This window comes from Setaria italica, chromosome III (genome assembly GCF_000263155.2).
Source record: "Setaria italica strain Yugu1 chromosome III, Setaria_italica_v2.0, whole genome shotgun sequence".
Taxonomy (NCBI): Eukaryota; Viridiplantae; Streptophyta; class Magnoliopsida; order Poales; family Poaceae; genus Setaria; species Setaria italica.
In genome coordinates, this window is record NC_028452.1 from 20076555 (window position 1) to 20140234 (window position 63680).

Below are 63680 nucleotides of genomic sequence, written 5' to 3' on the forward strand. Positions count from 1 at the left end.
ATCCCTTGCAACATTGATGGATACCGTTGTCACCACCATGGCACCATCCTAACTCTTCTCATGTGGACTCTCGAGTTTCTCTGCCATTCGCTCATGATGTCTAGGTGCTTTACCCAACTTGCCACCTCACTAACCATCTTATCGCCAAAATCATAACCTCACCTGCTAAAGATCATTGGCTGTTGTCCACTAAAACTATAGGACAAAATAAAATATACGGTTGGTCCATAACTTGTATAGGTATCTATGACATTACAATTCACGTTCTTTTCTGTAAACTTATTAATTGTATAACCACAAGTCCAAATCATGAATGTAGAACATAATTAACTTTTTGTATGCCCATTTGCCTGTCAGTGACTCAGCTGGCCATGCTCGTCAGTGGCTCACGATTTGCGCCATCTATAAGAGTGGTAAAAAGTTGAATGCATGGGATCTAATGTGCATTTTTAATAGAATTGATCAGAACAAGTTTAAAGACCACAAGTGTGTACTCTCTACACTGCATGAAATTTTTTTCGCCCGACAAATAGGAGCCGTGTACTCTCTACCTTTATGTTACATATGCAGAGAACTAATCCCTTTGTTCTAATAAGTGCTCTTTTACAAAATTTCAAACAAAACAATGAGCATGTGAAATGTCTTATATGCCCTCTAATCAATTTATTTAGTTGGCTTTGATAGCGGAGCTGGTTTATGGATTTTTCTGGAGCCATTTAATTGTGTATGCATATGATTCGGTAAGCAACCCCTTCCGAATTGAAGAATCTCTTGTTACTCCGTACTTGTGAGGGGTGATAAAAGTTAATGCGTGAGTTTCTCTCAAGGTGGTCTAAAACGTACTCTTTTACGTGATAAACTTTAAACTCTAAAAAGCACCATTTACTTTGGGACAGAGAGGTATATAAATAAAAATGAGAAAAAATACTGTAAAAACGTAGTACAGCTCCATATCATTAAACTGGCGAACATATGGAGATAACCACACCAACCAACAAAATAACTCCACACTGATCTCCTTGATTCAGTACACAGGTAGTAGTACTACTAATTAAGAGAACACCAATGGACCAAAAACAGGACACTGGACACGCTCACAACTGGGTTCAGCTCCCTCGTACTCATGACCACCATACATCTTGTACACACTAAGTGCTTCAAAATCATGCATTAATCGACGACAACTTTGACACATGCCGTACGTCCTCGCCGTTCTACTACGGCTGCCATGCGGCGAGCTGCTGGATGTTCATGGGGTAGACGACGTCGGTGCCGCCGTTGAACGCCGCCCTGCCGAGCAGCACGTTCACCCTTTCCGTCGGGTGGAAGGCGTCCCAGAAGATGTAGGTGTTCCGGTTGAGGCACGGCCGCAGGAACGGCAGGCAGGTGATCATGCCCCGGTTCCTCCCGATGCCGCAGCACCCGCGGTCGACCACGCTGAACCCTGCACACTCGCAGACGACGACAGAGCACAACAAGTTGAGGCCCATAATGCATGATCACTCCATGAACGAATAATGTGCAGTGGCTGCCGCTGCCGATCGATCGATGGTACACGTACCGTAGGACCACGGGTTGCGGAGGACCTCGGAGATCATGGCGTAGTTGTCGACGTAGATGAACTTGGCGTTGGGCCGGTTGGCGTTGAGGCTGTTCACCATGGCCTTCACCTTGTTGTTGAAGGGGATGATGAGGTCGTCGACGTCCGGCGAGCACACGTTCCGGGGGCTCCGCGCGCGCATGTTGGGGATGCACGCCATGGACCCGACCCCGGCGATGACGAACTTGCGGGCGCCCAGTTTGTAGAGCGCGCCGAGCTGCTTGGCGTACTGCTGCACCAGCAGCGTGGAGTACTGGTCGCCGTCGTACTCGTTGCGGGTGTTGTAGTTGGGCATCAGGTAGTTGTTGAGGTAGTCGTTGCTGCCCATCCCGACGTAGAAGATGCTCCGCGCCAGCGACGGCGCCAGCTTGCCCGCGCCGCCCAGCTTCCTGCTCAGCTGGTCCAGCGTCTGCTCGAAGTTCTTGATCTGCTGGTTGAAGGGGATGCGGCCCACGAAGTTCTGCCCCGTGTTGTCCAGGATCCCCGCCGCCGCCGACGCAAAGTTCACGCCGTGGAGGGCCGCGTCCGCCGAGGAGGCCGACGGGTGGGACGGCAGCAGCGGCAGGCCCAGGAGTTGAGCTGAAGGCGATGGATACGAGTTAAGCATGGAATCACCATGAGCTTCGATCGTTCTTAGTCAGAAAATTTCTTGGATCATTGTGTAGAAAACTGCTAATTCATTGGATCAGTTGATTATTGGGTACGTGCACACAACTACGGATTACGGAGATATGGCTCCTGATTGCAGTGATATGATCTTGTGTAAGAGCCCTGTTGCTGGTAGATTCTTGGTGAGGGTACGCATTCACTGCGTGCCGTCGTATGCCTAGGGTCACATGGGAACATTGATGCCATGCACGGCGGGTGGACCAGAATGACCCGCTGAATTCAAGCTACCGTGTCTGGCGCGTGAGAGTGGAGTCAATAGCGAGTGGGGCAACAGCGTTACGTCGCCCGGGAAAAAATATGAGCCTACGTACCACTGCGACAGGCAAAAGAGGTCGGTGGCGGCAATTTACTGCGGCAAGCACTAGGTGTGTCGTGGAGTGTCTACCTAGAGTGACCTCGCTGATGAATCAATTCAGATCAGTGTGGACCATGTACAAACCACCGCTACACTGGATCTCCATGCTTAAATTAAGCTACAGCAAAGGGCCGGCCTAAACAAATGTAGGCTTCAGTGTGGCATTCCGTTACTGTTATAGTATATCAGTTGCACTATTGCTTCTTCGAGTATACCGAGAGGGCCTAACATTTGGGGCAATGGACGTATCTGGTATATCCATGGTATAGTTGCCAAAAGTTAGATACTTGTGGAATTGATGTACCTCTGTAGCTGGTTTCCTGAAAATATGTGTGTATACCCAAACAATCTTAACCTCGAATACCTGCTTTTGAGGAAATTTGCTTCAGAGGTACCATACTAAAATTCTAGCAGACTATAGGTTCTAGTTCTACAACAGATAATGGGCTCAGGGGAGGATGGTGTCTAGTGAATTGAATTGGAGAAATCTTCTGACATAACTTTACTAGATTTCTGTTTTGCCATCACAAAATAGCTTATACTGATCTGCATATGCTACCCAATTGCAAAAAATTGAGCCTTGCGTGTCATAATCCATGAACCGTCAATTCAGTGATAAAAAATAATTTCTAACTTATGTTTCTTCCTTGAGTAACTCAACTCTGAACAGTGCTCATTATATATATTGTACTGAAGCCTGTTACTTCTATTGAGAGAGGAGATACTTTAAGATGTACTGGAACTGGCATTTCGACTAAAATGTGTATGTATTATATACTACTTTTCTTGACCTCCTGCTTAGTCCTGAGAACAACTATAATGTTGCGTATGTCAAGGGAACTGCAAGATGTGTTGCCTTATCCCTTTCCCAAGCATTGTGCATTTGATCCTTAGTTTTTTTTTAATTCAGTTGCCAGTAAGCATTGTGCAAAATTCTTCTGAACTATACTTTGCAGTTGAAATTAAAGATGTTCAAGGTATCTACTCTCTACACAGTTCACTATAGCTTCTGGGTAGCTTGAGCGCACTGCACACAGGCTTGAGACCAGAGAGATCAGAGAGCTAGGAAGTAGTGGAAAATGGTAGTAGCATGCATGCATGCTCCGGCGGAGGCACGTACCGATCTCGTCGACCATGGTGTAGCCGTTGGAGAAGCGGCCGGTGGGCCCGCCGGCGAAGTCGATGCCGTAGGGCGGGTAGTTGGCCTTGGCAAGCGATTGCAGGTCGTTGTTGTTGCCGTTGTCCGTCAGCGAGTCCCCGAACACGAACATCGCCGGCACGCCCGTCGCCGTCCCCGCGGCCGCGCCCCCGCCCCCGCCGCCGCTCCCGGCTCCGAACCCGGGGAACGTTCCGTTCCATGGCGGGAACACCTGCGCCGCCGTGCCGCCGAGGGACAAGAGCAGCAGGAGGGCCGCGGCTGCCGCCATTTGACGGATGGGGTGTGGGCCGGTGGCTCGCCGGAGGGCGTAGCTTCCGGAGCAGAGGTTGAGCAGCGGTGGTGGTCAGTGAGAGTGCGTGCAGGCTGCGGTGTGGCCTGTGGCGTGTGTATATAGAGGAGGGAGAGGGGTTTTGGGTTGGTTGGTGGGTGGATGGGGGAGGGAGTAAATGCGGCACCGGGCTCCTGCTGCCATTGCTGGCATGGCGGAGTAAATGGGAGCACAGAGCTCTGCTCTTGGGGGAGCGTGCACGCTACTGCAGCGGCCATGGCGCGGTCTTGACGCGGCACAGCGAAGTGGGGCCTGTTCGGGCCTGTTCACTTCAGCTTATAAGCCGGCTGAAAAGCTGAAACGGTTGATTTGTTGTGAGAGGAAAACACTATTTGGTGGCTGATAAGCCGGCTGAATAAGCTGAAGCGAACAGGCATGATTTTGCGCTTGTCAGTCATGGGCCGGTCACGAAACGGCCCGGTTGGACTTATAAGCCAGCTGAAAAGCTGAAACGGTTGATTTGGCGTGAGAGAAAAATACTGTTCGATTGCTGATAAGCTGAAGTGAACAGGCTCAGAAAACTAACGTTCTCGAGTCGAGAGATTTGAGCTCCTCCACCACTCGATTTTTTAAAACTGCTCCCGCAGTTCCGTACATGTGTACCAACATTTTTTTTATTTTTTATTTTTAAATTTGATAGGGTTGGATTTGTAACAATATAAGTTTATAATCATAAACATAATAAAAGATAAATTAATTGTTAAAATCTAATTTGGGAGACTGTATCATATCCTACCACACGGTCCATACCTTATAAACAGGAACAGAGGTATCATATCATACCACTGGGAAATGTCTCAGGTGATAAATTAGAATTCGAGGTTGGGGGAATTGGGGTTTCAATTTGGGGTCCGATGAGCTCCAACATTCCCCGGGATTAGAGGGAGATGTTGGGCACTAGAGTAGTGCAGAGCGGTGGTGTACTAGTGTGGTGACATCAGTGGGGAAGCGGGGAGGAGATCGCCGCAAGCGAACTAGGGTCTTGTCGGAGCTCTGGATCAGTGGTCGGCGCGAATCTCTGGTGAGACCTAGCACGCCGCAGGAGGGCAAGGGAGCTCGTGGGAAGAGGAGGAGCTTTGGGAGAAGAAAACACCATGCGGTAGAAGATTAATGTGGGTGGTGCGGAGCTCCAGCAAAACTCTAGCCCTCTGCAGCGGGGTGGAGGCAAGTGGGGTGGCGGCAATGGCAATGGAGCTTGTGGGAGGAGAAGGAGCTCCGGGAAGAATAAAATATTAGGAGGTTGAAGATGAAGGAGAGGTGTCAGATGTTGATTTGATAGCCGAACAAAATCGAGCGTATAGATAATTCCGTTAGCAATGCTGTCGTTTCGGTTGTCCAACCCATTACACGCTACAAACATACTTCTAATCTCATCATTACGTCCGACATTGAGACGGTACGAGACTTTTGCTTTCAATCCGCTCTTTTTTGTCATTTTTTTTAAAAAACATGCATAGATGCTTACAAGCACGCATGTACATTCCTATAGATACACAGACACCCTGCATCTACAAGCATCTTTAAGAGGTTGTGACATCAAATCTTGAGATTCACATAGTCACCACAGGTGAGACTACCACAGGTGCCTCACGTTGACGGACATGTTGCCATAGCTGAAAGAATAACGCTATTAATTTGTGGAATAAATCGACAAAATGAGAGCAGCGTCTGTATTGAGTCGAGTACTTAAACTGAAAGGATAAGTTCCATCATGAGAAACCTAATCAATCGAGCTATGCTTAGTTCACTCAATTTCTTCCCTTTTGTGCTAACTAGATTTATGATTGGATCAGAGATTAGAGAAACACTAGTCATACTCGGATATTTTAGGGGAGTTCAATATTCTTTTTGTGGAATGCTCATTTCCCCTTTTCCTTGAAAGCTGTTGTGAAATGCTTTAATTAATGATCTATTAATATTAGAGATAATTGTAAAGGACATTTCATGAAAGGATGTGGAGCTTTCATGAAGGGGCCAACTTTATGAAAGGGTGTGGACCTTTCAAATACGGCATGATAGCTTCATAGTGTACTACCTGACTCACATTTTGCGAAAAAAGCTTACTATCAGTGGGGCCTTAGTTTTGTCTTTTTTATTTCAATTTAGTTTTTACCTAACAAGTCTAGATGAATAAAACATTTTGAGCAACCAGGTGGAACTAAGTCATACAACATATTAATTTCGGGAAAACATTACGTTCAACTTGATTACACTATGATGTTTAAGTGATGACCAAGTGCATTCATAACCGAGAATTACGGCAGTCCAGACCGATTTACATCCTATAGGAGATACCCGACTACTAGCCATGCACAACTGCGCGGGTTGCACATAACAACCTTTCGATTAGCCATACCCAAAGATTGGGAATATGACTACTTGAACCTAGGGATGCATCCCCACATGGGACCCCACGTATGGCCTGATCTCCATGTGAGTTTCAGGCTATGCCCCTGCCTTTCCACTGCACGCCAAGCATGGGTACGAAATATTCTTGATCAGAGAGCCAACTAACCTACCGGGCTTTGCTGGTCCCATACACAGTAAGCAACTAGGTAAAATCACTTGATCAAAGGTTAAGACAACGGACGGGCCTTAACCAAATTAACTTAGCAGCCAGAACTACCATCTCTAGCTTCTGTCCACATTTCCAAAATTCCAAGCTATTTTCCTTAATTAACATGTATGACAAAATTAACCTTAGAGTTGAGTAACCAAAGTTACTTAAAGGTATCTAAGCTTTTCTAAGCATAGGATAATTACTAATTAGTTGAACAGGTGGCAAAGATGTCCTCTAAACAAGGTAGGATCATGCACAAGAGTTGTTTGCAATCAACTCCTAGACTTAATGCATTCATAAGAAAACAACCAATAGATGGACTCATGAATAATAATTTCTGAAATTAGATAGACTTAAATGTACCGGGACTTGCCTTGATGCACAAAAAGGTTAGTTCCTTCAAAAAATCCTCCCTTACAAGGGATCAATTCAACCACCTCTTCGAATTCCTGAGGCTCTTCAGATAATTCCAAGAAATCCACTTCTGGAGCTTCTATGTCTACGATAGAATGCATGCATGAGTTAGAGATGCAAACTTTTTGCAATCAAAGACTATGCAACTCATCTTCATGATAAAGTTGCAAGCCAACACAAAACTACCCATAAAGATTAACCTATAATTTTAGTATCTTTAACTAATCTAGCTTAAGCATTTTCTTTTATTTAGAAAAGCATTATAAGTAATTTCTAATCTGGAAAACTTAAATCCTATGGATTAATAATTATTTGTAATTAATTAAACAATATTCAGAATTTTATTCATTTTATAAAGATTAAATATTTATTTAAATACCTCAAATAAAGGTACTAAATAAATAACAAATTTTAATTATCTTTTACTAGGGTTTAAGAATTTTAATGCATAAAGGAAAATAAAAAACCTAACAAAATTGGTTTCACTATTTTTGGACATTTCTACAAATTATAATGAATTAAATAAGAAAACTGAATTTAAATCTATTTTCCAAAACACTTAAATCATTTTCCCAAAAAACCCCTTATCCAAACTTTTCTCATGCGACCCCCTCCTACCCATAAACACTGACGCGCGGGACTCGGTCAAGGCACAGTTCCTCCACCCTTGACCGCGACACCCCCGATGGGTAGCGGCGCTAGCTCGCCGCCGGTGAGCTCGCAGGCGACGGGACCTAGCTAGGCAGACTCCCTAGGGCAGCGCGCACCTACTGGTGGGGTTCTTGGCCTGGGTGGTGGTTTGAACAGCGGCTTGCGGCAGCGGCAGCGGACTGGCAGCATGCGGCGGCGATGAAGCTTGCGGCTCACTCTACCCGACTCGCCACAACTTCCCGCATCCAAAGATGGTGTTCTAGTGGTGGTTCGCTTCACCACGACAGAGGACTGCATAGGGAGGACGGGGCGCGGCAGCGCTAGGCGGACGGCGGCGCGCAGCAGCTCGCCGGCAGCAACCCGAAAGCAACTAGCAACCCCGGCAGCTCTACCTTAGCTCTAGCAACCTAGCGCGCTCCTAAGCAGCAGCTCACCGCAGCTGGAGCAAGGCCCTCCATGGCGGCGGCCCTGGCCAACACATGGCGCACGGCGGCGCGAGCGTTCCAGCCACACCGGCTGGACTCTAAGCCAACAAGACCCACCACAACACTTCCTAGCTCACGCGTGACACCCCCAAACACCTAGACGACGCCTGGAACTCCAGCACGAGGCACTTCTACGGCGGCACCCTTACCAGCACTAGTGGCGGCCGGCCTTGGAGAAGAAAAGCGGCGGAAAGGTGATTGTGGTTCTTGGGGCTGGACGGCGGCAGTAGGGGTGGGTTCAAGAGCTCATGGTGGCGGTTCTTGGCAAGGTGAACTATTTGGGCGGTGGTGGAACGGTGGCGGAGAGCGGTAGCGTCCGGAGCAAGACGAAGAGCAGAGGACACAATGAAAATGGTGACACAGCGAAAGGATAGAGCCGGCGGCGAGAGCGGTGATTTATACAAAAATTTACCGCCTCTTGCCCGCCATGTCCTGCCTGCTTGCCTACAGCTGTGGAGCTCATCCTTGTGGCGCGTTGCACGGCGGTGCCGCGCTGGAAGACAATGGTGCCTAGCTGTTCTGCACCCGGTGCCTCCTCTGTTCCTCTCTCCTTTCTTCCCAAAAACATGAGATTTCAGCTCCAATTTGCGTCAAAAATTCAATTCAAAGCCTCGGACATTCTTTAAGCAAAGTTGTAGAGGACTCCATACTCTACATTTGATTGATTTGTCTCAAGTGCTAAAAATTGCTTCCTCTTTGTGAATTTCAGCTCCAAAGTTGAGCTAGTTTTCTGCTTCTTAACTGAATCACGCCCAACTCGATTTGGTTTCTTCGGAGATCACAAAACAGTCCATGGACCCATCTTTGAATTCAAATTCAGCCATTCAAACTCAGCTAAACTTGGCCAACAACTTGTGGAGCTTGTTAATCATATAACCAGTGTTCCATTTTGCATGCCAAGGTCCAACTTGTAGATTCAAATTCTCTCAGAAATTCAAGCCAAAAAATGCTAAATATTACTATTTTTAAAAACTGAATGGCTTTTGTCATTCAGTTTCGTCAATATTTTGACAATGCACCTCCCAACTTTGGATTCCAATTAAAACACTTAACTCAACTGCTCCTTGTCCAACAGCTACTACCAAAGACGAGTCACTTTTTAAGGATTCCATTTTGTAACTTAGAGTACAACTCTTATATAATAGATCTTTAAAAACTTCAAGCTCAACTTTGCTAAAGCTCACTGTTCTTCAAACTGAATGGCCCCTTGCCATTCAGTTTCATCAGTCAGATGGACAGCACAACTTTCCTACTTTGAGCTCCACTTAAATTACTTGAACCAAGTCACCCTTGTCCAAAAGTCACTGAAATGGGTTAACCTCAAGTTATATATTCCATTGTGCATGATCTTGCTCAGCCTCTACCTATAGAAATCTTCAAAAACTTGATCCACAGTGGGCCACTTAGCACTGATTCAGAGTCCAATGGCATTAGCCATTCAGTTTCGATAGAGAGCTCCAACAGGGTGAACTTTCAAAGTTTGAGCTCTCTTAACAATTTGAATCTTTTGAATTCTGTGGTCAATAACATGTCCAATAGATTCACTGAACATCCAAGTCCACTTGTGACTCAAGCTTTCCAAAGCTTGGATGAAAAATTCCTCTGAACTCAATTTCAAAGTTGGATATTTGTTGCTGTTTCAGACTTGGTCATTTTCAGATGATGAATAGTAGCATCAAGTTAACCACTTTGAAAGCAAATTTGAGATACTCATGACTTGAATTTGACTTCAAACTTGCTGTCTTTGAGTTCCAAATACCTTCAAGGCTTGAATTCATATTTTTGTCGCATTTCTTCGGTATTGAATCTCAAATTGGCACTTTTGGTCAAAATTTGACTGAAAGTTGACTTTAGTCATAAAATCTTCTTAGCATCCAAAGTTTTGTCATTAAACTTATAATAGCCATTCTTAAGCTTTTTTTTAACACCTGGTTGTTACATAGGTGCTGGTCCCTCTCGGTGCCCCGGATGCTGAGGAGCACGAGGAGCACGATGAGACCTGGATTGCTCCCGGGGTGGACTTGAAGAAAATCCAGTTGATTGCTGACCCTCTGGCCACCATTGAGATGGAGGCTACGGTCACAGAGATGCATTGCCGTGTAGGCGAATTCATAGAAGTAAGTCTCATTTCTTTCTTTAGTCATTGTCTTGAATATGGTACTCGTCTACTCATGCGAGTACTTTGCTTTGTGTCGTAGAAACTGATCCAGCATTCCCGAGAGAAGTTGAAGTATATCCAAGGTTATGGGGACACCATCCTAAGGGCTGAGACGCTGGAGAAGAAACTAGCCGGGAGCGGTAATATTCCTCCCGGCTACCGATGAAGTACGACGGCCAAGCCCCCCAGTATCGGAATGCTGTGCAGAAAGCCACGGAGGAAAAAGATCATTGGCAGAAGCTCAACAAAGGGTTGAGGAATCGATGCGAAGGTGAGTTGTTATACTCTTTTGTGTACGAGTACTTTCTGCACTTGAAGTTGCTGACTTGGCTTTTGCCTTTGTTCTTGCAGAGCTCACCAAGGAGAGTAAAGATTTCCAGGATCGCGCCATGGACTGGTAGAACTCGTACTAAGTTACTGATGAATATGACAAGCTGACCTCAAAGTATGAGACTCTAGAGCACAAGCTCGAGAAGGAGAAGAAGCTGCGCGTCGATGGGGAGTTCCAACTTGTTGACTTGATGACGAATGTCCGGGTGCAGCAGGCTAAGTTGGAGGTGAAAGATCTTGCTCTCAAAGAGCTAACAGAGGCCGCCCAACCCATTGCTAAAATGGTGGAGCCCCCAGAAGAGGGCGTAGAGCCGCGCCCCTTAGTAGTAATACTCAGGGAAGTATCCGATAAGATCACTGACTACATCAAGAAGATGGTAGAATCTATCTCCAAACAGTTGCTGGCCATGGTGAAGTCGTTCTACCCACAAGCTGACTTGGATCCTGTGGCAGAAGGCGTCACCGAGGATTGTTCTGATGAGCAGTTCCATCAATATCTGGAGGAGATGGCTCCTGTTGCCAAGGAAGTAGCCAGACAAATAGACCTTGAGTAGCTGCAAAAACAATTGTTGTAATATAAACGAGTTATGTCTATGTAATTTATTTGGAGTCTTGTCGCAATTTTGTTTGCTTGTCGACTTGTTTGAATCTTTACCCTGATGTTTGCTTGTGTGGTAGTCGCGAGTGTCTGTGCACAAGGCTACTCTTGTGAGCCTTTTCAGATACACTACATAGAGTATCTTTAGGATGTAACTCCTTTTTTCCAGAGTGCCAATACTCGTGTATCTAGGTATTCAAGCTCTTTAGATGAGCAGACTCTTTAGGACTTCACCATCTAGAGCCTACCTTTGCAACCTCTTTGGGTTGTTCGGGTGTTGTGCTCCGAAGCTCTAAACTGCAGATTTGTTATTACAAGCTGCAACTGGTCAGATTTGTCTAGATGAGATCTCGGGTAGTATAGATGACTCCCAAGTTGCTTGACGACTTCTTTTTGCAAAGACCATCGATGGATGAATTTTGTCTAAAGAGCTGACAAGCTCATGGCACAAGCTTGCTTTGTGCAAGTTGCTACTATCAGATGAGTTTGAATAACCTGAAAGATATGTGTCCAGACTTGTGAATACAAGCCGCGAGTTTGGTGATAGTACCCGGAGGAGCTGAATAGCTCGGTAACAGTGCTTTTTTGCAAGCTGTAAATAGGTAGAGACTAGTCTTTTGTGACAAAAAATAACTCTGCTTTATTGAATTGTAATTATACAACTAAGACCAATGGTCAATTTACATGAGTATGTAGACTATGGGAAGAATTGACACAAGTGTTCAATGTTCCACGAGTTGTCGACTTCTTCGCCGGGGAGAGTTTGGAGCCTATATGACCTAGGTCCCGTGACCTTGGAGACGATAAAAGGACCTTCCCAAGGCGAGTTTAGCTTGTGCAGCCCCTTGGTGTCTTGAATACGCTTGAGGACCATGTCGCCTGTGTTGAATGAACGTTCTTTGACGTTGCGATCGTGATAACGGTAGATTCTTTCAAGGTATCTTGCTGACTAGACGAGTGCTGCACAGTGAGCTTCTTCGAGGCTGTCTAGGTCTAGACGCCTTGTTTCTTCAGCCGCACCTTCGTCGTACTGCTCGACTACTGGAGATTTCCACATGACATCAGCGGGGAGGACGGCTTCTGATCCGTAGACTAGGATGTAGGCTGAGTACCCTGTAGGCTTGCATGGCTGTGTGCGAAGCCCCTAGAGTACATTAGGTAGCTCCTTGGGCCACTTGCCTCCTTTGGTGTTACCAATGTCATGTAGTCTCTTCTTGAGAGCTTCCAGTACCATCCCGTTGGCGCGCTCAACCTGGCTGTTGGCCCGCGGATGAGCGACAGAGACGTACCAGACGTCGATCCCGCTGTTCTCGCAGTACTCCTAGAACTCATGATTGTTGAAATTAGAGCCCAGGTCTGCGATGATGCGATTGGGGAAGCCATAGCGATGGACAATCTCATCGAGTAAGTCGAGTACTCTGTCTGCCTTCGGGCAGGTTACTGGCTTCACCTCGATCCACTTAGTGAACTTGTCGATCATCACGAGTACTCAGTTGAAGCTCCCGGGCACTGTAGGCAGAGGGCCAATCATGTCTAGCCCCTAGCATGCGAAGGGCCAGGAGGACGGTATAGTGATCAACTTATAGGCAAGGATGTGCTGCTGCTTTGCGAAAAATTGACAACCTTGGCACCGGCGGACTAGTTCTTTGGCGTCCTTGAGAGCTGTAGGCCAATAGAAGCCTACTCTGAAAGTTTTGCCCACGATCGTTCTTGAAGATGCGTGGTTGTCGCATATGCCTTTGTGAATCTCTTCCAGTATGTCCTTGCCATCTTCACGTGAGACGCACTTCATGAGTACTCCTGATGATGCGCCTTGTCTGTAGATCTTATCCCCGACTAGAACGTAGTTGTTGCCACGCGAGGAGACTTGCTCTACTTCTATCTTGTTGTGAAGCAACTTATGCTCCTTAATGTAGGCAATGAAAGGTACGCGCCAGTCTACGTCGATCATCATAACCTCCTGATCTGGCTCATTATTACCTCGATCGATGGTTTTTAAAGTTGCCAGCTCCGGTATGGATGGCTTGTGTAGTTCATGGACGAAGACCCGAGCTGGGACTTGGGCACGAGTAGATCCGAGCTCGGACAAGATGTCTGTGGCTACGTTGTTGTCACGAGACACGTGATGGAATTCCAGACCAGAGGACTTGTTCTCTAGTTTGCGTACCTCAAGGTTGTACGCATCCATGTTGTCCTTATGGCGACCCCACTCGTCATTGACTTGGTTGATGACTACCAGTGAGTTGCCGTAGACCAACAACCGCTTGATTCCTAGCGAAACTGCCAGGTGGAGCCCGTGTAGAAGCGCTTCGTATTCAGCTTCATTATTGGACACCTCCCAGAAGGTTTGCAGAACGTATTTAAGTTGTTCACCTTTGGGAGAGATTAAGAGTACTCCTATGCCGGTGTCCTCGAGCTTGAGTGATCTATCGAAGTACATGACCCAATGCTCTGGGCGTTCTACCGGTGTGAGTACTTGATTTTCCCGCCACTCTGCTATGAAATCGACTAGTGCTTGCGACTTGATGACAGTCATCGGCTTGAAATCCAGGGACAAGGCTCCGAGTTCTACTGCCCACTTGGATATTCTTCCTGTTGCATCTCTGTTGTAGAGGATGTCTCCCAAGGGGAAGTCTATGATGACGGAGATATTGTGCTCCTAGAAGTAATGTCGTAGCTTCCGTGAGGTGAGTAGTATTGCATATAGAAACTTATGTACTGGTGGGTACTTGGTTTTGGAGTCTGACAACAGCTTGCTAATGAAGTAGACGGGCCTCTATACTTTGCATACATGGCCTGGTTCTGGTCTTTCGACTATGATCGCCGTGCTGACAAAATTAGTAGTCGCGATGATATAGAGCAACAAGTCTTCATTGGGAGTAGGCGCTGTGAGGACCGGTGGCTTTGATAAGAAGTCCTTCAACTGTTGAAGGGCTTGATCCGCCTCCTCGATCCACTAAAATTTGTCTTGCCGCTTGAGTAGTTTGAAGAAGGGTAGTCCCCTTTCTCCAAGTCTTGAGATGAATCTGTTGAGTACCACCATGCATCCAGTTAGCTTCTGGACATCCTTGATGCACGATGGGGCTTGCAAGCTGGTGATGGCAGCAACCTTCTCGGGATTGGCCTCGATTCCTCGATGACTGATGATGAACCCGAGTAGTTTTTCGGAGGGTACACCGAATATGCATTTGGTTGGGTTTAGTTTCCACCGGTATGCTCGCAAGCTTACGAAAGTTTCTTCCAAATCCGCGATGAAGTCATCGGGATTTCTAGTCTTTATGACCACATCATCCACGTATGCCTCTACGTTGTGGTATAGTTGCTCTTTAAACCACTCTTGGATGGCTCGTTGGTATGTGGAGCTTGTGTTATTCAACCCAAAGGACATTGTGGTGTAACAAAAGGCTCCATACGGGGTGATGAACATGATCTTGATCTGGTCTTCTTCCTTGAGAGGTATCTGGTGATATCCCGAGTAGCAATCAAGAAAGCAGAGTAGAGCGTATCCAGCCGTTGAGTTGATGACTTGATCAATCCTATGGAGCCCGAAGGGATCCTTTGGATAGTGCTTGTTGAGGTCCGTGTAGTCGACATACATCCTCCACTCGTTGTTGTTCTTTTTCCGCACCAAGATGGGGTTAGCCAGCCACTTTGATGATAGACTTCTTTTATGAAGCCAGTCGTGGGTAGTTTGGTCAACTCTTTTTTGATGGCTTCTCTTCTGTCTTGGGAGAACCGACGTAGTCGTCGTCATTTGGCGTAGCTTTGGGATCCACATTCAGTGAGTGCTCAATCAACTCCTTGGGCACCCCTGGCATATTGGATGGTTTCCACGCAAAGATGTCTCGGTTGGTCTGGAGGAAGCTGACGAGGGCGTCTTCCTATTTGGGATCCATCCCTGAGCCAATCAGGGCTGTCTTGGAGCTATCGCCGGTCTCGAGGTTGATAGCTTTGATATCAACTTCTCTAGCCAGCTTGAAGTTGGTTGCCCTTTACTTCTTCTCTAAGATTTCGAGTTCTGTTGGGGATAGTTTCTTGGAGGTGGCGAAGACTTGCATCATGGAGTTTGGCACCTGAGTAGTCGCTGTCAGCTTCACAGCTTCTGTGTCGCAGTCGTATGATCTCTTCAAGTCTCCACGCAGGGAGAGTACTCCCTTGGGTCCCGACATTTTGAGTACTAGGTACACGTAATGCGGGATGGCCATGAACTTGGCCAGTGTTGGTCTTCTGAGGATAGTGTGATATGATTTCTCGAAATCAGCCACCTTAAATCGGATGTACTTGGTCCAGTAGTGATCCTTGGTCCCAAAGGTAACTGGCATGACCACCTGACCACGGGGTACAGCCGCTTTACCCGGGATAATCCCGTAGAACGGAGAGTTCATCAGGGTGAGCATATCTATTATGTCGAGGCCCATCTTCCTCAAAGTCTTGGCAAAGAGCACATTGAGGCCACTGCCGCCATTGATGAGGACCTTGCTGAGCCGAGAGCCTGCGACTACTAGATCCAGGACAAGGAGGTAGCGCCCTGGGTCTGAGAAATTAGTCCATTGGTCCTTCCTTGAGAAGGTGATTGGCACTTGGGACCACTTGAGGAACGTAGGTGTTGCTGGTTCAATGGACATGATCTCTCCGAGGGCTAGTTTTTGGGACTGCTTTGCGGTAAGACCTGGTGTGCCACCGAAGATCATGTTAACGGTGTTGGACGAGTTTTGGAATTTTCCATTGTCGTCCTCGTCTTCGTCTTCTTTGGCCTTTCCCTTGTCCTTTGCTCCAGAAGGTTCCGGCAAATCTTTCATAACTCTGCGAAGGCTATCCATCACGAAGTGTTTGGAGTGTGGGTTCCATGGGCATTGCTTTTTGAGGAGCTCCTTGAAAGGATTCCTTTCTTGATTGCCGCCGCTCTTATTGGAAGACTGGGACATCGCCGTGATAGTGTTGTCTGGCTTCCTCTTGCGATTTTGACCACCCGAGTAGTTGCCGCAATTATCGTTGGGGCGATCGTTGCGGTTCTTGCCGTTACTTTGGCCATTGCTCTGGTTGGTTTTGTTCTGGCCTCTGTTACAACTAGATTCAAACTGCTCGATCTCCTTATCTTCTTCATCTGCCCAAGCTTTTATCATCGTCTTGAGAGACTTGATGTCTTCCGAACATCTTCTACCAAAATATTGGAACATTCGGCGGTCATAGAGACCGTTCTAGAAGCACTCTATTGCGTCCTTCTCCATGATATCCACGACAATGGCCTTCTTGTCGAAGAAATGGCGTAGATAACTAAGAAGAGTCTCGCCTTATTGCTGTTTGATTTGCGACAAGTCAATCCTGTTACCAGGATGTTGCATTGCCCTAGCGAAGTTATTTGTGAACGCCACCTTCAATTGACTCCATGTGTCGATGGAGTTCCTTTCTAGAGACTCGAGCCAAGTGAGTGGCCTTGCCTCCATGCAGATAGGGAAGTAGATGACCTTGGTATCATCGTTCCCTCCCACTGCTTGTACTACTAGTGAGTAGCACCTCAGCCACTGGACTAGGTCCTGCTTGCCGTCGTACTTGTTAATACTTGGAAGCTTAAACTTGTCGGGTATAACCATCTTGCGTACTGGTATTGAAAAGGCGTGGAACCCGTTGACATATTCTCCCAAGTAGTTGACTTCTTGATCACGTTCGCGGCGGCATCCTTTGATGATGTCATGAGCATCGCGGTTCTGGTTGAGCTGCTGACAGAGATCGCGAGGTTGCTCAGGCTCTTTACAGGGCCCACGGTGGCCACAACCTCCCGAGGGTCCCATCCGACTACCTTCTGCCTTGTGTTGGCTTAGTCTAGGGTTCTCAATTCTGGGAACCTCGTTTCTAGCTGCTTCGAGGCGACTTGGATGCCTACTGCTGCTGCTGCCATGGTGGGAGGAGGTGCGTCGGGCTGAGCTGATCAGTCTCTCCTAATCTAGTTTTTCGTATGTGTGCTCCGCCAGTAGAGCCAGTTGCCTGGTGTACTTATCTTGCGCCATCACCGGAGTGAGTAGGTCAATGGAGGCGATGGTGGCGAGAGGAGTGTAATGTTGATGGGTTTGAACTACTTCAAACGCGTGATCCAAGTTCATGATGGGTAGGTGAGATGCAAGGTGGCGGCGACGATCTGCTCATGCCGCGTTTCTTGTGCGCCGACGGTTCCTCTGACTATGTTGGCGGTGAGCTCATCTGCCAATTCATCATCTGCGTGACGTTTGCGTCGTGGATACCTTTCTGGTAGTCCTACTCCGTCATCATTTTGAGGAGTCATGATGGCGTGTAGTTCCCGCTCTGGAGAAAAACTACTCAAGCTTGACGTGATGATCTCTATGGGGCCGTCTTCTTCGTAGATAGGAGACAGAGGTGTTCCCTCCTGGTATGGGAGGTTGTCAAGGTGTGCGACAAGGCATGCCTCGTCGTCCTTAGCTAGAGCGAATGGCTTCATGATGGGCTAATAGATGAATCTGTCTTGTGGAGTAGATGTGATTACCAGGCCCTGTTGCGAACCTGATAAGGGGATCTCCTCGTCCGGGTTCGAGTAGTAGTCGAGGTCGACGATCAAATTTGAGTTGGATAGGGATCTGGCCAGGCTGGCTTGGAAAACAACACCCGTGTTTCGGAGTCCGAATGGGAATAGAGTTGTATCGTAGACCAATTCACATGATGGCTTAAGAGTCGGCTCGTGGGAACCAGTCCAATTGGTGGGAGAAGTCAAGTTGTACTCGGACTCATCCCTGGAACCACGGAAGAGGTCGAAATTTTGTTGAATTTTTCAAGGAAATCCTCCAAAGCTTGGCGATGGAGATCAATGTCGTAGTGCTTCTCCTCCAGGGTTGGTGCGATGTGGTGGTGGAAATTTCCAGCGCCGTCCGCAATGCAGACCCAGGAGCTGAAGACGAACGTGACACCTTCTTCAAATGCGACATTGGGCTTGATGATGACTGGAGCCATCGAGTTCTCCAGTCGATTTTTGGCGAGGGCCCCTACCTGGCGTGCTAACTGTTAGTGTTTAGACCCGGCAACCTACCGAGGGGATACCCGAGGTAGTGTTTTATGTGTGGGGCTCGCTGAAGATCAGTAACTCGAAGGTGAAGTTGAACACATGATTTAGACAGATTCAGGCTGCTTATGTCGCGTAATACCCTACGTCCTGTGTGTTGGTTGGATTGTATTGATTGATCATCGTTTGGAGGGGGTCCCTACCTCACCTTATATTGTCGGGGGTAGGGTTACATGTCGGTTGTGTTACAAGAGTACTAGTCGGATTCGACTAGAGAGTCCTACTCTAATTGCTACGAGTAGTTTCCTAATCCTCGACTAGTCCTTGTCCTCCATGTAGACCACGCCGTCCTGCATTGTAGTCTCCATGTTTGACATGTCTCGGTGTACAACCCCATATGTAGGACTGTCCAAACCTGCCAGTGGGCACATAGATGTATGGTCGACACCATATTACATGTTGCGTATAAAATAAATTTTCAATCTTGATTACATCAAGAATTGGCATGATAGCCTTGGTCATTCTAACTCATTGATTAATAGAAAAATTATTATCAATTTTATTATTATCAATTCTATTGGTCTTAGCATATATTCCCAAAATCCTCAGATTTTGTGCACCGCATGTGTCACAAGGGAATTAATTTTAAGGTCATCTTACCTTAAAATTCCAAATAATGGACCACTAAATTTCTTGAACACATTCAAGATAAGTTGGCCATATTCAACCATTTATGGACTATCTAGCCACTGTAAAGTGCTCATGCATGCATTTGCAAATAGTCCCACATGTGTTCCTTACTAGTCATAAGGCACCACAATTTTACCAAATTTATTGCTCTAATTTTTTAACTTAGAGCAAATTTTCGTGGACACTGGATCAAATCCATTAATATGGAATTATTTACTTTTGGGAACTAAATCACTAAGTCCCTATGTTCATACCAATTATGGCTTAAATGAATCTCTCATCGAGACAACTCATTAGCATGATCATCAAATAGAATTCAATTTATCAACATCAAGTTGGTAATATGAGGACTTACACACCGCATAAAACTAAATTCATAAAACTGCAATCATATGCCCCCTCCGTTGCGGTTAGTACGTGGAAACATGGCCATAGCCAAAATATTTCCCATTTGTGTGTCGGTTATGTTTTGCACATACCGATATCACCACCTCAACATACATCATGGGCAATGGAGACCCACACAAAAGGTACTATTATCCGTCATTCATATAATATCTTAGATCTCTTGTAGGGATTTACACGTAAGGCTGTATGTTGATAACACTTTGAGAACAATTCCAGGCATCAGAGCGAGATTAATACCACACATAGAATATTAGGAATCCAAAATGAATGCTACACACATTCAGTCCTCACATCTACATACATAACAAAGAATATCTGAACCATCAGTTCAAAACATCTTATATTTGTAATACATTACAAATAGCTTGCCAAATGCATTTGCTTATCAAAAGTGTCATCTTATCCAATATCTACAATTAATGTGCCAGAAAGAGTGATATCTAACATAATCACTCAACTCCCAAATTAAAATAAGAGGGGGAGAAATATGGTCACTAGGGATATAGCTTATTACAAGAATCAACGGAAATATGGGGAGACATCCTCGAAGATAGTAAATGCAAATCAAGATCATGCATGTTGTTAGACATTTTATGGATATTTAAAATCCAAAACCTATGAATGTTTAGCATTCAAAAGTCCAGTATATGTGCACATAAATTCAGGCACTAGGTCATTGGAACACCCTAACTCTATCATCGTGGGAAATGAGATATGATACTATATTGGTTCCATAGAATCAATTATACAAATACTACAAATTGTCGACATATGCTCCTCAAAATTGCTATACACCTCAAACTGAATCCAGACCAAAAGTCCTAGGCAGAGTGTATCAACACTCAAATTGGGTCAAAGCAAAGGTGGCAATTATGAAGAATTTCTCTCGTTCACTGGTGATAGGTATTTACCACAGTAATATCATCTTCTCATAAATGCATTATTTATGAAAGCAAGGTGGTGAGATTATGACATATTGTAGCAATGGTTACATACAGAGACCGAGCAACATACTCTCGTGGTATATGTGAAAATTATGTTACCATATTTAATCATTGGTAGATCAAATAACTTCTATAGATTTGGATATTTAAGTCCTCAACAGAGACTTGTAAATCCAAATAGAAATCGCAACATATATTGTGTATGATTCAAGTCACTCCATGACTTGAAACAGTCAAGTTGATTGTGGTATAACTGACTAAGTGAGTATCTTTTATAGAAGGATTACTCCAATCACTATGAGTACATGTGTGTTCATAAACAAATCCAACTTGGATTTTCCATCGTCTCAACACACAAACAAACAAGCAATCATTTTATGACAAAATTTGAGATGGAAATTTGGGTTAAACCAAACTATACTTAAGTTTACAACTTATGCATACATATCAATTGATCAATATTCAATTGATATTGTATACCAATATTCAAATAATATTGGACAAGCATGTCCATCAACACTTGTGGTGTTTCAATCCCTAAAGATGGATCAATATCCATTTAGACGCTGGTCAGGCAAGGCTAGGTGCTTAGCGGCTACAAGCCTCGGCTACACGCTGTCCCATCATATACACCAAGGGAGGAATGGAGCTTCTTTCTTCTCACATACGTCAAGTCCATTACATCACATGTCTCATCATACGGTTTGATACATACAAAGTTTTATCTTACAGGTCCAGATCGTTGACAATGTTTTCTGCTACATCATGATACTGGTCGGCCAGTTCTGGAAGCGCATCCGCATTGAAGTCAGCCACGACTCCTATTGCAGCACGCTCCAAGGGGATCCGTGGGAAGTGTGTCGCCACTAGTGCCAAGACGTTCTTGATGCAGTCCACTGCAGTGTCCCTCAGCAGCACCTTCAACCGACCAGGCGCGGCTTTCAGATGATCGAGCAGCGGTGTTGGTGCGGTTGGATCAGCCTGTGGCTGGACCATGTCCATCACATAGCCGACTGCCTTACAAAGATCTTCCAGCTCTACCTTCAACCCTGCAATCACCGATTGGTCACGCTGAAGATTTTGCAGTGCAGCTTCTAAGTAGCGCTCAGTATCTTTGCGTGCGCCGGCCTCGTAAACCAGCTTCCACAATACAACGTACTCACGGTGGACCGCCATGTTGTGTTCTTGCTGGAGAAGAGCATTCGCATCCTCGCACACCTTGAGGTGTCGCTTGAGCCTTTGCTCCCTCACCGTAGCATCTGCTCATTCAAACAAGTTTATGTCAGCACCAAGACTTCAAGGTCAAAATCGATTCAATAGGTCCGCGCAACATACCATTCAATTATGCAGTGATAACTTCTTTCTCAAAGGCATGGTCCAGGTCCTTCTGCAGGAGTTGGTCGGCATGTTTTGCGACATCCTCTCTGGCCTTCTTCAGGTCGGCCTCGAGTCGCTCCACCCTAAGGCGATAGTGCTCGGCCTGGTGGATCGCATCGTGTTTTCAAGTCGGCGATCTTCGCTAGCAACTGCTTGACCTGCACTTGTTCCTCCGAGGTCGGCTGGTTCGACCACTCAGGCATGACAACTGGCCCGTATCCAGTGCGCGGCAGGAGCTCGGGCTGCTGATTGGCGATGGTGACCACACTTTGTGCAAGCCCTTGTTGGAATCTTTCAACTGGAGGTCAAAATACTCTTGGAATTTCTTTGGCCGAAGAGAAAAGCTGCAACCCCCGATCACCCGTAGCTGTTTCCCTTTGGTTGACACAGGTTTCAACTGATAGAAATACTTCCAGAGATCGAAATGTGGAGGGATGCCCAGATATGCCTCACACAAATTAATATACACAACAATGTCCAATTCGAGTTGTGGTTCAGATGTACCAGCTCAATCTTGTACCGCGGATTTTCCATTCTATTTTTAACATCCTTGGGGGCTAGGCACTTACTTCAGGTCAACGTACCTCCGTGGCTCCGCCAGTCCTCGTCCTCGGGGGCTGGGCGCCTACTTCAGGTCGGCGTGCCTTCGTGGATCCACCAGTCCTTGTCCTCAGGGGCTGGACGCCTACTTCAAGCTGGCGTACTTCTGTGGCTCCGCCAGTCCTTCTCCTCGGGGGCTGGGCGCCTATTTCAAGTTGGCGTGACTCCGCGGCTCCGCCAATCCTCATCCTCGGGGGCTGGGTGCCTACTTTAGGTCAGCGTGCTTCCGTGGCTTTGGCAGTCCTCATCCTCGAGGGTTGGGCGCCTATTTCAGGTCGGCGTGCCTCCATAGCTCCACCAATCCTCGTCCTTGGGGGCTGGGCACCTATTTCAGGTCGGTGTGCCTCCGCGGCTCTGTCAGTCCTTGTCCTCGGGGGCTGGGCGCCTACTTTTGGTCGGTGGGTCTCCGTGGCTTCACCTATCTTTGTGCTCGGGCACTAGGACCTGCTTCTGGGATCAACATTTTCTTTTTTGACCATTGGACCGATTATACTAATCGCTTCCATGCTCGGGGGCTACTCCTATTGAGTGCGTCTTGCAACGCCCTCCATGTCCTTCGCTTCGACCTGCTGGATGCTCGACATCTATCAACTCGGCACTCCAATTTGCTTTGCGCGTATGGCTCTGCGTTCACTTGGATTTTCTTCTTTTTTGAGCACTGCGCAGCCTCTCCATCACCATGACGCCATCACAGCTTCAGCCGACCACATTTCAAGCTTCGCTACGATGACTTCAAGTTCCTTTTCTCCTACACATCGCTCGAGGGCTTGAGGGATATGGGTACGCCATGGGTCCCCATCGACCAGGATACTGTCCAAACCTAACAAGTGGGCCTGCTAGACCAGGGCGTGCGGGCCGAGGATATGAAGATACTTGGAGTACACGTTAAGGGGTCGGGCGGTTCAAATCAGCCCGGATGTTGCGGGATGTGTATTGTACTCGAACTCAGAACACCTTCCATGTAATAAACGACTAGATTAGATCTAAACCGACTTGTAACCCTAGGTTTTCAGGCTATATAAGGCGGTCAAGGGCACCCTCCGAGGATATACAAAACCAAGGATCGTGTATCAACTCTCGAGCAATACAAACTAGCAGCATACAGGACGTAGGGTATTACTCTCCGGAGGCCCGAACCAGTCTAAAACCCTTGTGTCCCTTGTGCTCTCATGATCACCTTTGCGTTATTGGTTTCACAATTGCCTCCACCTACAAATCAACCACTTGGGTAATCTCCTGGTGGACTGCCGGGCTTATAAATCAGACAAGCCAACTCCCAAGGAATATGATACCCTTTCCCTTATATAAATATGTAACCAGACCATTCATTCAATAAATGATGAGAATCCTCAAATTCATTCCATTCAATTCATTCCACATTTTCACTCTTCAACAAAAGCATTCTATGGTACGGTTGGGGTTTACAGCGGGGTAACTCAAGTGATTAAAAAATAACCAAGTCCAACAGATTACTTGTCAGGTTTCAATTAAAATCAACATCGTGTTTACCATGGGGTAACTCAAGTGATTAAAAAATAACCAAGTCCAACAGATTACTCATCAGGTTGCATGAAAGAAATGTGGAAATATAAAAGAGTGGGTTAGGAAGGATGCAAACTTGGCACGGTGATTTATCCCGTGGTATCGGTAGGCAAATGCCATCCTAGTCCACGTTCGGGCCGCACGGTGATTTATCCCGTGGTATCGGTAGGCAAATGCCATCCTAGTCCACGTTCGGGCTCTACAAAGGATATGCTCCCGATCACCAAGTCTCTCCTAGTCAAGATTTTGGCCTCGCCACAAAGACTCTCGCCAAGCCGGATGAAATGCTTGCCACAAAGGCAAGGCTCACCACTCTCTCTCTTCTGATCACCTTGACGCCGTCTCCGCTATGGAGCTTCTACACAAAGGAAAGGGTCTCCTCACCCCACGCATACGGTCGTTGTCGTCACTCCACACCAAACCGGAGGGTCAAATACTTGCCGGTGAGCCACTATGGCTCTAAGGTGCCGGCGCACAAGCTTACAATCATGAGGCAACAATACCTTTCATCCTCTTTCTCTAGGTCTATCCTATCAATAATCACTCTTCTAAGCTTGTGCTCAGCCTTGGATTATCATTTTTGCACTTTTGGTGGTATGTATGTGTTCTTGATGAGTCTTGATCTTATCATTGTTTGGTCTCCTTGGACCTATAAAACCTACATTGTTTGGTTTGCATCCTTGGACCTATAAAATCTACAAGGCGCATGCTTAAGAAAATATTAGTCCCAATGATAAGCTTGTTAGGTCAAAATCGGCGGGAACCTAAATTTTAAAAAATCGGCAGAAACTGTTTCCGAAAATTCAAAAATAAATTCTAGATTTTTTTTTGTGGGAAGAATATTTCGATGCCTCAAAACAATTTTCAGGGTCGGCTCATGCCATCACCCAACCTTGCAAATATGCATTTTCAGGGTGGACTATGGCGTCACCCGCCCCTGCAAATTTATTTCAAGGGGCGGGTGATGGCGTGACCTGCCATGAAAATGGCTTTATAGGGTCGGTGCGTTACGTCTGATCTTGCGAATAGCTACTTGTAGCTCTGAAAAGCAATAGCAGGTAACACACCCCTCTCTACAAATATCGTTAAACAACCGGTCCTACAAACCGTTTTTTAGCAGTGTAAATTATCATGAGCTAGGGTTAATCATGTCTTTTATTGCCTTTTCATATTAGAAATATTGGAGGTACAAAGACTTCAAAGGAATACTCGCAATGCAGAGTTCAGAATGTCATTAGCTATTATCTTGCAGGCCCGCTCCGACGGATGAGCTGAATCGAAGAACAAATACTTATTCGGGTCTTGACACGTCAGTGGCTCCTCCAAGCCGCAAAGGACCGATGTTTCGATGCGTCCTGTGCCACAGCAACCTTGCGCAACGTTCTCATCAAATCCTGGCCACCGCAAAGAAAGAGGAACAATGTGAGTACTTGAAGACTGTGCTCAAGTCCTTGCACAGTTGCACTATTATCTTAAAAACAATAATGGTTCGTTAAAAAAATAAAAAAGCAATAATGGCAGTTGGCAAGTGATTGATTATCTAACAAAGTGCACATGCTACGGGCTATATAGGCATAATGTTGATTGTACTCTTAATCTAATACGACAAGACGGCGTTATGGACGAACTAATTAACAAAATCATAAATTCTAGAGCCAATTCCTTGTATGCCACTAAAATTTATAATGTTTCCTTGTGTGCCATCGAAATTCTTCAGTCCCCTGTGTGCCACTGGATAAAATTTCACATCTCTCTTGTACCATTTCTATTAGTTTTTTTGAAAAAACAGGAGGGGTTCAGAACCCCTACTGATTAATTATATATATAAAGAAGTAAAGTTGCAACAAAAGGAAGACAAAGAAGAGGCGTAACAGAGGGAAAATAAAAAGGAGAAAAAAGGAAAAAAGAAGGGAGGTCGAACAGGCAAACCAAAAAAGAATGACATGCAGAATGACAATTTTGCCCTTCTAGAATGAAAATAATAGATTTGAACATTGTGTGTGAAAGGAAAAAAAGAAGACTAGCAGTCTGCCGTGCACGGAGGGCGTGCGCCGTGCGAAGCCTCATCCTTTCGTTGCTTGCAAGTGCTGGGCCCTGTGCTAACAACATGCAGTGTGCATTTATTTTCTGGTTTACGATATATCAGAATTTTTCTAATTTTTTTACGATCTCAAATGTCGATGATGTTTATGGTACATTGTTACTATACAATTCTACTCCCTCCATTCTAAATTGTAAGTCGTTTTGACTTTTCTAAGTTCGATATTATATGCATTTAGATATACATTATATCTAGATGCATAGTAAAAATTATGTGCTTAAAAAGATTAAAACGACCTACAATTTGAAACGGAGGGAGCATGTAACAAAAAGTGAGAACATCAATGATTTTTCTTCATCATACTAATGGAATGCGAGGGAATAAGTTGAAATCTGTTATTTTCATTCTACAAGGGTAAAATTGTCATTCTGCTTGCCACTTAACCCTCTCCTAAGTCCTAACAGCCAACTAACCGAAATGGCATAGGAGGGATGTGAAATTTTATCCAGTGGCTCACAGGGAACTGAAGAATTTCGATGGTACATAAAGGAACGCTATAAATTTTAGTGGTATACAAGCAATTGGCTCTAAATTCTACAATGAAAACGGAAAGCCCTCTGTAGATAGAATGGACCAGTACTAACCGTAGTCCGACGGGTTGGCAACGATGGTAGACAACACGCTGTAGGTATCTGCGTACACCACCTGCGCGCCGGCGAGGCCACGGTTGAGCTTCCTCACGGCATCCTGCAGTTCGGCGTTGAATCGCATGGCCACCTGGTTGTACTCCTCGTTGCAACCGCCTGTCTCGTCGAGATTCAGCGTCCTCTCGGCAGGTATGCACCCAAATGGCCCGAGGCCCGTGAACCCGATCTTGCGGGCGCCAAGGCGGTAGGCGTCACGAACGGCCGCATCGGCGAGGCCGATGAGGTAGGCGACGTACTCCAGCGTGGTATACTGGGCGCGGCGAATTGGGAGGGCGAAGTAGTTCAGGATGAAATCGTTGGTGCCGATGCTGAAGATGTACAGAGCCTCGGAGATGATCTCATCGGCCACGGAATGCCCCTTTGCGAGTTTCAGTCTTTCTATGAACTCCTCGAAGTACTCCAGCTGCTGGCTCAAGGATATTGCCGTCTGAAATTAATTCGGACATGCATGTTCCAAACAACAAAAAGTTAGACACCGAATAAAAATAATTCTCGTAGCTAGCTAATTTTCTTGTAACAAGGTCACACTAGTTGGTGTGGTAGTTTTCACAAAGAGCTCTATTGTAGTTGCTGAATTGGTAGATTTACCACAGACTGTCACTAAGGTCATTCTCAATGCAAAATTTCATATGTATGTTTCCAAAAGTGCCACATAAGTAAGAATGTATTTAGTTCATATATGAAATAACTCACACAATGCATAGTTTCATCTTTTGTTGTTTCTAAGGCTACATGTAAGACACAAAAATCTTGAAAATAGTGTACATATGGTTTCATCTCCATGAAACTACTTTCTTTTCTCACCTCATAAATAATGTACCATGTCATCAAAAATATCTATGTGACAGCTCATTTATTGTCCATGAAACTTCCATTGAGAATGGTCTAAGCGTACGCTATTATGACATCCCCAGTAAAATCAAAGCATAATAAAAGTTTTTTTTATAAAAGAGAGGGATTTCATTAATTTGTTGGTTAGCACAGTACATACCCCTGTTATAACCAAAGACCCCGACAGAAAAAATATAATGAGAACTTGTTTTGCAATCTCCATCTTCATGGCCAACCGTCGGTCTTCATTATACCCTGCCGAGCAAGGAAGACTTTTATAAATCTGTCGAACAAGGAGAACCCCAGGAGGAGCTAGCCCCTGAATGCCGGTGTTGGAAGAACTATTGTATGCTTTTGCAGGTTGCCTGAAGTCATGGGCGCCATGAAGCTAAGGTGCCTTGAAGGTTGTTGCATGCATTTTTTTAGAAAATGAAAGATAATATTCCAGCTTCAGACATCCTTTTGGAGAATGTATCAGACCACAAACATTACATAGAGGCACATGTTTCAAGTCAACATGTAGCTAAGACATCAAAAGATCCGATATACCAAATTAACAAAATCAAAGAAAAAGAAGAAACTCAAAATTTCCAACAAACTACTCTAGTAATCTCTCTTCGTGGCAAGTTTTGTAAAGTCGCCACCAAATGAACCAACTTCTCCACATCATGTAAAAGCGGAGCTGAAAGCATGAGCCAATTCCAACAACGGGGAAGAGAAATAACTCCATCTGTTGATTGACGCTCCACCATCAAACCAAGATCGCATCAAAAGTATCCACACTTCCACTAACATAGGTAGTGGCCAGCGGGGATAAGCAAGATATCTATAGCTGTTGAAAAATCCGAGTTGGGTAACCACAGTACCCGCACGAAGTGCACCATCACTAAAAAAATCTCCAAAACGATGCCTCCACCGAGCAAACGACGATAGTCACTGCCGCTGCCCGCCGGGACAAAGTTTTCACCTGGAGACCTAGTGATGGGGTGGGATCAAGATATGGTGGTGCCTCCAAGAAGGAAAATGACGCCCAAAGGTGGCATCACTGTGGTTTTTGCCAGCGCACCCTAGCTCACAACAACACAGCCCCAAGGGTCGACGAGACACGTCCTATACCGCACCATCACCAATCACTGGAGGCTGAAGCACTTGGGACCCAACGTCGATGAAATACGTCCCATACCACACTTGCTGCATGATGAGTTCATGAGCACCCGTTGCAAGCATGACGTTTGTGGCTATAGTTACCGGCCATCCTCCCCACTTCGCCAAGGCCGCCCATTGCCTCAGCTGCACTGGGCCATGTGATTACCGCCGTAGCCACTGTGGGCCTGCAAAGGTGTCGTCAGGCCCGAGCCCATGGGAGTGCAGCCCGTGCGACGGAACAGGCCTCCAATTTTCAGGGGCCCATAGTTTCCAGCACTTAGCCTGGGAAGCCCAATAGTTTTTAGCCCAGACTTCTATTCCATCCATCCGTCAATTTCGCTTCTGCAGTTCCGCTCTTCCCGATCGGCCGATCGTCGGATCGTGTCTTCCGCTCTTCCATCTTCCCTATCGCCGACTCGGCAAGACCGCTAAAAGAATGAAGCACTTCAAGTAAAGATTATAAAAGCAAGAGCCGAATAGGTACGGTTTTTGATATATCTTATTGTGATATATCATATATCTTATTTATAGTCTTATTTTTTAGTGAGGTAGGCCTCATTTTAGTGTTTGGTACAGGATCTCGATTTTTGCCTGCTCGACCTTGGGTGTCGCTACAGCCGGCGCACGCCACCGCCGCAGCCTGTGCAAGACACACGCCTCCTCTAACCAGATCCATCTTGCCGGTCGATTCTGGCCATCAAGCATCGGATCCGGCGTCCACCCACACGAACCGGCCACCACATGCCAGATCGAGCAGTCCAACCCTTCGCCTGCACAAGAGGGATGGAAGGAAGGGAGTTGTAGAAAGATTGGAGGAGGAAGAAAATGGAGCTAGACGCGGCCAGGGGAGCAAGGCCGAGAAAAGCGGATCTCCCATGTCTATAGGACCTACGTGATCAAAATTCATTTTAGCACTGGAACATCCGACGGGCGTTAGAGCAATATATCGATTGAGTGAAGAGGTCATCGGATGATCCGGCACTTTTGAAACGAGCAAAAGCGCTGCAAACTGCCAGAAGGTGTTTGAAGGAAACTTTAACGCACCGCATCATAGTTTTGGATGTGAAGTAAAATAGGACCTTGGGGAGATTCATGTACGCATCTCGCACTGCTTATATTGTTCTAGTTGCAACGTCATTTATATGGCTGGTGCTACCTTTCTACATTTTCCACGTGAGATTAAGTCACCACATTAATTAGTACCTATATCCACCAAACTAGTACTAGCTTTTTTCGACGAACATATAAGGTGCTTGTCTAGGGAAAAAAAAAGACGAAGAATCAGCCAATCAGTTCATCCAAACTCCCGGAACCAATCTAGGGCTTTGGTTTAAGGAATAGAGTCATCTGACAAAGGCTCTGCGATGACTTTTTCCATTTAGCTTGGACAACAAAGAAAGGTGCTAGAGTATTCAAACTCAAGAGAAGTTTACTTATTGTGGTTATTGAATACTCAAACCCAAACTCAAGAGAAATTTACTTACTGTGAATTTTGCTGTTAAATTATCCAGCCCGGCGCCTGCAGAAGCAAAGCTCAAACCGGTGGCGAGTTGGTCGATCGTGTAGCCGGTGTCGAGATAGGCCGGCACAGATGATGGTAACCCCAACATCTCTGAAACGAAGTCTGTGACAAGGCGGCCATTGGAGAACCGGCCAGTGGCGACGCCCCCATCGAAGTCACACCCATATGGTGGGAAATTGGCCTTCGCGACGGTGGGGATGAAGTTGTTGTTGCCTGTGTCGACCGTCGAGTCCCCGAAAACGATGATCGCCGAGACGTTGCCGGCGGTGGCTCTGCTGGACGAGAATGCAAAATGCAAGACGAGAAGCAGCAGACGGTAGCAAAGGCTTTGTGGGGACATGTTAGCACTAAATGGAATGCAAGATGTGAAGACACCAACTAACGAATAGCTTGAAGAGACTCAGTCACCCAGAGTATCTCAATGGTTTGATCGGAGCGATACTTAATTAGATACTGCTGCCTGTACCAATCAAGATTAAACATTTTCCTACCAGCCGTGATGTCGTTTCCTAACTTATGTCAGGATCCTACTTCGTTCTAGAAGTACTATTGTGTTTCTGCGAGTAATATTGTGTTAATATCTGTCTTTTACATTAGAAGCACTTAAGTAGGTCAACCTTCCTTTTGACTGTGACTATTATTCCCTCCGTCCCAAATTACTATTCGGTTTAGCATTTCTAGATACATAGCTTTTGTTATGAACTTAGATATATGTATATCTAGATACGTAGTAAAAGTTAAGAATCTAGAAAACTGAAAACAAATAGTAATTTGGAACGGAGAAAGTATATACCACTGTAGACATGTGAGATATAATGGATGTATTAATTTTGAGATGTATAGTTGTCTTATGAACGTGAGAAGGGTGCAAAAACATTTACTAGTATATGATAAACATGATCATTCTATTTATAATATATGTATGTGCAAATGGTGCAATTAATTAATTGTGGCTGGTACAACCATACGATGTAAATAACAATGCAGATTGCGAGATTTTCGTGACGGTCACTAACCTCCATGAGAACATGTTTCTTCATGACGGTAGTTGTCCCGTCACGGGAAAAAAGATATATTACCATGAACATCAGCCAACTGCCGATAAAATTGCCCATGCAAACTGGCCACCATCCGGGACTGCGGATGGGAAATATTCTCCTCTAACTCAACCGCCATGAAGGGTTAAATTTTCATGCCATCCTATTGGCTATTAGTGAGGGTAATTACTCACAGTATAGCACCGGACCGGGATAACGCGCGACCCGTCACGGAAAAACTCAACGCGCGAGCCCCTCGGATGAATCAACGTGTGGGCACACTCCAATTACCAGAGCAACCATGTAGCGCCACCTTGTAGCGACACATGTTCGAAAATGGGTAGAAGCACCCTACGCACAGCTGGTCAACACAACACGTCGCTTTCAGGCTTACGTTGCCGATGGCATCAACATTTATAACTAGATGTATTCGTACCGAGGGGTACCTGTGGTACTGTTTTACACGTGGGATTCGTCGAAGATCAGGAACTCGAAAGTGAACTCAAACACACAATTTAGATAGATTCGGGCCTCTTATGTCGCATAATACCCTACGTCCTGTTGTTGGTTGGATTGTATTGATTGATGATTGTTTGGAGAGAGTCTCTGCCTCACCTTATATTGCTAGGGGCATGGTTATAAGTCGGTTGTTGTACAAGAGCACTAGTCAAATTCGACTAGAGAGTCCTACTCTAATTGCTACGAGTAGTTTCCTAATCTTTGACTAGTCCCTGTCCTCCACGTAGACCACGCCGTTCTGCACCATAGTCTCCATGTCTGACATGTCTTGGTGTACAACCCCATATGTAGGACTGTCCAAGCCTCCCGGTGGGTCCATAGATGTATGGCCGACAAGCTTCCGAGTACTTTTTAGTCAAATGCAGCAGTCTCGAGTACTTCTGCAGACGTCTCCAACTAGTTTGTGGTGCTCCTTTGAGAACTCCATCGGATTGGGTCTTCGAATGTGCTCGAGTACTACCATACGGCTAGAAGGTGCTCAAGCCTCATTTAACTTTGTCTTGAATCTCCAATATTGATCTTTATATGGAAGTGCGATGAAAATCGCATAGAGTAGCCCCCCGAGCCTTAGGTTGAATTGAAGAATCAGACTGAGGGTCAATCTTATAATTTCATATTTTTTTCCTCTTAAAACCCGAAGAAAAAACTTTTTGTCCAACGGGCACGTGGCACAAAGCCCTCGAGCCGTTACACGACTAGTTTGGGTATAAGGGTCAACCACTGGTCAACGTGACTGTTCGTCTTCAGAAACCATATCTCTTCCAAAAAAATTGGAAACCATTTCAATGATAACCGATGGCTTTAAAAACGGAATATTCCCTATAATTCTCGCCGCTCGGTTACCTGTGCTGCGGTTATAAATATCGGAGGAATCTTATCCCTTTGGTTTCACCCGAGCTAGTGCGTCCGAGCCATTCATCTTCTCACTATTGCCCTAGCGCCACCCCGAGCATTGTTGCCCTAGTGCTACCATTTGCCATCCCCGAGCATCACCACCCCCCACTGTCTAGTCCTCCAGCTCATGTGCTAGAAGACCATCGGAGCAATGGCGTCCAAGAAAGCATCCTTGAGCAAGGCGGCGGAGTCCAAGAAGCGCAAGGCCGCCAAGAAAGAGATCCAACTGCCGGCGCCCAAGTACGGGAAGACCGACCAGACGATGCCGCCGAATCAAGCCAGCGCCTGGAAGCCATCCACCTTGAAAGAGGTAGACATCTAGGTACTGGTGGGTGCGAATCTACACAATTCATTGAGCGCGGGCTGGCTCTGTCATCGTCCGACTTCTTCCGGGGACTTCTGAGGTATTACAATTTGGAGCTTGTCCACCTCAACCCCAATTCTATCTTGCACGTTGCTATCTTCGTGCACCTCTACGAGGACTTCTTGGGTATTCAACCCCACTTCTAGCTGTTTAGGAAGTTCTTCAGAGTGAAGCCCCAACCCCGGATGGACCATACAGAAGTAGTCGGAGGGGGCGAGGATCCACCTTTGGGAGCAGTTCAAGAGCCAATACATCGAGAATGAGCTCAAAGACTTCATTCTAGATGGAAGCAACGGTGGTTCTACATTGGAAATCATGAGCCCCATCTTCCCAAGGTCACTGGCCACCATCCAGTGTGGAACAACCACTGGTTAGACAAGTCGAGTACTACCAATAGCTTTCAGTTGCCGGATTTGATTAAGAAGATCGCCGCCTCATGAAGGATGGCCTGACCGGCTTTGGTGTAGCCTTCAGCTTCATGAGGAGGCGTGTCCAGGCCCTGCAATTGTGTTGCACAGTAGCGTATGACTACTCGGGTCCCAATGACCCATCGAGGATGACGTTCGAGGAGTTGTCCCCTGACTAAATGATGGCGCGTCTGAAGCGCTTCTTCAAACAAGTCAAGGGTATTCTGGCGATCTTACGAGAGCACTGCGCCGATAACCCGCCGAATCCTGTAAGTACTCATGGTCTGCAACCCCCGAGTACTTGTGTTGGTGTCTGTCAATGTTACTAACTAGTCTTCTATTTTGCAGGATGAATTGAACATGTATGTCTCCAACCCTCCTCCGCCTGGTGCAGATGTCACGCCCTGTATGCAGTCCCTTGTGGCTGTGCAGAGGGCACTTGAAGAGGAGGAGGAGGAAAAAGGGAAGGAGAGGAAGGATTCACCAGACTGGTCCTCCTTCAGCAGCTCTGACTCGGAGTCTGTTGAAAAATTTGTTGTGAAACCCTATCTTTCTGACAAAGCAGGGTCATCATCTGGGATGTCCAAGCGTGCCGCGAAGGACGTTCAGGAAGTTGAAGTGGCGCCACCCCTGAAGAAGCATGTACTGCCACCGCCAAATGGGTGGTGAAGAAGGCGTTGGCCAATGAAGTCCTGCCTCTGGTAAGTTTGTGTGACAAGATTTTGAGGATCGAGTACTCCTGAATTGTTTGCTTTACCCTCAACTATGACTCTGACTTTGGCTAATTTGTAGGTAGTCAAGGTGGAGATAAAGGTGGAAGAAATGACTACTGTAGTTGTGGAGCAGAGCCTGCCAACTGTAGAAGAAGTCCCGGCATCGAGTACTCAGAGGAAGGAGACGACAACTAAGGCTGGCGAGGATCCAACTGTGATCCGGCGAGCCGCACCAAAGAAGTCATCACCTACCATCAGGAGACTGTGTCTGGGAACTGAACCCACCATCAAGATTAAGAGGTCCACCAAGTAAGTGTGCATGTACCGATGCTTAACATCATGTCGTGGGTAGTGTCGCCGAGTAGTGTGTCGTAACACTTATCTTGTTTCAGGAAATCCACCAGTGTGGAAGCCGAGAGCCCGAGTACGAAGTCTGGTGCTGATGGCAGTAGCCGCTTAGCCCAGAAAGTCATCCCGGAGTCTGGTGCTGATGGCCGTAGCCACTTAACCCCCGAGCTCACCTTGGAGCCCGTTGTTCCGCCGCCGAAGGATCAGCCCGCACCCGAAGTTGCTCCAGGTATGGAGTCCCTTGTAGCAGCACTTTTGCATGATGTCTTGTTGTCACTTGACGTTTCTGCAGTGCCAACCCCCGAGTTGCCAGAGACCGAACCCGTCGCGAAGAGTACTTCCGCGGTGGTGATGCAGTTGGTGGCCATGATGCTAAATCCGAATGCTGAGCCGAAGCCGGAAGCCGAGGTGTAGCCAGAGGCTGAGGTAGAGGTGCCGGCCGCTAGTGAAGTCGAGGCTGCACATGTAACCCCCGAGCCAGAGTCTGACGTGGAGGCTGCTGGGGTGCTGCAAGTGTTGGCAGTTATCTCGCCATCCGAGGCGGGACCATCGACTAGTCGTGGGGTGACTTCCTTCTTGCCTTCAGAGGTTGGTCCATCAACTAGCCAGACGATGGTCCCTCTCGGTGTGCCGAATGCTGGGGAGCATGATGACACACTGCTCCCTCCCATGGTGAACCTAGAGAAAATCGTGCTGATAGCTAACCTCCTGGCCACCGTGGAGTCTGAGGCCACGTTGAAGGACATGCATTGCCAAGTAGGCGAGTATACATAGGTAAGTTTCACTTTTGTTCTTGATCTTTATCTTGAAATTGGTACTCGGTGCTTACACGAGTACTTTGCTCTGTGTTGTAGACGCTGATCCAACGCTCCCTCGGGAAGTCAAAGATTCTCGAAGGACATGGGGACACCATCCAGCGAGTTAAGGCGCTGGAACAGAAATTAGTTGAAGAGCGGCAGTACTCCTCCCGGTTGTTGATGAAGTACAACGGCCAAGCCGACCAATATCGGAATGCTACGCAGAAAGCCGTGGAGGAGAAGGACCACCTCCAGAAACTCAACAAAGGATTGATGAACCAGAATGAGGGTAAGCTATTGTCCTCCATTGTCCTTGAGTACTTGTTTGGCCTTGGTGTTACTGACTTGTTCTATGCCTTTGTGCTTGTAGAGCTCACCAAGGAGAATAAGGATCTCCAGGGTCATGCCACAGAATGGCAGAATGCGTACTACCAAGTCACTGATGAAATTGACAAGGTGACCATGAAGTACGAGACTCTGGAGCATAAATTCGATAAGGAGAAGCAGCTGCGCAAAGACGGGGAGGTCCAACTTGTAGATCTGATGGAGAAACTCCGAGCGCAGCATGCTGAGTTGGAGGTGAAAGATTTTACTCTTAAAGAGCTAACAGAAGCCACTCAGCCCATTGCTGACATGGTGGAGCCCCCGGAGGAAGGTGTGGAGCCCCGTTCCTTAGCAGAAATACTCAGGGATGTTCCTAAGAAGGTCACCACTAAATGAAGAAGACTGTTGAGTCTGTCTCCAAGCAGCTGCTGGAGATGGTGAAGTCGTTCTACCCACAAGCCAACTTGGCTCCTGTGGCAGAAGGCATTGTCGAGGACTGCTCTAATGAGCATTTCCAGCAGTACTCGAAGGAGATGGCTCCTATTGCTCAAGAAGTAGCTGGTCAGATAGACCTTGAGTGATCTGCAAAAATAATTGTCTATAATGTAAACAAGTTATGTTAATGCAAATTATTTGAAGTCTTGTCGCAATTTTTGTTTGCTTGTTGACTTGTTTGGATTCTTTTGGTTTAGTGCATCTCATAGACTACCCTGATATTTGTTCATGTGGTAGTCGTGAGTGTCCGCGCATTAGGCTACTCCCGTGAGCCCCTTCAGATACACTATGTAGAGTACCTTTTAGGCTGTGGCTCCTTTTTGCGAAGTGCTAGTACTCGTGCACCTGGGTAATCAGACTCATCAGGCGAGTGGACTCTTCAGGACTTCATCATCTGGAGCCTACCTTTGCAACCTCTTTGGATTGTCTGTGTGTTGTGCTTCGAAGACCTGGAACTTGCAAACTTGTTATTACAAGCCGCGGCTAGACAGACTTGTCTAGGCAAGGACTCGGGTAGTGTAGATAACTCCCAAATTGCTTGACGACTTCGTTTTGCGAAGGCCATCGGTGGACAGACTTGTCCAAGGAGCTGAATAGCTCAAGATTGTATGCGCAAGCTTGCTTCTGTGCAAGTTGCTGCTATCTAACGAGTTGAATAACCCAAAAGATAAGTGTGCAGACTTCTGAATATAAGTTGCGAGTGGGTAGAGACTAGTCTTTTGTGATAAAAAAATAACTCTGCTTTATTTAAATTGTAACTATACAACTGTGGCCGATGGCCAGTTTATATGAGTATGTAGACTATGGGTAGCATCAACACAAGTGTTCAATGTTCCACGAGTTGTCAACTTATTCACTAGTGAGAGTTTGGAGCCTATACAACCCAGGTCCAATGACCTTGGAGATGATGAAAGGACCCTCCCAAGGTGAGTTTAGCTTGTGCAGCCCCTCTGTGTCTTGATTACGCTTGAGGACCATGTCGCCTCTGTTGAACGAACGCTCTTTGATGTTGCGGTCATAGTAGCGGCTAATTCCTCAAGGTATCTTGCTAACTGGACGAGTGCTGCACAGTGAGCTTCTTCGAGGCTTTCTAAGTCTAGATGCCTTGTTTCTTCAGCCAGACCTTCCCCGTATTGCTCGAATACTGGAGATTTCCACATGATGTCGGCAGGGAGGATGGCTTCTGATCCGTAGACCAGAAAGTAGTGTGAGTACCCCGTAGGCTTGCACGACTATGTGCGAACCCTCAGATGACATTGGGTAGCTCTTTGAGCCACTTGCCTCCTTTGGTGTTACCAATGTCGTGTAGTCTCTTCTTGAAAGCTTCCAGTACCATCCCGTTGGCGCGCTCAATCTTACCGTTGGCCCACGGATGAGCGACAGAGACGTACCGGATGTCAATCCTATTATTCTCGCAACACTCCCAGAACTCGTGATTGTTGAAATTCGAGCTCAGGTCTGTGATGATGCGATTGGGGAAGCCATAGCGATGGACGATCTCGTCAAGGAAGTCAAGTACTATGTCTGCCTTGGGACAGGTTATTGGTTTCACATCAATCCACTTAGTGAACTTGTCAATTGCCACAAGCACCTGGTTGAAGCCCCCAGGCACCGTAGGCAGAGGGCCAATCATGTCTAGCCCCCAGCATGCGAAGGGCTAGGAGGGCAGTATAGTAATCAGCTTGTAGGCAGGGACGTGCTGCTGCTTGGCGAAGAATTGACAACCTTGGCATGGGCGGACTAATTCTTTGGCGTTCTTGAGAGCTGTAGGCCAATAGAAGCCTGCTCCGAAAGCTTTGCCCATGATCGTTCTGGATGATGCATGATTGCCACAGATGCCTTTGTGAATTTCTTCCAGTATATCCATACCATCTTCACGTGAGACGCACTTCATGAGTACTCCTGATGATGCGCGTCGTCTATAGAGTTTGTCCCCCACTAGAACATAGTTTTTGCCACACGGGGAGACTTGCTCTGCTTCTATCTTATCGGGAAGCAACTTAGGCTCCTTAATGTAGTCAATGAAAGGTATGCGCCAGTCTACGTCGATCATCATAACCTCCCGGTCAGGCTCATCATTGCCGCGATCGGTGGTTTTAGATGGTGCTGGCTCCACTATGGATGGCTTGTGTAGTTCATGGACGAAGACCTCAGCTAGGACTTGAACATGAATAGATCCTAGCTTGGACAAGACATCTGCGGCTACGTTGTTGTCACGAGCTACGTGATGTAACTCCAGATTGGAGAACTTATTCTCCAGCTTGCGCACTTCAAGGCAGTATGCATCCATGTTATCCTTGTGGTGATCCCACTCATCGTTGACTTGGTGGATAACTACTAGTGAGTCACCATAGGACAACAGCCACTTGATTCCCAGCGAACTGCCAGGCAGAGCCCGTGCAGTAGCGCTTCGTATTCTGCTTCGTTATTGGATACCTCCAAGAAGATTTGTAACACATATTTGAGTTGTTTGCCTTCGGGAGAGATAAGGAATACTTCTATGTTGGCGTCCTCGAGCTTGAGTGATCCATCGAAATACATGACCCAATGCTCTAATCGCTCTGCCGGTGCGGGTACTTGATGTTCCCACAACTCTACCATGAAATCAACTAGTGCTTGCAACTTGATGGCAGTCCTTGGTTTGAAATCTAGGGACAAGGCTCCGAGTTCTACTGCCCACTTGGAGATTCTTCCTGTTGCATCTCTGATGTGGAGTATGTCTCCCAAAGGAAAGTTTGTGATGACGGAGATGTTGTGTTCCTAGAAGTAGTGTTCTAGCTTCCGCGAGGTGAGTAGTATTGCGTATAGCAACTTTTGTACCAGCGGGTACCTAATTTTGGAATCTGACAACACCTCGCTGACGAAGTAGATGGGCCTCCGTACTTTATATACATGGCCTAGTTCTGGTCTTTCGATCACGATCGCCGTGCTAACGACATTAGTAGTCGCGGTGATGTAGAGCAACAAGTCTTCATTGGGAGTAGGCGCCGTGAAGACTAGTGGATTTGATTAGAAGTCCTTCAGCTGTTGAAGGGCTTGTTCCGCCTCGTCGGTCCACTGGAACTTGTCTTGCCACTTGAGTAGTTTCAAGAAGGGTAGTCTCCATCTCCAAGTCTCGAGATGAATCTGTTGAGGGTCGACATGCATCCAGTCAGCTTCTGAACGTCCCTGATGCATGATAGAGCGTGCAAGTTGGTGATGGCAGCAATCTTCTCAGGATTGGCCTCGATTCCTCAATGACTGATGATGAACCTGAGTAGTTTTTCGGAGAGTACACCAAACACGCACTTTTTCGTGTTTAGTTTTCTACTAGTATGCTCACAAGCTTGCAAAAGTTTCTTCTAGATCTGCAATGAAGTCATCGAGATTTCTGGTCTTTACGACCACCTCATCCACGTACACCTCTACGTTGCGGTGTATCTAATTCTTGAAGCACTCCTGGATGGCTCGTTGGTATGTGGCGCCTGCATTTTTTCAACCCAAAGGACATTGTGGTGTAACAGAAAGCTCTAAATGGGTTGATGAACGTGGTCTTTATCTGATCTTCTTCCTTGAGGGCTATCTTGGAATACCCCTAGTGGCAGTCAAAGAAACAGAGTAGAGCACACCCAGCCATTGAGTCGATGACTTGATCAATCCTAGGGAGCTTGAAGGGATCCTTTGGACAGTACTTGTTGAGGTCCATGTAGTCAACACACATCCTCCATTCGTTGTTGTTCTTCTTCCGCACCAAGAAGGGGTTAGCCAACCAATATGGATCAAGGATTTTTATTATGAAGCCAGCCGCGAGTAGTTTGGCCAATTCTTTTATGATGGCTTCTCTTCTGTCTTGAGCGAACCGTCATAGTCCTTATCGCTTGGGCGTGGCTTTGGGATCCACATTTAGTGAGTGCTCGATCAACTCCCTGGACACCCCCGGCATATCAGATGGCTTCCATGCGAAGATGTCTCAGTTGGCCCGGAGGAAGCTGACGAGTGTGTCTTCCTATTTTGGATCCAGCCTTGAGCCAACCAGAGTTGTCTTGAAGCTGTCGCCGATCTCGAGGTCAATAGCTTTGATATCAACTTCTCCTACCGGCTTGACCTTGGTTGCCCCCGATTTCTTCTCTGGGATTTTGAGTTCTGTCGGGAACAGTTTCTTGGAGGCGGTGAAGACTTGCATCATGGAATTTGACACTTGAGTAGTCACCGCTAGCTCCATGACTTCTGTGTCGCAATTGTATGACCTCTTCAAGTCCCCATGTAGGGAGAGTACTCCCTTGGGTCCCGGTATTTTGAGTACTAGGTACACGTAATGCGGGATGACCATGAACTTGGCCAGTGCTTGTCTTCCAAGGATGGCGTGGTACGAAGTCTTGAAGTCAGCCACCTCGAACCGAATGTACACGGTCCGGTAATGATCCTTGATCCCAAAAGTAACTGGCAAAACCACCTGACCAAGGGGTACAGCCGCATTACCCGGGACAATCCTGTAGAACGGAGAGTTCATCGGGGTGAGCATATATGTTATGTCGAGGCCCATCTTCCTCAAAGTCTTCTCGAAGAGCACGTTGAGGCCACTATCGCCGTCGATGAGTACTTTTGTGAGGTGAGAGCCTGCGACAACTAGATCCAGGACGAGAGGGTAGCGTCCTGGGTCGGAGAAACTAGTCCATTGATCCTTTCTTGAAAAGGTGATTGGCACCTCGGACCACTTAAGGAATTTAGGCGTTGCTGGCTCAATGGACATGATTTCCCAGAGGGTTAATTTCTGGGACCACTTGGTAGCAGTACATGAAGTGCCGCCAAATATGATGTTGATGGTGTTGGATGGGTTCTGGAATTTTCCATTATTGTCATCATCTTCATCTTCTTTGGCCTTTCCCTTGTATTTAGCTCCAGAAGATTCCGGCAGATCTTTCATGACTCTATGAAGGCTTATGCAGTCCATCGCAGAGTGTTTGGAGTTTGGGTTCCATGGGCACTGCTTCTTCAGGAGCTCCTTGAATGGAGTCCTCTCTTGATTTCCACCGCTCTTCTTTGTGGACTGGGACATTGCCGTGACAGTGTTGTCTGACTTCCTCTTGGGGTTTTCACCACTCGAGTAGTTGCCTTGGTTGTTGTTGCCGCAATCGTTGCGGTTCTTGCCGTTACTTTGGCCGTTTCTCTGGTTGTTGTTGTTCTATCCTCTGTTACGACTAGTTTCAAACCGCTCGATCTCTTTGTCCTCTTCATCTACCCAGGCTTGTATCATAGTCTTGAGAGACTTGATATGTTCCGGGTGTCTTCTGCCAAAGTCTTGGAACATCCGGCGGTCATAGAGACCGTTATGGAAATACTATATGGCGTCCTTCTCCTTGATGTCCATGATAGTAGCCTTCTTGTCGAAGAAATGGCGTAGGTAACTACGCAGGGTTTCGCCTTGTTGCTGTTTGATTTGTGACAAGTCGATCCTATTGCCGGGATGTTGCATTGCCCCCGCGAAGTTGTTTATGAATACCACCTTCAATTGACTCCACGTGTCGATGGAGTTCCTTTCTAGAGACTCGAGCCAAGTGAGTGGCCTTGCCTCCATGCAGATGGGGAAGTAGATGACCTTGGTGTCATCGTTTTCTCCCGCCGCTTGGACCGCTAGCGAGTAGCACCTCACCCATTGGACTGGGTCCTGCTTGCCATCGTATTTGTTGATACCCGGAAGTTTAAACTTGTTGAGTAGTATCGTCTTGCATACTAATCTTGAAAAGGCGGGGAACCCGTCAGTGTCATTCTCCCGAGTAGTCGAGTTCTTAATCGTGTTCGCGGCAACGCCCTTCGATGATGTTACGAGCTCCGCGATTCTGGTTGATCTGCTGGCGAAGGTCGTGAGGTTGTTCAGGCTCTTGATGGGGCTCACGGTGGCCGCAACCTCCCGAGGGTCTCGTCCGACTACCTTCTTCCCTGTGTTGACTTGCCCTAGGTTGCTCAACTCTGGGAACCTCGTTTCTGGCAACTTCGAAGCGACTTGGATGCCTTCTGCTGCTACCATGGTAGGAGGAGGTGCATCAGACCGAGCTGATCGGTTTCTCCCGATCGAGTAGTTCGTACGCGTGCTCCGCCAGTAGAGCTAGTTGCTTGGTGTACTTGTCTTGAGCCATCGCCCGAGTGAGCAGGTCAATGGAGGCGACGGTGGCGAGAGGAGTGTTATGTTGACGCATTGAAGCTGCTTCGAACGTGTGACCAGGATCATGATGGGTAGGTCATTTGCAAGGTGGCGTTGACGATCTTCTCACGATGCGTTCCTTGCTCGCCGGTGTGTCCTTTGAATTTCGGTCTCTTCTCCTTGTACGTTGATGGTGAGCTCATCTGCCGACACGTCGTCTGGGTGACGTTCGCGTCGTGGATGCCTTTCTGGTTGCTCTTCATCGTCGTTGGCCCTTTGAGGAGTGATGATGGCGAGTAGTTCCCGCTCTAGGGAAAAACTGGTCGAGCTTGATGTGATGATCTATGTAGGGCCGTCTTCTTTGTAGATAGGAGACAGAGGTGTTCCCTCCTAGTATGGAAGGTTGCCGAGGTATGCGACAAGGCGTGACTCGTCGTCCTTGGCTAGAGCAAATGGCTTCATGTCGGGTCAGTAGACGAATCTTCCTTGTGGAGTAGATGTGATTACTAGACCCTGTTGCGGACCTGATAAAGGGATCTCCTCGTTCGGGTTCGAGTAGAGGATCTCCTCGTTCGGGTTCGAGTAGTAGTCAAGATCCTCGATCGAATCCGAGTTGGATAGGGAGCTGGATAGGGTGGCTTGGTAAACAGCGCCTGCATTTCGGAGTCTGAACGGGAACCAAGTTATATTGTAGACCGATTCGCACGATGGCACAAGTGCCTGCTCATGGGAACCAATCCAACTGGTGGGAGAAGTCGAGTTGTACTCGGACTCGTCCCTGGAACCTCGGAAGAGGTCAAAAATTTTGTTGAAAAATTCAAAGAAATCCTCCAAAGCATGGCGATAGAGGTTGATGTCTTAGTGCTTCTCCTCTAGAGCTGGCATGATGTGGCGGTGGAAGTTTCCAATGCTGTCTGCGACGCAAACTCATAAGCTGAAGATGAACATTGCGCCCTCTTCAAATGCAACGGTGGGCTTGATGATGACTGGAGCCATCGAGTTCGCCAGTGGATCTTTAGCGAGCAACCTACCAAGGGGGTACCCGAGGTAGTGTTTTATGCGTGGGGCTCGCCGAAGATCAGGAACTCGAAGGTGAACTCGAACACACGATTTAGACAGGTTTGGGCTGCTTATGTCGCGTAATACCCTATGTCCTATGTGTTGATTGGATTGTATTGATTAATGATTGTTTGGAGGGGGGGTCCTGTCTCGCCTTATATTGCTGGGGCAGAGTTACAGGTTAGTTGTTGTACAAGAGTAGTAGTCGGATTCGACTAGAAAGTCCTACTCTAATTGGTACGAGTAGTTTCCTAATCTTCAACTAGTCATTATCCTCCATGTAGACCACACCATCCTGCACCGTAGTCTCCATGTCTGACGCGTCTCGGTGTACAACCCCGTATGTAGGACTGTTCAAGCTTCCCGGTGGGCTCATAGATGTATGGCCGACAAGCATAACTCTCTCAACAATCATCCATTTTCAAATCCGTTTGTACTGTTATATTCCTTGTAGTAAGATCTACAGAACTAGATCTATATTTAATATATTTTGAAGCTATTTTATAGAATGTGGACAACTTTTCTATTGTGACAACTTATGTAGAGATAATGTAAAAACTTACGTGGAGACAATATATCAACTTATGTGAGAGTTATCTAGCAACTAGTAATAATTTGTGTAGAGATAATCGAACTATCTATGTCGAATTAAATATAATAAATTATTCAAAAACTATGTAATAACTTATGTTGTATAAAAAATTGTAAAATATATTAAAATCAAGTTATAGAAGATCATGTATGACTTATATAGTTATATGCATGCATCACGATGGCCTGGATCACTCTTGACCCCATACGCCATGCGTGGCCCATGTCCAGCCTAAACTTGGCCTGGTAATATATAAGCTGCGGCCCGTGGCAGACTGCGATGGTCCACAGCAAAACAAAAGCCAAAGCAGGCCAGGTGGGTCAAGCCGCTCGCATGCGCAGGTCGCGCGTGGAGCGCGACCGGTAGCGCGTTAGATTTTTCCTATAGCACCATATACAAATTTTCATTGGTTTTGGATATTTTTGTGGTGATTTCTCACCTTATGAAATTATATTTTCTGATGCGTACGATCGAATAGCATCCATTAAATAACCTTTGCAAAGTAAGGGCCATGTAATATGACGCCCGTTGAGGAATTGGACTTCGGGCTCGGAACCAAAGGAAGCTCTAATCTCAGGATCACCAAGCATTGGTTATGGAGGGTTTTGTAGAATTATGTATTTTTCATCCATCAAGGATTGCAAAAGTGTGACATTCATCCCTCGTATTTTATTTGATGTAAATCAACTTTTTAACTAACTAAATTGGTTCATTTATCATCCTTACTACAGTTTAATCATGGTTTAGTATCATATAACAACAATTTTGACCATGTAATCGTCTTGCTAATCACCGCTTAGCCACGTCTTATGTCGATTCGATCGCTATAGCAGTTCGGTGTGAATCAATTCTGTTAATTTTCCTAGAAAAATTTATGGATAGCCGTTTTAGAGTATTTATTGAAAAAATTTTGTGGGATTTATATTTTTTGACTCATTACATCCCTAAGCAGTGATTATTCTGATAATTACATGGTATAAACTGCCATTAGATGGCATTAAATCATTGTTAAGCCGAGATTGGGATGATTAATGCACCGACATAGTTAGTTAAGAGATCGATTTGCACCAATTAAAATATAAGGGATGAATTTCACACTTATAAAATATTTAAGGGATGAAAAATATATTTTTTTTCCTTATTTTAGACACTAGTAAAGTGCATGTGCGGCACATGCGTGTTTTTTAGAAAAAAAAACTATTTCGTAAACATACTTAAACGATAACACAATTTTATTTCATCCACATTAGTAAAAAGGCCACCCTCCTAAAAGAAAGTATAAGGTTCACTTGATGGCTTTTCAAAGGCTTGTGCATTATTTTTTTTAAGGAATGATAACTTCCATTAAACAACAATTAAACAAGCATATTACCCCAACCAGAGTATCTAATGCCACAGAACCCAAACCCAATTCATCTCCTTGGTAGAGAAAGCTGCACCAAGATTGATCCTGTATGACTCATCCGGTAGACTCCATTTAGCTTGGCCTGAATATGTTTTCTCTCTACATCAGACTTCAGTTTTCCGAATTCCAGTAAGTAGTATATTACTGAGGACCTTACATCTGCGGACTCACACATTCTCTCCCCAGCATTGCTTTATTTCTTGCTGATCACCGTCTCCAAAGGAAGATACTTTCAGTTGCACATCCCACCAGGACATGGAGCACATGCTAATATTCAGTTCAAGACAAGATAGACCAAGACTCGTTAAGAACACATCCAAGCCATCAAAAGTGCAAAAGTGATAATCCAAGGCTTAGCATAAACTTCGAAGAGTGATTAGTGTTAGGATAGGCCTAGAGAAAGATGTCTTGTGGTTGGTTCAAGTAGTGAACCACCATTGTAAGCTTCATGTGCCGGCATCTTAATTGGAGCCTTAGTGGCTCCCCGGTAAGTTTTCGACCCTCCGACTTGGTGTCGAGCAGCAACGACAACCGTGTACGGTGGATGAAGAGACCCCTTCCTTCATGGAGAAACTCCGTAGTGAAGATGTCATCAAGGTGACTGGAAGAGTGGGAGTGGTGAGCCTTGCCTTTGTGGCAAGCTTCTCATCCGGCTTGGCGAGAACCTTTATGGCGAGCCCAAGATCTTGACCGGGACAGACTTGGTGACTGGGAGCATATCCTCTTTAACGTGGACTAGTGGTGGCATTTGCCTACCGATACCACTGGATAAATCATCATGCTGAGTTTGCATCCTTTCTAACCCACTTCTTTACGTTTCTGCATTTCTTTCTTGCAATTTGAGTGCCTTTACGTTCTTAGGATAGTATCTTGCTAGGATTGGTTCTAGGTTGCAAAATATTTTATGGGTGGAAAGTTTCACTAGATAAACCATAGATGCCGGCACACGGAAAAGATTCAAGATTTTATTGACCCTTAGCCTGATTCTTCGATTCAACCTAAGGCTCGGAGCTACTCCATATGGAGTGCGACTTCCGCTACCCTCCATATCACATTCCAAAGATGAAGATTACAAAATCAAGACGATCAAGGGCTTGAGCACACCATAGCCTCATGGCAGTTTTGAAGAATTTTGAAGATTCAGCCAGACAAAGTACTCGAGAAGCACTAAACTACTCGGCGAGGATCTGAAAAGTACTCGAAGACTGCTGCATTCGGCTATGAAGCGGTCGGGGGCTTGTCGGGGATAGATCCCAGTACCCGTAAGGAAGGAAGAAGACGGACTCCTACTAGGATTCCCCTGTAATCCTACTCGGACTCATACCCTGTAACCATACTCGAACTTCTCCTTATAACCGACTAGTAATCCCGCCCCATGGAGTATATAAAAGAGGGCAGGGGTACCTAGATTGGCAGAATCACAACATAGGACCAAATCCTCAATACCAAATAACATCCAAGCGCACGGCGCAATATACAACACCCCAAACAGGACATAGGGTATTACACTACTCTGGTGGCTCAAGCCTGTATAAATCTATGTCTTGTGTCCTCACTTTTACCATCAAGTTTCAGATCCGACGATCCCCATCAACCAATCTACTACCTCGGGATACCCCTCGGTAGGTTGTCGGGTATAAAACACCGACACATATAGATAGCATGATCTAGTTTATGTTTTGAAACAAGTAGTGGAAGTCATAGGCTAAGTATTTTAAGTTAGCCTAATTCACCCCTACCCCTCTTATGCTACGAGCACCGATTCCTTACGTCACTGCCCAGTGCATGTTTTGTGACGACATCTGCTCTTCACAATGTGCTCCAGGCTCGCCCCCTTCTGGCGCATGTCGCCCCTAACCTTGCACCCCCGCTAATGTATCCTAAGCCATGTCGGCCCTGACCTCTACCTTCCTCGAACACCCACCTAAGAACTGTTGCCTTGCTCGGGCTCTAATGCACCTGAAAAGAGCCGCAACCGGATGGTCTTCGATCGCGTTCGCCTTGACACCGGCAACATCGTCGACTCCATGGCCACCCACGTCAAGCTATGGGTCTCCTGTGCTCCTCGGCGCCTCGACAACGACCCCATTCTCTGTTGGCATTTTGCTCTCTCTCATGTAACATAGCTCCCAAGCATGAACACCCTCTCCCCTCTTCCCTGCTCTATCCTAGGCGTTATGTATGCATTAAAACGTATTGCTTGTAACCGTTTGAGCTGCTTGCAGCTCATTGGAAATGAAGAAAGTTGAGGCAAGGTTTTAGATTTCGTTTTCGACAATTTTTCGGTCCCCATCGAAATGATTGAAATTCGCAAAATTTTAGATGAAATTTGAGTTAAAAAGGTAAATCTTTCGGTCATAGTGATTGTGGTCATGATCGAAAAGACCAAAATTTCACGAAATTTGTGAAATTTCTAGCGAAATTTTGATCCCTGAGTTGAGGTGGGCATCTGCACCTTGCCCCGTTGCTCCTTAAAAAAATTAATAGATAAATATTGTGAAATGTTTTATCCAAATAGGAACCGAGCTCTTATGCTGGTAGGGGCATGCTCTCGTCATGGTCTCCATTTTTCTATTAAGAGCTTTATAAAGATTAAGAAAAAATTAGTACCATGGTTAGTGTTTGCTCTATGAATTAACTTATCTGCCCCGTATATTTTCATTCTAGATCCTGATCCCAAGTCTATAAACAAATACCATGAAAATTGTGAAAATAGCTTTCTACTTCATATTATACCACTTCTCTGTGCTTACAGTTTTATTAATTAAGAGATTATGCCCAGCGTCACGCTATATCACTTCATTGTATTTGATTCTTCTATGCTTATCGCCGGCTTTGAGCAACTCTTCACAATGCATTTGTTTGCGTGCTCTTTTGACGACAGTTGTGACAAGTGGAGTAGGTTCCTTCGCACAACGAAACTTCGACGCGTCATGCGTAGCCAACGCCCGACGGTCGCACCGAATCGGCACCAGGGCCCCACCAGCAGCGACACAACGCCGCCGAAAAGGACCATCCACCTGCTGGAAGCGGGGAGCCTTTGATTCGATGCCAACCCAACCAAACCCAACCGCGTCCGGTCCGAGCCGTCGCCACGGGCACGGCCTACTACAAACGCCAAGGCCAAACCGGCACGGCAGCCGCAGGCCTGCAGAGACCGAACCACCAGCACCACCGCGCCCGAGCCCCACCCACCACCGCACCGCAGCCAGCCGAGGGGCAAGGAGGGAGCGGAGCGCCCCGGCCGGTCGTCACGGTCGGAGATGAGGGGCGGATCCAGACCGACCCCGGCCGCCCTGTTCCTCCTCGCTGCCGCCGGGATCTGCGCCCAGTTCGCCACAGGTTCGCGCTCTCGATCTGCCTGTAGACCGTCGGATTTTGGGGGCGCGGCGTGAGGGGGTTACATGGAGATCTAGTTGCTACTTGGAGGCGGGGCGGGGGATTGAGGAATCGCTATCACGATTATTATTACCTTTTTTATAAAGAAAAACAATACTACGATTCCGTTGCTGCGTTTTGTGAGTCGAATTGAGTTGGAAACGGCACTTCCGTTGCTAATTGATTTAGGTGGTTAGAGAGGGATGAACTCGCCGTATCTGGTGGGAATTTTGGAGGTTATGGATATGATGTATGGCCAGCAGCTTAGACTTTAAATTTGGCCTTGGCACTAGGGATCTTGATTTGAGCAGCCGTAGCCGGTAGATGCTAATTTGTATCCTTACAATAATCGGTTTGTAATGAGCTCTTGTTCTTCATAAATTGTATCATTGAAGTTCTATTGGGGATTTAAAATGTAGAAGGAAGAATGCTTGACACCTAAACCTCCCTTGTCAGGTCCAGGTTTGTCTTCGTTGCTACATGTTTCTGACCCCCTGAACAGAATTGCAGCGCTTTATATTACTTGAGCCATCGCCTCGGTAGTTCAGACTGTGTTCTGGTGTGACAGCCTATTAGGAATGGGAAATGTGTTATGTTAAAAGATTAAGGCCATGCCTGGTATGGTTGAAGGATCACCCAATGACTATTGTTACTACAGTGATTTTGTGGGCACCTGCCACTTATTTGCCTTGTTTTCTAATGGTACAGCAAGGAACTGTTCATTATTTACTCTTAGGACCTACATCATAGGCTGTTTGTTACCTTGTTTTAACTTGTTTTATGTGTATGCCATTGTCATCTATCATCCATGCTAGATTGCATGTACGTCAATTACTCAGATTGTGTATTCTAGTCTACAGTGGTAAAGCCACATGGTTGGTCTATTAGATAATGCTATGCAAGTTAAATGTAGAGAACTAGAGAAGGGTTGTTCTAGCCTAGAAAAAAAAGGAGGTGAAAAACGCAAGTGGCATATCTAGAACATTCTAGTGTTTAGACTAGCATTTTACAAACACAAACGTCTTTCCTAGAACCTTGAATCTGGAGAAGAACAAAGTCCTCTTGCTTTGAATACAGAATCTGGAGTGGATCTCAGAGAGTTCTACATTCGCTATCAATAGTGTGCTGATTTTTGTTCCTTCAGCCAATTGACACACCCAGGCCTTTCTTTATTTTTGGATTGGACCTCAAAGCGTCAAGATAAATAAATTGGTGCTAAATGGCCAGAGCTGCGGTCATTTATCACAGAAGCCCAATAAACAATCAAATGAATCGGGTGTGAGTGTAAAATTACTTGCTGTTTTGAATGATGATTTTAAAGTTATTGATCTGTTCTTTGAAGTAAACAAAGTATTTTACAATATTCTTTTTAAGCAAATAATAAATGATGGTTCTGTCAAATTTCCGAGAATTTATTCAAGCTGCCATGGCCGCCATTGTGATACTAGGATTTCTTGTTAGCCAGCTAGGATATGTATGGCCTTTGCATTCCATCTAGAATTGGTTTTGCTGCCCAGCACTTTGTGTAAATTCCACTTGGTTGGTAGTGAAATGCGGTCGGTGCAATTGGAGTAGGTTCATTGATCAGGAAGCAATAGCTCTTCATTTAAGATGTGAAAAAGGTGTGCTTCCCTAACTGCTTATAAATGTTTACGTTACTGATGTGTTATACCATTTTTGAACTTTTGAAGATAGTTGAGAAAAAAATGGAACTCTTGAAGACAGTAACTTCTGTAACTGTTATATTCCTGTTTTTAGTTATATTGCTTCGTTTAGCTTTCGTTAAAAGCCCTGCAAGTGCAGACATGAAATGACATAAGGCTGTTCTGGAATTTCAGTTTCAGATAATTAACTGCCTACAACATTTGCAGTGCTAGCCGGTGATCCCAAGGATGATAAGAAAACTGAAGCTCAGCCGAAGGGTCATACTGGCAAAACAGTTTTGTTTGTCCTCCTAGGAGTGGGGGCAGTCATTCTGTTGTCATTTTTTATTTTCAAGTACTGGCAGAAGAAGAAAAGGGAGGAGCAACATGCACGTCTGCTAAAGCTATTTGAAGAGGACGACGACATTGAGGTTGAGCTTGGTCTTAGAGATTGATAATCTTCAATGTACAGCAAGAGTATCTTGGCTGACAAGGTAATTTCCATGGCACCATAATTGCATATGAAAAGCATCTCCGCTTTCCAGTTTTGTTTTCAAATATAACTTTTTAATTGTCCGCAGGTTTTGCTGGCTGGCTCTCAAAGCATTTCCATGTTAATGTAAAGAATTTGTTGTATTTAAACTCGACAGACCTCCACAAGAATGGTCTACTGTACTTTAGTTTTATATATGGTGAACATCTCTGCGTGCTGGATGCATGAGAATAGCTTTGATGAGGAAATATCAAGGTTTGGAGAACATTCTTTGATTTTAAAGTTTTCTGAATATACATATGCCTCTACTAAAGCAACTCCCAGACTTTGGTAATCCTTTTGTGCAGTAGTTCCATGTGTATTCCGTAGATGCATATTATAGGTTTACAAGGCTTCAATTGGAATTAGTTTGTGTTTGCGGACCTGCTCTTATGTTCAGTAGATGTGCTACTTTCTGAGGGTTCCATATTATAATTCCTGATGCAATACATTCTTTTCATTCTTTTAAAGATGCTGCTATTATATTGCGTTGTTTACAGCAAGTTTACATTTGTCAGCATGTTAATGGCTATTGATATTATATGACCTCCCATGGGAATCTATTAAAGACTACGGAGTACTATACTTGCAATGATATTACTGTATTAGGGTAATAATGATTATCATGTATAATATTGAGCAATTTTTCTCTGGTCTTGGGAAAACTACTTACAATTAGATTGATGTTACCATTCTTGTACGTGCTTGAAGTGCATCAGCGGGATGTTTTTTTTTATGCCAATCTCTTGACCGCGCTTTTATGAACTGATTATATACGTACTATCACGTAGCGTCCCACTTTAAGCTTGTTCTAAACCGTGGGAGTACTTCACAAACAGTTGGGTGCTGATTGATGGGTTGAGGTTGGGATTTACCAGGCTGCGGTGCTCAGCTGGGTGATGCTTGAGTACAGCAGAACGCCGTTGCCACTATTTAACGAGGGCAAACGATGTTCACACAGCAGACCCATTGTTTGCCCGTTATATGACGAGGAGATTGGCCTGCATGCATAATGCGCGCCGTGTGTCCCGTTGTTTGCTAGCAAGACTACATCCTAATTACAAAACTAATTGTAAAGATGGAGTCTAATTCATGAGACGAATCTATTAAGCCTAATTAGTCCATGATTTGATAATGTGGTGCTACCGTAACTATTTGCTAAGGATGGATTAATTAGCCTTAATAGATTCATCTAGCATCCGAACATCCGATATAATACTGCTAAAGTTTAGTATCAAACACCCTTAAAAAGACAAAAGACATGCTGCATAGTGCAATGCGCCAATGCGGCTACCTGAAGACAGGTGAAGAACATGCTGCAGCACAAGAAGCTGCTGCTTGCTGTTCATCGCCATACAGCTCCCAGGCCCATATATGAGACAATTCGAGCCTAGAAACGAGTTACTCAAAACCTTTGTTGGGCTTTTCCTGGACCAACTCAGCCCACGTATCTCTTGCTCGATCATCGCATAGCCTTCGGCTGATCGGCTCGTCGCCGGCGAAAAGTGGCGGTGCATGGGCGGCGGCCAATCGAAGCTCGGCGCGTGCCGTGGCGCGCTCGCACGTACGGCGCTCGTAGGTGCTCGCACGCCCGCGCGTTTCTCGCCTGCCCCCGCGCGCTCGGCTCAACCGTGTTCCGTTGAAGACACCGCGTGGCCGCCGAATCGAACGGGCAGGTGGGGTCTTCGTCGTCTCTTCGAGCGTGACGTGTTTGGTCGGCGGCCCCACCAGTCAAGCGAGCACGGTATACACGTGGACCGCGCTGACGTGTGCACAAAGGAAACTTGTGCCTATCTGCAAGTAAGAGCATATGCCAGATGCCGCAAATTCCTTGCTGGCCCCATCCACTGTCGATCGTGCAGGCGTCGGCGGGGTCCTCACCGGCCGGTTACCTAATGAAATGGATTAGAAGATGACCTCCTGAAATTACAAGTTGATTTGATTGATACAAATATATACTTTTCTTCTGCAATGCAACCGTCGCAAAATGTCTTGGAATTGATATAAACAAAACAGTAAACTACGTGTTGACGTCAGTAAAACGGTCGAAACTGCAGCTGAAGTCGAAGAGACAATGGTGTTTTATTTGGTCCCAAGGAGTGGTCCTCAAGTGGACACGGCATTTGATTATTCCTCTCTTAGTTTCAAATTATATTCAAATTATAGATCGTTTTAGTTTTTCTAAATTTATAGATTTTATTATGATGTATCCAGTGTATATCTATATGGATAAAAAAAACTATGAACTTTAAAATACTAAAATGACCTGTACCTTTTGATAGTGGGAGTATTATTTTTTTCACGCGTGGGATAAGTTGATCGCGGCACACTATCTATTTTAAACCAAACAAAAAGATCACCATCTAGTTTGAATCGTTTTATACATAAACCAAATCATCCACGCAGTCAAACGCACCTTGAACAGTCGAAACTGCAGCTAAAGTCTGAAGACCGAATGATGTTTTATTTGTATTCGGTCCGAAGAACTGGTCCACAAGCGCACACGACGGCATTTTATTAAGAGTTTTTCTCACACGTGGGGACAAGTTGATCGCGGCACTCGCCGTACTAAACTACGTGTTCAGACGCTGTAATATGGAGAAATGAAGAGGAAAAAAATACGCTGTAATATGGAACGTTCCTTTCTGTGTGTATACGTCAAATCGTCAATCATTCATCCTATCGGAATCAATGACGACCATCAAGGAGTGTTTGGTTCCACGGGCTAAAGTTTAGCCCCTGTCACATTTAATATTTAGATACTAATTAGAAGAATTAAATATAAGCTAATTATAAAATCAATTGCACATATGGAGGCTAATTCACGAGACAAATCTATTAAGCCTAATTAGTCCATGATTTGATAATGTGATGCTACAGTAAATATGTGCTAATCATGAATTAATTAGGCTTAATAGATTCATCTCACGAAGTAGCCTCCATCTGTGCAATTGGTTTTGTAATTAGTCTATATTTAACACTTCTAATCAGTATCTAAATATTCGATGTGACATAGACTAAACTTTAGTCCGTGGAATCAAACATCCCTTAAGCATTTCGAGAATATTTTGATGTGAAGGTTCAGCTCCTGTTTTCCCGTTCTATCTTATACAGTACACAAGTGAGGTGGTCACGATATCTCCTGTGGGAGTCTTGAGAGTAGGTCACTATTCTAGAACAAAATAAGGCTTAGTTGCCCAACTTTGGAGAATCAAAATTATTGTAGCAACACTGTAGCATTTCGTTTGTATTTGTGAATTATTGTCCAAATATTGACTATTTAGGCTCAAAAGATTCGTCTCGCAAAGTACAACAAAACTGTGCAATTAGTTTTAATTTCGTCTACATTCAGTACTCCATGCATGTACCGCAAGTTTGATGTGATGGGGAATCTTCTTTTTGCATACTGCCAAAGTTGGGATTTTGGGGGAACTAAAACTAGTTACTTTTCCTTCGTCCATTTCCTTCATCCAAAATTGTAGGTTGTTTGATTTTTCTAGATACATAATTTTTATTATACACGTAGATATATGGTATAATTATATATCTGAAAAGATCAAAACGACCTACAATTTAAAACAGAGGGAGTACAAATTAGATTCGATTATACTCCAAAATGTGGTGTTTTATTTTAGCCGTTTTAGGAGATGCAATTCATTTCTAGCCAAACTGTACTTCCGCCTCATGGTTTGCACTCACTGTAAATCTGTAATGCACACTCCTATGCAGCAACTTGTACATTTATTCTCTCCTTTCTTTTTTCATAATTTAATTAGCTTCATTTGGTTTTTAACTAAATGAAATAGATTGCCTCCGATATTCTGATGTACGCTCGTTCAACACGAGTACACACTGTCACGGTTGGCAAAATTGTCAAGCAACAGCTATTAGTAACTGTCTGTCTACTTAGGCTCCGTTTGGATCCTCACCGTTAAAGTTTAGCACCTGTTACATTGGATATTTGAATGCTAATTAGGAGTATTAAATATATGCTAATTACAAAACTAATTGCACGGATGGAGGCTAATTCGCGAGATGAATCTATTAAGCCTAATTAGTCTATGATTTGACAATATGGTGCTACAGTAACCATTTGCTAATGATGGATTAATTAGGCTTAATAGATTTGTCTCACGAATTCGCGAATTAGCACAGGGGTTCTGCAATTAATTTTATAATTAGCTCATGTTTAATCCTCCTAATCAGCATCAGAACATCCGATATGACACTGCTAAAGTTTAGCGTCCAGTATTCAAACATCCCCTTAAATATTTGCGAAAATGACATGACGTTATCATCATTCAGTATGTACCCCCGTCGGAGATCAGAAGATGAACAGGTTCAGCACTAAAGCTTGCATTCTCACGCATCACGAGCTAGAGGCCCAGAACAATACAAAGTAAAAACACTGAAAGGAATAATACATTATGTAGCAGGTAAATACCAAGTTTAGCTCAGTTGGTTAAGAGCGCATATTTCATTTTATTTAACAATCAATATTTACTCTTGCGCTAATTGCCGTGCAATGATTGCCAATATACCACAGGTGCACAACGTAGTGGTTGCCAAAGTATATGTTCAGCAGTAGATAATTTTGTTTTTAATTTTATGAGTCCTTGTTCTCTAACATAATCAGAGTATAGCTGACCATTATTTTTTTGGAGTAAATTCACAAAAACACACCTATCGATGCACCCAGGCTAAAAAGAACTACTCTTGCGAAACCTATCTCAGAGGCTACATGCACGAAAAACTACTCTTTTTAGTAGTTGAAATATGGTTTTTATGCTCTTTTTTCCAGCAAAAACACATGTGTGCCTCTCTGCAACAGAATGTGTAGTTTATTTGAAGGGAGAATTGTTTCATTCCATTCTATGCATGTGCCACTGGTAGTATGGTCTAGGCCCACACATCATTGTGAGTTGTGACAACATGTGGCATATAAATTGTCACGGAAATTCCAAGTGGAAAATAAGAAAATGAGGAGGCACCATAATGTGCGGTTCTCTAACACCCACAAACATAACATTGATGAAACATAGGAACAAAGAACGTGCCTTCAAACTAGTTATCAAAATTATAGTTTCCTGACTTTTAGGTACTAGAACTAGAAACTCTGGCGTGCCGCGCCCTGCCGGAGTTGAGCAATTGTTTGGCCAGCTTCCGAGTTCTTTATGGGACATACAAACATATTGTGCTTATGAATACAGTCATGGAAGCTGTACTGGTCATGAACTCATGATATAATTAAGACCACTTATGAAAAGTTAGAGCAAACTATGATAAAACTTGTAGCAAAATGTCGACATGTCCTTCAAGTATCTGTTAGGATAATTAATAAAGACAACTTATAAATAAGTTTATGGTGTTACTGATATTGCTAGTCCAGCCTTTTCCTCTATCAGTTCGTACTCACTCTGTTCATGTGCCTAATTAAAAAGGTTGTACATAGGCATCAGATATTCAAATCAGTCTAGACCATGACAACCACGGTCATTGATAATCGAACCTAAAGGTCATCGGACTTTATATCTAATTTCTTGAATTCAATATACGAATCCAATGGATGGAATATTTATGAAATGAAACTCATGAAAAAGGCTAATATGAATTTTAGTTTTTGCATCCTATCGTTGCCAAATATTAAGAAAATGGCATACTGCTAGTACTAATCCTTGTGGAGCTTTAAGAAAGTTGCATACAAACCAATACTCAGGGCACCAAGTAATGATCAGGATTTAGAATAAATTAGTCCCTCTGTTCTTAAATGTATATGACACTGTTGATTTTTTCCCTCGAACTTATGACCAACAATATCTATTTAATGAATTAGTTAAATAAACTAAACTGAGTACCATTACGTCTACAGCAAAAGTAGTTTAGGTTCAACTTGTAGTTTTGAAAAAAAAATTAACAGTGTCATGAATGCAGGTAGTATAAATTACGAAAGAAAAATGAAAAATACAGATTATAGTAATCAACCTGATAATAAAATATTTTTGGTTTGTATTACAAAAATTAAATTTCAGTTCTTTTAGTTTTGGTTTATATATATCTACAATGCGAGTCAGTCAGTCACAACGATACAATGGCGTAGGAGAGCGAATCTACAAAATCATATCTTAATTGACGATACCAGAATCAATTCATAACCTCTGTGTGGCAATGTTGGTACTCAAATCATCCAAGTGTCGTTCTTCAGTTCCTAATTGCCAGTTTGTGTACAAGTCTTAACGGTGAGGCACAGCTTGCAGTAAGTAGATAAACAAAGGAAACTGATTTTTGATCGAAGAAGAGTGGAAGGCAATTAAGCAACAGGAAGCGAGGTGAGTTAGTAGCGGTGGCACTGTGGCAGCGCTCAAGGGCTGAGCTTCTCTTGCTCGTTGCTTTGCGCCCCTGGCCACCAACGCCTGCCAACTGACATAGTGCTATCGGCCTTAATCCAGGATAGCCATGCGGAGGTGGGTGCGTCAGAATGCCATGGCGACCTGCTTTGGGGGCCAGCTCCTGACGCAGCGCTGCACTCGCGGGTTATGGCCAGCGCCGGCCACCGCTCGACCAAAGTCACGGCCACAACGGCCACCGCTGCTGCAAGCAGTGAGCCCCAGCGATTTGCTGCGTTTTCTCCCTCGCCCTGGGACTTGAGGGTGCACCGCTGAGCGCGCCAACAGGACGGCCGTGACCATGGCGAGCCGGTCGGGTGTGGTCGCACGCGCACTCGCGCCGGTACCGAGCGCAGCATTCTCTTCAGCAGTGCGAGCGTGTTGTCCGAGAAGGCGGAGGCGGAGGGAGTTCCACAACATGGTGGCCAGTGTGGTGGGCGTGATTGGGCTTATCACCAGTGGCGGAGGAGGCGGACGCGCGAAGCGACGGGAACGGCGCCGAGTTTGGTGGAACTATCTGGAAACTAGAGTTGCAACGCTTGCACTGGACGGCTGAGATTTACGATGCTGACGGACCAAAAAAGGGAGAGACGTGGCCCAATCACTGCAGAGAAACTTCACCGGATTTAGATCTTTATTAAAGATTGGCAATAAACATTAGTTTGTCTTCATCTTCCATTGCACGGGCATCTACAATTGCTTGTTTTGATAGTCTACCATAGCATAAGTAAGGGTTTGGTTGATCAAGTCGGTAATGTACGTGGTATTTAAAAAATTCATGCATATTTACTGTATTTCTTTTCCTTTTTTATTGAAAAAAGTCCATTTTACTCCCCTCACCTATTTACTTTATCCACTTAACCGCTAAGCAAAATTTAGGCTCACTTTACTCCCCCAAACTATTTCATTTGGTCCAATCTACCTCTAATTAGATTTCTCTTTTTTATCTCTTCGCGTACAAATTGAATTTTAATTTTAGATTTGTCAGTTGACTTATAACATGATGCTGTATATCAGAAAAAATACATTAGAAATTTTCCATGATTACTTTTCATACAGTTTTGTCTATCTAAAATCGATTTTGTATTAAATATTCCTAACCTATGAAAATAACTATGAAAAATTCGTATTATAATTTTTTTAACATAAGGCATCATGTTTTGTATATGCTCACAAAATTGGAACTCAAAATTCAACTCCTACACAAAGAAACAAAAAAGAGAAATCTAATTAGGGGTAGATTGGACAAAAAAATAGTTCAAGGGGGTTAAGTGAGCCAAAACTTTGCTCAGGGGATTAAGCGGACAAAGTGGATAGGTGAGAGGAGTAAAATGGACTTTTTTCTTTTTTTTTAATTAGAACTTGTTGCTTCTTCGTAGTAATTTATACCAAGCTGGAACCCTCTTTCACCATATGGAAATAATAGTGGATATTGCAATGGCATATATGCTGGATGAAATATAGATATACGTTGTAGCCCTTTATTTCTATTACTAACAATGATATCTCTTTTGTTGTTTTCTAGACTTAAGTCGCCTACTATTAACATTGCTAGTTCTTCTGTGTGTGGCATTTCATATTGTATTGGGCCACCTTTATCAGCTCCTAGAATGTGGATACTAACATATATTCCTCTATGTTGCTCAAGCAGATCACGTGCATGGCGAAATACTTTTACTAGTGGATTACAATTATCTAGCATTTTTTTAAGCTCATTGACTATATAGAGGTTAATATCATTTTGGTCGGGTTCTTCGTTAGTCAATGCTCGTATCCTATTTTCGATCTCATTCTTAGTATCAAAAATATATAGTTCAGCGAACTTTGGTGCTTTATTTGGTTGAGGAAGTAATGATCCTATACGGTGATGTATTTGTCCATTTATTCGAAAGACATATGGTCCGTCTCCTTGATTTATTCTCTTATCAATGTTACCTCCCATCGATGTAAAAGAAAACAAACTATTATACTGTCTTATTTTTTGAAAGAAATGCTTCGATAAACTATCTCCATTATAATTGAGCAACCCTAGATAGGAATTCTGGTGATTCTTTATATGGTGGTATCCTATTTTTTCCATACTTGCAACAATTAGAGTATAATATTTCTTTATTGTTACTTTTAGTATCTTTTTTGTTTCTCTCTTCAAACCAAAATATAGCATGGCAGTATCTGAAGCTGTATTCTGGTAGACCAAAGTATGATCATTCATTATATGATTCCTTTAAATATTATTATATTCTAGAGTAAAATATACCATACCATGCGGTGAAGATAAATATGAATGGTTACGATCAATATTTAGACATCTTTGCTTTGCTACTGCCTCTTTATTTTCAATTGTGCTACTTTCTTTATTCTTTCGTTTTCTCTCTTGTATTTTTTGACGTCTAATGCATCTTCTTTTCTTGCTTCTCAGTTCACTATCTTCTATTTCTTCTATTGGTTTATCTCTTTTCTGATTCAACATTTTCAATATTTCCTATGGCATTAAACCCAGATTGAAGGGTTAAAATGTAACAATGTTAGTAATTATTGCATAGAAATTATACAAAAGGTTAAATAATGTACTACATTAACCCATCGTACATATAAAGTGGAGCAAAATTTACATAGCGCCATTTGAAGTACATGGAAAAGAAAGAAAAAAGAAATTACAGCCATTTTTTCAGAAATGGCAAATTCTTTTACTACATTTAAGTACTTGAAAAGAATGAAGAAAAAAAGAAGTTACATACATTTTCAACAGCTGGCAAATTATTATACCCAACATGAGAAGTAGTTAAAATCTGTTAAAAGAGCTGATATGTTTTCGAACTGTGCCATTGTTTGTAGGCATCATGCTATACTAAAATTCAATGATTCAATTGCTACAAATAAGAAAGATCTAGCAACATCACAATATTATGTAACTCAAAAATGTATTTTTGTATGGAGAAACGTTTACAGCAACCTAAATGGAAAAGAACTGTCACAAGGGTTTTGTGCAACACATTGGTGATATAAATGGTTATCATCATTATTCTAGATCGATTAATTGTAATAGATGTAAGAATAATACGAAGTACATGGTGCCAGCATGGAAATGACACAATCATTCACCAAAAGGACCAACTACTAAATTACTAAGGTGTCTATGAGCCCATCAAACACTGGTAGAGAATTGGCCTTTAGTCCCGGTTGGTAGGGTGCATATCTCTCGGATATCCATCCGGGATAAACCAACCGGGACAAAAGGGGGGGGGTCTTTAGTCCCGGGTCTTTTAACCGGGAGTAAAGGACCCCCTTTAGTCCCGGCTCGATTCCAACCGGGACTAAATGGCGCTTGCATGGCACTGCCGTGACGCCTGAATTTTTCATGCATGCATCACGTATACGTATAGTAGTACCGCGGCCCTTTTAATTTGTTAACCTTGTAGTTGAGATTTTTTTAGAACAAAATCAACTAGTATTTAAACGAATGGGATTTGTAATTATACAATTACTATATATATACACAATCCTTATACACAATTCATATACACAATTCAACTAGCTTAGTACAAATCGATCATAATTAGCGCGTATTATATATACAAATAAATCAAAGTATCTTCCTACGATCTTCCCGTCGTGGTGTTGCTGATCGGAGTGTCTAATTGTCGTCCATCGTAATAAAATTCTCCTCTTGGATTTACCACCTCGTCCATTATGAATCCAATGAGACCTTCACATATTGTCGCTACTCTTTCTTCCTTCAAGAGTCCTTGTTGAATATTTAACATCTATAATTTGGAAATTTGTGAATGTTACATGAACAAATACATATAAGGAGCTAGAAAATAATTAACTAGTAATATATTTATTTTACGTACTTTAAAGTTGTGCGGCGTCATCTTCGGTCCCTTGGGTCCCAAAAAACTGTGCATGTGCTCACAGATGTAGTAGCCACATAGATTATTCCCGGGTTCCTGTCTTAAGCACTTCAGTGCGGAAAAAAATAAGTTATGAAATATTCGTGTTATACAATGTAATAAATGTGCAGACTTCATACGTACCGGGAAGTCTGTGTTCCATGTAAGATTTTCTTTGAATGGACCTTTGTGTGTCCTTATGAATTATTTCCATGCGCTGCGGATTAGAATAATGAATGACATAGTGTAACAGGGTAAAATTTAGGAAATAAATTTTTGCATAGAGATAAAGGTCCAGAATTATTACAAGCCTAGCATGTCTTGCAATTCTTGGTAGTCCACCGGATCTTTCCTTAACGAATCAAAGACAGTGACGTGGCTTCTTTCAGGCTCAATTATAATAAGGATCCAGTGGAAGCTGCGTGCGTAAAATGTTCATGCATATTAGAGCTAACTAACATGTAGAGATAAGGAAAAAGACATCGAAAGTAGACGGTATACACACACTTACTTGAAGTTGTATGGAATTAGTATGAAATCCTTGAATGTTTGTTTGTGTAGGAAATTGTATATTTCCGCAAAGGTTTTTTCCGGCACTAATTGTATCTGTTGTTGGTTAACTACAGATGGATCCATGAAGCCTACATGTAGGTACGCCTCTCGGCGGCATGTCTGAATTAGCATCCTACATGAAATGGAAGATGAAGTTAGTACGGTGACGCACGCCAAAATTTACATGTAGAGATAATAAACGGACACTTACAGAATCCAAGCGCTGATCAGAGAGACGTCCAGGGCATCATGATGGTACACTTCGTATATATCCTTGAAGTCTAGCCACAGCACTTTCTCCCCTTCACCGTGAAAATCTATCGGTTTTACCTTCATGCCGATCATCTCCCTCGAGTTGGCGGATGCCATCATGTACCATTGATGGAATTCGTACATCTTTGTTGATAGCTTCCGTACCATTGAAGGCTTTACTAGAGGTTTGCCTAGCTTATAAGTCCACTTCGGCTCAGGGGGCGGTGCAGTTGGCGTCTCGACTTGCCCTATGCATTCATCAAGTCCCAGACCTGTTTCTTCCATGAACTTCAATATATTTGCTTGTTGATCCAAGGGCATTGCTTTTACCCGTTGAGCATCTTCCATTACAACCCCTAGTTCACCGTGCTTGGTCCAAACCAAATAGTTAGGCATGAAACCGTATTTAAACAAGTGGCTGTGAATAGTCCCCCAGGAATCCTTTGAATACTCCTTCCTGTTATTGCATTGGAAGCATGGACAACATACGAACCCATTCTCTGGCTTGTTCGCTTTTGCCACTTCGAGAAAATAATGCAAGCCATCAATAAACATCTTGCTCCTCCTGTCTGCATTATACATCCATTGCCGGTCCATCTGCATCGTATTACGCATGAAAATGGATTACACTTGACAATGGATTACGCGTGAAAATCGATTAAAGATCCAAACAACATGGTACAATACAACAACATGAAGATCCAAATACACATATTTAAATTAAAGTCTCAAACAACATTATACAATACAACAAGCCATCCACTGGTTATTATCACGGAGGACTTCTTCATGACGTTGCTGCAAATAACGAAGCATTGCTTTTTCCAGCGCGCTCTTTTTCTTCGGCTTATGCTGAGGGCCAACTATGATTGGAACCTTGCCATAATAGGAACCACGATCGCCCCCACCATCGTCACTTCCTCTAGTAGCAGAAGCCATCTATGTACAAAAATTATTATCTTAACACTGCATAAGTTGTTCAACTTGAAGACCGTGATCATCTCGCGAGGATGTCCTCAACTGGGCGGCACCGCACTTCGTCATTAAAGAGGTTAGATGCTACGGAAAAGGGGACACGGTCACGATGTACGTATCCACTCTTTCTCGTAGAATCAAACCTCCTTCTTGACATATGTTGCTGCTCAGCGGAGAACATCCTCGGCGAGATGAACACGGTATGCAAGTTCAACAAGTAGCAGAAGTCATCTATGTACAAAAATTCTTTCCTTACCACTACAGAAGTTGTTGAACTTGAAGACCGTGTTCATTTCGCGAGGATGTCCTCAGCTGGGCGGCACCGCACTTCGTCATGAAAGAGGTTAGATGCTACGGAAAAGGGGACACGGTCACGATGTCCGTATCCACTCTTTCTCGTAGAATCGAACCTCCTTCTTGACATACGTTGCTACTCGGCGGAGAACATCTTAGCAGAAATGAACACGGTATGCAAGTTCAACAAGTATATGGATTTAAAAAACCATATTGAATTTGATAAGATAAACCGTCTAGACAAGGTAGCATCATTTTTAAACCACTGAAATAATGCATACTATATATGACACATCAATCTCCCTCACATTCTAGCTCAAAATACCTCTCCATTTTTCTACTTCATCATCACATTGTAGCAAATAATCTTTCCATCTCCAAAGCATAAATCAAAGCATAACACGAGGATGAAGTAGCAAACCTTCGCAACACTTGTGTTGGCTGAGTCAAATTCCCACGAAAATGAGGGAAAAAACTTCGGGCAGCACCTCCCTTGCTTTGGCACCACCGGAGAGTAGTGAAGCTCAGCTCTCTATCAATGTGCTGGGACTGGCTCGGGCTGGAGAAGAAGTCTCTGTCTCGGGA

General features: G+C 44.7%; 4 protein-coding genes across 4 annotated transcripts; 2 read left to right on the forward strand and 2 right to left on the reverse strand.

The window, feature by feature from the left end:
- Nucleotides 1–925: 925 nt before the first annotated feature.
- Nucleotides 926–4155, reverse strand: LOC101761334 (GDSL esterase/lipase At1g71691). The gene is made up of 3 exons (XM_004961991.3): nucleotides 3745–4155; nucleotides 1562–2179; nucleotides 926–1444 (listed from the first exon to the last, which is right to left on the reverse strand). The coding sequence occupies exons 1-3, from the start codon at nucleotides 4049–4051 to the stop codon at nucleotides 1218–1220; spliced, it is 1152 nt and encodes a 383-aa protein (XP_004962048.1). The 5' UTR covers nucleotides 4052–4155; the 3' UTR covers nucleotides 926–1217.
- Nucleotides 4156–25019: 20864 nt separating this feature from the next.
- On the reverse strand, nucleotides 25020–30495 carry LOC101761722 (GDSL esterase/lipase At2g42990-like). Its single transcript, XM_004961992.2, has 3 exons — nucleotides 30084–30495; nucleotides 26560–27049; nucleotides 25020–25268 (listed from the first exon to the last, which is right to left on the reverse strand). The coding sequence occupies exons 1-3, from the start codon at nucleotides 30459–30461 to the stop codon at nucleotides 25072–25074; spliced, it is 1065 nt and encodes a 354-aa protein (XP_004962049.1). The 5' UTR covers nucleotides 30462–30495; the 3' UTR covers nucleotides 25020–25071.
- Nucleotides 30496–32722: 2227 nt separating this feature from the next.
- On the forward strand, nucleotides 32723–34817 carry LOC101767840 (phosphatase and actin regulator 2-like). The gene is made up of 5 exons (XM_004963708.1): nucleotides 32723–32881; nucleotides 33691–33984; nucleotides 34135–34364; nucleotides 34448–34632; nucleotides 34696–34817. Exons 1-5 carry the CDS (start codon nucleotides 32723–32725, stop codon nucleotides 34815–34817), a joined length of 990 nt encoding a protein of 329 aa, XP_004963765.1.
- A 13460-nt stretch (nucleotides 34818–48277) lies between these two features.
- LOC101762139 lies at nucleotides 48278–51195 on the forward strand. Its single transcript, XM_004961993.4, has 3 exons — nucleotides 48278–48535; nucleotides 50443–50708; nucleotides 50796–51195. The coding sequence occupies exons 1-2, from the start codon at nucleotides 48457–48459 to the stop codon at nucleotides 50667–50669; spliced, it is 306 nt and encodes a 101-aa protein (XP_004962050.1). The 5' UTR covers nucleotides 48278–48456; the 3' UTR covers nucleotides 50670–50708; nucleotides 50796–51195.
- The last annotated feature ends 12485 nt before the right edge of the window (nucleotides 51196–63680 follow it).

Excerpts from the sequence above, each read along its gene's own strand:
- LOC101761334 (XM_004961991.3), bottom strand. The coding sequence starts at position 4,051 with ATGGCGGCAGCCGCGGCCCTCCTGCTGCTCTTGTCCCTCGGCGGCACG. Across the intron at positions 2,180-3,744 it reads CACCATGGTCGACGAGATCG|CTCAACTCCTGGGCCTGCCG; the intron begins GTACGTGCCTCC and ends CATCGCCTTCAG. Across the intron at positions 1,445-1,561 it reads CCGCAACCCGTGGTCCTACG|GGTTCAGCGTGGTCGACCGC; the intron begins GTACGTGTACCA and ends GCGAGTGTGCAG.
- LOC101761722 (XM_004961992.2), bottom strand. The coding sequence starts at position 30,461 with ATGTCCCCACAAAGCCTTTGCTACCGTCTGCTGCTTCTCGTCTTGCAT. Across the intron at positions 27,050-30,083 it reads ATTTAACAGCAAAATTCACA|ACGGCAATATCCTTGAGCCA; the intron begins GTAAGTAAATTT and ends AATTAATTTCAG. Across the intron at positions 25,269-26,559 it reads TGCCAACCCGTCGGACTACG|GATTTGATGAGAACGTTGCG; the intron begins GTTAGTACTGGT and ends TGCGGTGGCCAG.
- LOC101767840 (XM_004963708.1), top strand. The coding sequence starts at position 32,723 with ATGGCGTCCAAGAAAGCATCCTTGAGCAAGGCGGCGGAGTCCAAGAAG. Across the intron at positions 32,882-33,690 it reads AGCCATCCACCTTGAAAGAG|GATGAATTGAACATGTATGT; the intron begins GTAGACATCTAG and ends TCTATTTTGCAG. Across the intron at positions 34,633-34,695 it reads CGCACCCGAAGTTGCTCCAG|TGCCAACCCCCGAGTTGCCA; the intron begins GTATGGAGTCCC and ends ACGTTTCTGCAG.
- LOC101762139 (XM_004961993.4), top strand. The coding sequence starts at position 48,457 with ATGAGGGGCGGATCCAGACCGACCCCGGCCGCCCTGTTCCTCCTCGCT. Across the intron at positions 48,536-50,442 it reads CTGCGCCCAGTTCGCCACAG|TGCTAGCCGGTGATCCCAAG; the intron begins GTTCGCGCTCTC and ends CAACATTTGCAG.